This window comes from Chamaea fasciata, unplaced genomic scaffold (genome assembly GCF_029207755.1).
Source record: "Chamaea fasciata isolate MVZ Bird 193981 ecotype frontalis unplaced genomic scaffold, bChaFas1.0.hap1 SCAF_1, whole genome shotgun sequence".
In the NCBI taxonomy this organism is placed as follows: Eukaryota; Metazoa; Chordata; class Aves; order Passeriformes; family Sylviidae; genus Chamaea; species Chamaea fasciata.
This window is the reverse complement of record NW_027094086.1, coordinates 18,264,102-18,325,049: the sequence shown is the minus strand read 5'-3', so window position 1 is coordinate 18,325,049 and position 60,948 is coordinate 18,264,102. Positions and strand designations below refer to the sequence as shown.

At 38.2% G+C, this 60,948-nt stretch overlaps 1 protein-coding gene across 3 annotated transcripts; it reads right to left on the bottom strand.

The window, feature by feature from the left end:
* Positions 1 to 10,044: 10,044 nt before the first annotated feature.
* On the bottom strand, positions 10,045 to 33,647 carry EIF3E (eukaryotic translation initiation factor 3 subunit E). Of its 3 annotated transcripts, none has more exons than XM_066177350.1 (14): positions 33,526 to 33,647; positions 31,694 to 31,808; positions 29,694 to 29,750; positions 28,580 to 28,697; positions 25,430 to 25,472; positions 24,873 to 24,977; positions 22,710 to 22,835; positions 21,149 to 21,273; positions 20,328 to 20,454; positions 18,287 to 18,388; positions 17,505 to 17,614; positions 11,884 to 11,986; positions 11,301 to 11,435; positions 10,045 to 10,206 (listed from the first exon to the last, which is right to left on the bottom strand). In XM_066177350.1, exons 1-14 carry the CDS (start codon positions 33,613 to 33,615, stop codon positions 10,168 to 10,170), a joined length of 1,395 nt encoding a protein of 464 aa, XP_066033447.1. In that variant the 5' UTR covers positions 33,616 to 33,647; the 3' UTR covers positions 10,045 to 10,167. The 3 variants fall into 3 exon arrangements, with proteins under 3 accessions (XP_066033447.1, XP_066033439.1, XP_066033442.1); XM_066177342.1 differs by lacking the exon at positions 29,694 to 29,750 and adding an exon at positions 29,583 to 29,633 and having other exon boundaries at positions 33,526 to 33,638; XM_066177345.1 differs by lacking the exon at positions 29,694 to 29,750 and having other exon boundaries at positions 33,526 to 33,638.
* Between the last annotated feature and the right edge of the window lie 27,301 nt (positions 33,648 to 60,948).

Below are 60,948 nucleotides of genomic sequence, written 5' to 3'. Positions count from 1 at the left end.
TGTTTGTTTTCCTGATAGGACAGGTGTCAGAGAATGCCCACCAGGTAGGATGGACTCCAGGAAAAGGAACACAACTGCAGCTTCTGCAAAGTTCAGCCTGCATGTATGAAATTGGGCATTTAGCCACATGGGAATTCAGAAGTCTTAAGGGTTAGATTGCAACTGTAGAAGGCATAGCAGGTTTAAATTCTGGATGTAGGCACCTGAAAATGAAATGAATTTCTATTACTAATTAAACCTGTGGAGTGATGACAGATGAGATAATGGTTTTCAAAGACATTAATTGTAATCCCACTACCTGGCTGAAGAAAGGTGGTTGAATACTTTTACATATTTCTGCCCATGAAATTAATATAACCTTTTCTGCAAACTAACACATTTCGTCATTCTGGTTTCTTCACCAGTAACTATTGTTGAAACAAAAATTTATAAAACGCCATTCTCTCAGTTTTAGAAGATCTGAGTAAATACTGCAGGAAACCTGTCACAGACTTGATGCCAGAGATGAAAGTATAGATAGCTATGCTGTTTACCTGAAAGCAAGGCAATTTTGGGAAAACACAGTGTGCCTAGGGCAATACTGCTGTAGGAATACAGCACATCCTTTCTGATGTTTACAGGGCAATCCAGACATTGCTATAATTTAGGGGTTTTTAACACACAGATTAAGCCTGTCCTGCAAGTGAAACTCCAAGGGTACCAGCAGACAGGTGCTAGGAGAGTGCCAGTGATTTGGGATCCACCGTGTGCACACCTGCTGAGAACATCCAGCCTTTCCTGGGATTCTTCATCTGCACCAAGTCCTGCAACACAGCATCCTCATTGCTACTAATGTCTTCATGAGGTAGCCTGAGGCAATTTACTAAAACTTTTAGGGGCCGATCAGGAGAATGTAAAGAATAGGCTTAAGGCCCTAATTTTTCAGTGAACTTTGTACCTCTTCCATTCATAAATTTGACAGTGCATCTGGAAACACCATGTGGAAGATCTTGAAAGCAGGTCTGGATTTGGAAGCTTCTGACTAACACAACAGCAACATTTCTAGTTCCATATTCCAGGCCACTTGACAGCATCGAGACACACGAGCCACCTATAGTGCTTGGAACAATTATGCTCTGGAAATTTTTATCCTTATTTTAGATTAGTCTAGCTATAATAAATTGATTCTTAAGGTTCCTGGCAGGCTGTCCCAACATGAGAAGCCTTCTATCCCTTGTTGAAACAAAGGATCGTTCAGCCAGACTTCTCCTCTAGCTTGGGGAGGTTTGGACTACAGTGCGTTCTTGATCTCAGCCATCCCCACATTATGTTATTTATTTGTGGCATTTCATATAGGAGCTCCTCTGCAAATTAGAACTTGGAGGGTTTGTCCAATGGATAGCAAGAGGTGCAATGTGCCATTCCCCCAGTGGCAAGTCTTCTTCCCTGTCACTTACTAAATCACTGTTCCAAACACAAGAGAAAAAATATAAATATGTTGGAAATTTAAAACTGGATAATTTCTGTCATTTTTCTCTCATCACAAATAAACCAAAAGGAAAAGAAAGATGCTTGTGGTACTAGAAGCCTTTGGATTGTCATAAATACTAACCAAAACCTCCAATAAGCTGCCAACCAGACTACTTCCCTCAAGTTTATTATTCCGTTTCTGATTCTGCCATGTAACTCCTCAACTGTAATATTTCCATGCAAACAGCATGACGTGTCCAAAATATCTTATCTTACATTAGAGAGAAAACAAAGTTTTTCAGGGAGAAGACTGTATCTTTTCCCCATATGGCTACAACTATGCAAACCCAAAATGGTTTCTCTCTTGGCAGGCAGGCAGGATACTTAATGAGCCAATACACAGAAAACAGATAAAATAAAGAGACAAACAGCAGAGTATGTTTCATCCTCTTTCTTTTCCCATCATGTTTTGTCCAGGTTTTATGTCCCAGTTATTACCATTAACACCAAAAAATATTTAGAAATTACATTTCAACCAATGTCACTGGCCGATGTGTCCCATGCACTGATGCAAATTTAACACTTCTCCCTCATATTCGTGGATATCTGGAATTTTTATCTTGTCTGTATCTCTGTTCTAATTTCTTCCTAAATTTGCCTAGTACATTTTGCTTCTTCTTACCTGACAGCTTCTTTTCTCTCTTTTTTTCATAACATGCTCTGTGTTGTTTTATACTGTCCTTGTACTTCCCCCAGGCTCCTCCTCCCTTTGCCTTCTCCTGTTCCTTTAGACACCCATTTCAAACAGGTCTGGAGTAGAGGCTTCTCTCATGACTTCCCTTTTACATCCTTTACCTTTACTCCCTTATATGGGTCCATAAAAATTCCTCAGTTTGAGAACAATACAGATGGAAAAACTCACAGGGGGAAAAAACTGCATCTCAAATTCCCTGCTGCTCCAGAACCAGTGATACTGAGTGGATGGTTCCTGCATCATGAATATTTAACTAAGGAATGGATGCCACTTGTTACCTAGATGGAGCCTGCCAGGAGATGGATATCCCCTAATATCCTATTTACTTTTCTCACAAGTGTAGCACCAACAGACAGAGGGAAGGGGAGGGCTGTGTTGGCTCTCTCCATGGGACCAACTCAGAAGCTGTAGGGCAAGTGAAGATAAAGAGAACATGGTGGGGAGCTGGGATATGTGGCCTTAAACTAACACCACATATATCTCTTTGTGACTCCCTCTGCCTACACATTTAACTGTCCTGCTGAGTCTGTCTCTATTCAAGACCAAAGCACCTACATGATAGCTCAATAATAATGTTCCTTTTTTTTCCCTCCAGGAAAGCACTTAGTATTTTTTCAGCTTTCAGTTCTGTTGACTTCTAACAAGCTTTTTTTTTTTTTTTTTTTTTTTTTTTTTTTTTTTTTTTTCCCTTGAGCTGGTTTTGGTAGTGAGAAGGAGCGAAGAAAGAAATTCAATAAGCCTGCAGGCAATTTCTGTATTGGCAGTGTGTTTTGCTTTTCATTTTGGAATTGGCATGAAGGCCTTCCAAGTAACATAAGCTCTCCTTTTTGAGAGAATTGACAGATAAATTATATACACAAGATGGAGTCGGATAGTTTTAGGAGGGATGAGGATTGAGTGAAGAAAAAATGGAAAGCTCATTTCACATAAGGGATATTCCTTCACTGTACTATTGACACAAGGCCCCTTTGATCCAAAAGGCTCCTATAGTACTCCACTAAATGTAGCCAAAATTTGAAATGATGTGGCTGTCTAAATTAAGTTCCTCATTCTATAGTTGGCTGTATCAGTAATTACTCAAGAATCACAAGTGTTTGACCTCTCATAAATTCTGTTTACTTGGTGGGAACAATGCAAATTATTAGTACCTTTAAGATGTGTAATTGTAGCTTAAACTCTATATTTGTTGAAAACTCTCATTGAATTTGTCCAGGAAACTAATATCTAACCTTGTTGAAAGCCAAAATAGATGAGTGTTCTTGTTACTTTTAACCTAATTTGAACCTCCTGGAGACTCACAGAAATTATCTGACATTTCCCATTCTGGGTAACATTTGCTTTATATTCAAATAATACAAAATATTGGATTATATTTTTCCTACTAATAATTTCCAATAAGTGTTTTCAAATTTTTGGAAGCTGACTTCCCTGAGTGAGTTTCAGATCCTTCAGAGAGATTTATAAGGCAATATGAAGTGTGGAACAGGGAAGAAAAGAAGTTGAAATAAGCCTCTCCCTACATATGCAGTAAGGAAGGCACAGCACTAAACAAATACTACTAGTTAGGTCAAAAATAAACCTATGGAAAAGAAACAAACAGGTTGTTCTCTGTTCTATACACTGATCAAACTTTAAAATTTCCTGTATTGCAAACAAAATTTCTTTGTTTAAATTTATTACAATAAGGGGTTCTACATCGAGGAAATCATACAACACAAGGTTTGTCGAAGTGAGAAGGAGGAACTGCAGTTTGATGTAGGATAAACCATTACTATCTAAATGTCATCATCTTTTGCCTCTTCAAAAATACATCAATCTGGCATCATGGGAGGAAAAATGCACCTTAAAGCAGTAGACATAGGGGGAAAATGCCTAAATTATGCATTATGCAAACAATTATTATCAAATATCACAATGCATTTCTGTGGGCCCTACTGCAAAATATGAAAGTATAGAGAAATAATTAACAGCCCAAGATTCCAAAGAGGTACTTTGACTTCTAATTCCTAAGAGGGGTCATAAAGCATACATTTCTTTCCTGTGAAATTAAACAAGAAATCTCTGTTCAAGCCATATGTACAATCTTGATCTTTTTACAGGCAGCCCCACTGTTCAGTCACAAGGTGAATACTTCTACACTTTCAGTGAATGGCTCTTTGGCACAGCACAATATTTCCTTAGCTACCATCACTTCTGGTCTCTGCAGGAACTCAATTCAGTCTTCTCAACATGGGTATAAGCAGATAATTGTCTTAAACGATTGCTTCCACATGCTTTGTCCAGGGTCATTATTACAGGAATATTATCTGCATATTCCCAACTCTTACAAACTCACACAGTGCATTTTCGAGCCTCTGGCCACTTCAGCCAAGGCAGCTGGAGCTGAGCAGCATGGCCAGCACCTTTCCAAACTGCTACTGCAGTGTGTGCAAGCTCTCATAAGCATCTAATTTTGCTCATCTAAATGTGAGCAAATTCTCACATTTACAGTAGATGTTCACTGCAACAAGAAATTCAACCTACTGAAACACACTTAAACTTTTATGTTCTTTGCATTAAAATTTCGCTTCATGGCCAACTTAGCATATTCAGGGTTGGTTAGCTCCAGGAAGATGAGATCCAACACGACAATAATCTAATTCATACACCCTTGAAATGCCTCAAGCAGTGGAATGTGTATACTGCATTATGATTACACCTATTGCTAAAGCAGGTTTGTCCAGTGGCTATAGTGCACAAATGAACACAGACCCTCACACAGAAGATACTTTGGGACAGAGTAGATGGAGAAGTTTAGACTTTTCCAGTGGCACAGGGTAGATGGGTGAGGCCTGCCATGCCTGGTCTAGTCTGCTACCATGCAGCCTATTTTTTCACAAGAGGAGATATGGATTATTCATACCCTTAATTCAAAATATCCTCCCTATCACTGAGGATGCACCGAGCAAGAAACAAGTAGACTACTTCTGGAGATGTGTGTGTGAAGTTAAGGAAGATGTGGTTATGTGGCTGACCTGGTTTGAAACCACAGACATCCTCTGTGTGAACAATTAATAGAGTAATTTGGAGAGCTGTACATCAGTGGTGGTTTTGCTCTTGGCAAAGCATTGCCCATTCTCACACAAACTGAGAGTATTCATTAGGATGCTTGCAGATTCGCATTTTCACATCTTTAAATTACATTTTATTTAGTCAGTGTTGCATGATACAAGTAAAGAACAAAGTTATTTTACAGCTGGTCAGCTTGCTTCTCATACATGGCAATGAACTTGTCTCACAATTTGGCTTCTATTGCCACCTGCCATCCTTTCTAAGGACACTCCTATTCATGAATCCAGCTGCAGGGAGCTCACGTACATCTCCCACAGCTCCTGGGTAGCTTATTCTTGGTACTAATCACCTTACCATGCTGTTAGCCACTGGTCTTGGAAGCCTTGTTCTATGGAGGAAGGCATCTACTTGCTGCTGTCTTGTTTATTTAAAAGATAGTTCATACACCAAATCCCCTGCTGAGTTACAAAATTATCAAGGAAAGCCAAGTCCTCTTTTCAGCCCCTCTGTGCTCTCAATGTTTTCTGTTGATCTACGTTTTCTTCTTCCTCATTCTGACTCTCAACAATTCCAGCAGTCAGTGCTCTCTGTTGGCACAACAGAGTTTTAAGCTATAAAACTGAGTGAAGACTTGGAGAAGAAAATATGTCTGCCTTTCCAAGCTGCAGGTGGGATTCAGTTTAAGCTTTTATTTTAATGTACAGCTTACAGTCATCTGATTTTGCTCCCCTCCTGGATATTACAGGTTACATAAAGAATTGCAGGGAAGATTAGAAGTCCCTCACACAGTTCTTCCACTCTCACACGCTATGAAAGGAGCCCTTTACCAGACACAGCATTGCTGCCTTTCCACAACCCTCCTATTAAATAAAGGTCCTTGAATGGCTTTTTCAGGCTTAATTTCTGATAGCATCTCTACAATGAGAATTGAGAAGACATTTATTGAAACTAATAACATTTTATTAAAACAATTACAAACAGGGCAACACATCTTCTCTAAATAGGATAAATGAAATATTTTAACCCCCAGACAATCATAGCTTTACACATTACAGTCTCTTTAAGAGAAAACAACCATCTTTATTTTCTACCAAAGGGGGAAAACTTGATAAAACAACATTGTATCTGGTCAACAAATATACTGAAAAAATAAACAAACTTCATTTTAAAAGATCCTTGGAGCCTGAGAAGTACGAGATTTCCCCATCTTTCACCCTTCATCCCTTCTTCCTTCCAAAAACTAAAGGAAAGAGGGAAGTCTTAAAACAGTCTTTCTCTACCCTTTCCAAGTCTTCTTTTAGCAGTTACTACAAATATTTTTCTGTAAAAGCAAAGCCAAAACAAGAAGCATGAAGCAGACCTTATCTTCATGTAATTTGGAGAACAACTATTCTTGGATGTTTATAAAATATTGCTGCTAATGAGATTGCTAAAGCTTAGTCAATGGAAAGTTATGACAGAATTTGCAATTGTCGTGCTTGAACAAAGTTTCATCTACTGCCAACCTACAGCAAACTCACCCTGGCCAGTTTCACCCTGTGCCTGAGAACAAACTCTGCTCTCCCCTGCCTGTGTAATTCAATCACGACTCAGTTACTTGTGAAGGTGTCGCGGAAGGTGCAGGCAGGGAAAGCAGCACATTCTCCACAACCACGGTTACAGTCCCAGCCAAGCACATGTTCAGCCACACGGAAAAGCCCTCGGGTGACTGCTGGCAGAGCCAAGGGCTGCTGCAGCACCATCAGGAGAGCCCATGACAGGGCTTGTTCTTGGACATGCAGGCTCAGCCAAGATTTCCTCTCTGAATAACAGTGTTGGCACAGAAAGAAAAAAAAATGAGCAGACTGAATTCTTACTGGGCTGCTGAGAGCACAGTAGGTTTACTTCACCAAGAGGCACCTGGAACTGAAGTCCTTCAATAGCAACATTTTGGATGAGGCATTTCCCTTTCAGCCATTGAAACCAGGGGAGATCTATCAATTTACAGGAATGATTTTTAGAAACATTACCCTAAGTGTGTAACAGCAGGCAGGCTTCAGAACACATGGACCACTCTCCAATTATACAACCACCCTTCTGTTTCATTTTTTGTTTTGAAGAGTGAAAAGAATATTTTCTAAATTTCTCCTAAGCAGAGATGAGCGGTACTGACTGAAGTACTAAAAAAAAAATTATTTGCTTAAAATCCCTTTCATTTAAAACTGCAATTTCAGAAAATGGGAAGCATTACATACAAGTGCATCTACCTGAGATCTCACCAGTGAATATAGTTTTCTCTGAGTCTTATATTCATTATATGGTTTCAATTTTAGTAAACTGACTAGCAAATGTCTCTTCTGGAAATCAATATGAATTGTTTTGAAATCCTGTCCTGAAACCGACCTGCATACTAAAATTGTCAGTGATGACAGCATCAGGATTTAAATAACAGTGTAAAACCAAGAAACTCCTGGCTTGCCACCCTCCTTAAAAAATCAGAGTCAACCATAAAGCAATAGTTTTACATGCACAAGTGGAATAAACTTCATCCTTTGAGTTTCCTAAGAAGGACCAAATAAAAGAGTAGTGATTGTTTCTTTATTGAATGGGAAGGTTGTAAAAGTGTTGGGGTTTGTAAGCTGGACTGAAATCTTTAATGGGAGACCCTTTGACACATAGAGCGTCTTGGTGGTGCAAGAATTAAAGTGTAGAGATGACAAAGATATTTTGTTGCTCAAAACTTTTACAGAAGGTACTGTTATCATTTTGAATGAAGTTTTGCTTTAAGGCTTTCACATTCGCACATTCTCAAGCCTAAAATCTTCTCAGAACTGACATGACACAAAGCTGCCAAGTGTTTCAGTAGTGCTACAATCTGCATGTACCTTTTCTGCGCCTACAGAGCTGGTACATGGAAGGTACAAAACAGAGAACAGAAGTCTACGACAACACAGTATCTCACTCCTGGGATGAGATGATTTTAGATCTGTTCTTTTAAGTAAATTCTTCCAGTCAAAGGAAAAGCTGTGGGCCCTTTCCCCGCTGTTTACAAAAAAAAATTCCTATTTTATCTCATTTAAAAATTCTTTAATTATTACACAACTGCACTTCTTTGATTCTGTTAACAGGGAAAATGGCTATTACAAAATCTAGATTGTTCTAAAGTGACTGTTTTGGGGCTGTAACAATATAGACTGAATCTACAGATTGCCATTTAGTCAATCCCTTGACAGAAAACTTGGGGAATAAGGAAGTTGGCATAGAGCATGGTCAGTCTTAGGAAACCGCTCTCCAAAAGCAACTTGTTAACTTCAGCTGTGTTTCAGACGCTTAACCCCCATCCTAGGAACCAATCCTACACATAAAGTGAATTTTTGTGCTGTAGACCAGCTTTCTTGCACCATGGTTATAGACCAGCAGCAATCTACTTTTAACTCCTTATTACTACCCCTTCTTAAGTTCCAGCTGCTCAGCCAAGGAAGGGACCTTTGAAGGCCAGAGTCCAACTCCCTCCTCAAAGCAGGTTTAGGTCCATCAGGGTGCAGAGGTACTTTCTAAATCCAAAGGTGGGGACTGCATATCCTTTCTGGGTGACTGCTTCCAGTGCCTGATCATCTTCTAGGTTATAAAACTAAAAATGTTGTTATTCCCACTTAAATCTAACTGGATTTTCCCCATGTTTTAATTTGTGTCCATTGCCACTGATCCTATCTATGCAACTTGAAGATTCTTCTTGTGAATCTTCCCACTGAAGGGACTGAACACAACAGTAAAAACTGGTCTTAGCCTTAAGGATAAGACATCACTAAACTGTTTCTCCTTTCCCAGGCAACATATAATTCCAGACAGTAAGCAGGAGTGTTGGCAAGCTAAAACAACTTTACACACGTAGAGGAATCCCAGAACTTGAAGGGCTAACAGGGAAACAGGCACACAGTTGGAACAAGCTGAAGGTGAGTCATTGGTGTTTCCCTCAACCTTAAACACAAAACTGTATGCAGTGATATTGCTTCTTCCTTTCCGACATCCAGCTGATCAGTCAGTGATCAGTCACTATTGACAGAACTCAGAAAAAGAATCTGTGATTTTCTCAAAGATACTAAGGCATATTCTGCAGTGCAAAGGTGCTAAGGGAATCCAGGCAAATGTGAAACAGTAGTTGAAAACTTACAAATTTACAAACCCCCTCCAAATTCCAACAGCTGAACTAGCTTTGTTCCCTTATGTTTGCATCAATAATCTAAGAACTTCAAGTTTCAGAAAGAAAGCCTTAAACTATATGCAGCTCACTTGTCAGGCCTTTTGTAATCCTCCCTCACAATTAAAAATACTCCAGAAGGTTTACAACACAGGGCAAGATTAGAAATGTGATTTCAAACAGGAAAAATTCTGAAGCATGAGCACAAGAGGTCTACTCTACTTGTTCTACATGTGAGCTATGTTAGGTCTCATAAAAGATACTGGCTACATATGCCTTCGCTCTTCCAAGCTTCTCCAGCAACAAACAAAAACATGGAAGTGTAGAAGAAGATTTCGGCTTGACCACATTTAAACATCGTCTATTTGTTTGTACCATACACTTCTTATTTCTTTAAAATGCAACATTTGCAACAGGCAATAAAAATCTATAAATTCCTGCTTCCAAACTCAGATAGCCCTGAGTGCAAAAGCATCCTTTGGTACAAAAAAACCTAACACAACTGACATCCTACATTTTGCAAAATGTGATCAGAAGTACTGTAGAATACTGTGATGTTAAAAAGTCCTTATACAACATAAGAATCCACTGAAATCAAACACACACAGACCGATAAAAGTAGCCAATTTTATTCAAATAACATTAGCTCTAACACATAATTACTTTTCTCAAAAAGATTACATATTTATGTGCTTTTTAGTCAAATAAACAGATTTTTCCCCACTGTAGAAGTGTTTCAATAGAATCCAGAGTCTTGAGTAGCCCAGTTAGGTGCCTAAAAAATGAAAAAAGAAGATTAGAAGACATTACTATATTACCCAATATTTACTGAATTTTTTAACATTAATTTATACAGTTCTAGTACTGTATACAGACATGAAGTGGGAATATTGTTAATAATGAAGAATACCCTATAAGATTACAGCAAGTGTTGATATACCAGACACACATACTATAATTGAGTTGTACAGCTAGAGTCCTCCAAGCTAATAGTTTCAAAAAGGAGAAGTTCCAGAAGATCCCAATATAAATCTAAGGATAATTTTTCACCTATATTTTTACAAGAAAGTAATGGCACACAAGTTTCACACAACTTCCCATTAAGAGAATAAACTCAGAGTGCACCACTGCCTGTCCAATTTCCACCAGTATTTCAGCCAGGCACTGAGGAATTGCAATAAAACTTTTAATGTTTAAGCTCTTTTACTGTGTGGTTTGTTCTGATTTTTTTTGTTTTCTTTAAAGATGTTTGGCTGGGCCTCAGAGCCATCCGTTACAGTGCTGTTCTCCCTCACAGAGCTTCCCATATTGTAATGTGGAAGGAAGCAAAACCAGATGATCTTTCCAACTTGCTCATTTTCACTGATTCTACTTAAACCTTTCAATGACTTAATTACAATTTCTACAATTTCACTAAATGGGTTTAACAGTCAAGGTTTTGCAGAATTCTTCCTCCATTTTCCAATCTTAAGCACCAGTCACTCTCCTTTCAATACCACATATGCACCTACAATACTTTTGAGTATAACCCACTTGGAAAAAGTATTATAACTACTTTCATAAGTGTCACACTTCATAATCTGCCCTTTCCTGGTGGTGATGGAGACCATTTAAAGGAAGCAGAGCAGCAAATGACAGAAACAATTATGCAACAGAATAAAATAATGGTGAAGAGAAAGGCTAAAAGAAAGCAAGAACCACTGTCTAAATCTCACCAAGACAAAGTAAGTATTTTCCAATGTAATTCCTAGTATTCCAACTAGGAGTAGGTACATCTGGTGAATTAAGGCATAGGTTAAGAATTATACTTAAGATTGTCTCTCATTAAAAAAAAAAGCAAGGATTCAGAAAAACATAACTTATACCGACCTCAGATCTACCACTCTGGTTCAGTTTCTTCTCAATGTTCATAGCCAGCATTTGACTACGAAAAGACAGGCTTTTGGTCTTTTCAATCACTTGTTGATAAGGTGAGACTGCATTGTTGCCCATAACTACATGGCCCTAAAATCCAGCAAAGACAGAACAAATTTAACAACTGCTCAGCATGCTCATACTCTGCTTTCAAAACTTTCACATATCATCTTACAGAGAAGAGCAAAACATAATAAATGCAATCCACTACAGTTTATCCAGGAACAGAACGTTTTGATTTCTATTGTTTTTCTTTGTCCATGAAGTGGAAGAAATTTAATGAAAAACTCAACAAATTCACTTGGATCCATCTGGCTTTAAACTGAAAGACAGCAGGTTTAGATTAGATTACTATGAGGGTGGAACAGGTTGCCCAGAAAAACTGTGGGTGCTGCATCCCTGGAAGTACTCAAGGCCAGGCAGGACGAGGCTCTGAGCACTCTGGTATAGTGGGAGGTGTCCCTGCAGGGGGTTGTAACCAGACTGTCTTTAAGGTCCTTTAACAAAAACCATTCCATGATTCTATGTACAGTCTTACCAGCTTGGAATCCAATTTGGCATCTAATCGCGCATTTCGAATCAGATTGACAATCCATCTTTCCGCCTCTTCAGGAGTCATGTTCAGTTTATCTGCCAACATACTAAAAGACAACCAACCTATTAAATGGCAAAATAGAACCTCTCTGATGTTGGTAAACATAATGAGGGACTACGGAATACAAGTCAAACCAGCACAAAATATGGCACAGTCCAGGATTAATAAACACTGCATAGCTGGGAAGCTTACTTTCATTTGACTGAAATGACTTTAAAAATTGCATATATGCTCTCTTGCACATCTGCCACCTCCACTGCAAACAAGAAATTGATATCCCAAAGCATATACTTACTCATTCTGAACTACACCATATTCCTTTTAAATCTTGACCTGCACAATTTTCCTATGTTCCTATTAAACCTTGTCTACACAAACATTCTTGGAAAAATTGTCATTTAAGTAATTTCACTATTAACATAAAACCACCACCACTATTATTTAAAAAAAAAAAACAACTGAATTCCTTTTATTCTTATTTAAATGAAATCAGCAGTCAAAAAAATATAGACTAACTGGTTCAAAAAATGTTTAGCAAGAAAACATCACTCCAAAATTCAGGAACAAGACCCATGAGACAAGAGCTTGGCATAGAAGATATGACAGATACACTATGCTAAAACTTGCAAATTCAAGGAAGGAAAGTGGGGGAGAGCAGAGAAAGGAAAATTCTTAAACAAGCACTCTTGTCCAGGAGTAATTCCTCCTAATAGTGTTTCCTGTGGCTTTCCAGCTCACTCCTTTAGCTTCCTGCTGGCAGTTGGCTCTTGTAGGGCATTTGTAATGCTCACTCTTCCATCAGCTTTCAGACCAAGGTAACAAACATGAGGTAAGGGCTACTGGCATGACTAAAAAGCCAGCTGGTAATGCTGAGTTGCACAAGAGGTCAGTTTCTTGCCATTTTACAGAATCTTGCCTAAACATCTTTTTCTCCACCTGAAAAGGTGATTTTCTTGATGATTATTTGCATGAAGTAAATACTTTAAAAACTATCAATTATTAGCTTATCTACCTGGCTGGACTTGTACACACACTTCTTTATACAGTTGTATCTCCTATATGGTCATGAACTCTCACCTTTCTTTCAACTATAAAAGCAAATTCCATTTCTTTTCCCACAGATAAACATGAAGTAAATAGGAAAAAAACCCAAAGTAACTTAAAACACTGGATTTACAGTGACTTACTTAAGCAAAATAAGACAACAAATGGGTAACAAGTGTTTGAACTTGACAAAGTCAGGGGAAGTAAAATCCAACCCCAGTTGCTACAGTTCCAGTAGGCCTTTTAATCTGAGTTTGAATGAGCAATTGTAGAGGCAGAGGAGAGCAGAAGACATCAGGGATGGAAATTTTTGTGCAATTATCAGTCATCTGGACAAAACATGAGACACTTTAATACAAAAAAGGTATTATCACTTTATTACCCCATATCAGTGATAGTAAGCATTTGACTTGAAACTAAAGAAATTTTAAGTTGGAAGTACATAGGGGTGCACGTGATTCTCACATTTCTCTTTTAAAAACATTAGTAAGATTTAGATAAAGTAAATTCCCTTTCAGATGACCACAAGAAAGGCTACTCCCACTACACTGGGGATTAAGCAACCCAGTTTTGGGATTACAGTGTGGAACCCCCATTCATGGAGATATAGCCTTTAGTTGTGGATTCTTGCCTAAGCAGCACAAATGAAACACTGCTGTGGGACTTCTCCAGAGCTGGAATTCGGTTCACAGGATTAAACCAGATGACTCCCAATCTACAGCACGCACACTTTCCTTTTTCCTTAACGAAGTCCTCATGGAATTGCAGAGGAAGAGGGCACAGATTTCTAGAGAGTTCTTCCAAGCCAGATACTGTGAACTATTTTGCATTTGTTACTAGCGAATAATTTTGCTTTTTCCTATTATATCTACATTTTACTACTAGCTCAGAGCTGCTTCAGAAGTGGCTTCTTTTTTGAACTAAAGTGTTTTTTGAACAAACATACAGTACACATGCAGCAACACAAAAGACGTAATACTGCACAAGCATTATTTTCCTGCACATATACCTGGAAAACTTAAAAATCACAGGATGAAAATGACAATGTAAAAAGGATGTAAAAATCTGTTTTATCTCCACTTGTAGCTTTCAGACCTAAAGAGATTTTAAATTTTAGTATAAGACAACTGACATTATCAGGCAGCAACTATCTTCCAGTGAATAAAGAATAAATCTATTAAAAACCCTAGAACTTTATCACATCTTTGACACAAGAGATGACCTTCCTCCAGCACTTGTGACAACTGGATTAAGAGTCTCCTTGCAGCTTACACGGAAGCAGCCAGGACCACCCAAAGTGCATGGATGTAAACCATGGTATTTTCCTGGTAAAGTAATACACATGGCCAAAAAAGTATGCTCCATCCTTCCAGAGCAAATGCACAGAAGATCTATCCTGATTACAATTCTGTAACAAACACCACAACTCTCCTATCACAGTCAGAACACGTATTTAGAACTCTAAAGATATAAAATACAGCTTAGCCTAATACAAGTTTGACAGTTGAAGTAAATAGTGACATATTTAGATTTACAAATACATATTAACACCGTTATATTAAGGAAAGGATGCAACAAGTTGTATTATAAGTTACCACTGTTTATAAAGATTCCTGCTATAATTCAACAAAAATTTAGACAATTATAATGAAATACTATTAAAATTTAAATAATAGTCTACTATTTCAAGTTACAGTTAATTTCAAATGGCAGTTTCTCCAAAACAGTTGCAAAAACAATTTTTTAAAATTATTTCTGTCCCCCAGTTTTACAAGGAATTGACTTATTTGGGTCATGCTAGGGCTAGTATTAGGTCTTCATTTACTTAAAAGGTAAGCTTACGGAATTCCCCACATGTTCATATATGAACAAGCCCATCTTCTAGAAAGTTTTATTGTGTGCACAGCACAAACGAAAAATGAAGCATATTCACCTCGAATTAAATACAGGCATATCAAACTAACTAAAACAAAATTAGCTTCATCTATTACTCCTTATTAAATGTGATAATTAAAACAGCAAACCAATCACAGGGTGATTTGGAACGTGTAAACTTTAAGCTACAACTGATAAAGCAACTATGTCCTTTGGGAAAAAGTCAGTTACCTAGCAGATATAATTAGTTAAAAAATAAACAGGCATTTATTTTTATTTAATATAAGGAATAGCAAGTTTCCCACTGTTTCCAAATTCATTCTAAATAGCTAAGCAGTACTCATCAAGCACTGCATTACAGCCATCTAGTTTCTCACTCCAGAATTAGCAGTGGAACTCACTTGGGAACAAAGAAATGCAAGAACTATGTCTCCAGCAAAACATTCAATTCAACTGGCTAATTTCTTCAAAAGCAGCTCTGAAATACATTAAGAAATACTTATTTACCTAATTTAATCAGCTCAAATATAATGATTGTTACAGCTTACAAAGAAATTTAAGGCCGATATCCATCATTAAGAGCACGATGACCTACCGAGAACCACCTCATTACCGATGACTGACTCCATGTGCAATTAACTTAGGGGTATGTGATAGGAATATCCATGTCATTCTGACATAAACGTCTCCACTCCAAATCTATCACTTGCCTCAGAAAACACTACAATGCTTATAAAGGAAGGACATTGCTGCCTATATTTAGGAATCGGACAGCCAACAGTATGATATTTTTTATCGTGCCCAAAGTTAAAATATCACACACAACACAAAAAATATGAACTATTACTATAAGTAATAATTTTTTTTAATTAAAAAAAATAAATAAATGCAATCACCTACCACAGATTTTGATAATGCTTGCTATTTCTGCCATAATGAATCACTGGTATGTGGCCCACAGTTTATCAATATCTTTTGATGCAAGACTTGAAAAATTCTTAACATGCACATTGCAGAGTCTTTGCTCATTGACTGGAGTCATGGAAGTGGAAATTTCTTAGAAAGACATCTAGTCTCTAGTTAAAAGACTGTAAACATCTAGTTTAATTGAAAACTTGTGTTTGATTATGTGCAGTATTCACACCACTAAAAAGAATGTGTAAGAAAGAACAAGACACTATTGGGCTTCATATTCCCCAGAAACTAATCCTTAAGAGCACTGTATGTATGGGTAGTTTTGTTTTGTTTTTTTTTTGTTTTTTTTTTTTTTCCAAATACTTGCTCAAACCCCCTTTATGCCCAAGCATGCAGTACTCTGCTTAAAGCGATTTTAAACAAAGCACTAGCCCTCTTATAAAAACAAATATTAAGTATGGAAAAGTTCTGCTCACAACATGTAGTTTCATTTACTATTAGGACTTTATGCTTAAACCCAATACACCACAGCTGACAAAAATGCTCAAATTCACTTTTACATCAAAGCCATTGACTATTTTAAGCTGATACACAGGTTAAAAAAATATTTTCCAAAGGCACTGAAGAAAACTGTGTCACCCAGTGACTAAAGATTAGAAGTAGTAAGAATCAGTCCTTTTTCCAACGACACCTATCCCTAAAAAAGCAACCCCTCCAAGAAGTTTGCAATATTAAGACAATTTTCTCTGAAACCCTTTCCTTTGAAATCAGACAGTGCTAAATCCTTTCCTCAGAGGACTAGATGCACACATTTGCCCTGGATATAAGGTAGTAACAAGACCTCATTGAACCTGATCAACTCTATAGCCTTCACTTCTGCTGTCTCAAGGACCTCTGCACTGCTCTCTATCAGTGAGATTTTTATAGCATTTAGAGTTTTTCACTTCACTTTTTCCTTTTTAATTTAAGGATGTGGAAATATGGGAAATGCAGGCAAAGGCCAAGTGGAAAGAGATCTCAAGCACACATAGTATCTTCCCATTTAGTTTTTTTTTTAATATATGTACAAGAGGCATCAGAGCTGATTCATTTGAAAAGTTTGCATTTATAAAATAAATCTAAACAAACAACAGACGTATTTGCTAATAACAATTCTTACAGCTAAATCACTTTGTGCCACAGGGAATAAAATCCATTGTTTTCTATTTAATTAATGAAAAAAGCAATATGATTTAATAAATTTCAAAGAACATACCTGTAAGACAGACATGGCTATCTGTATCCACCAAATAAAAATAAATTTAGGCCACTCCTGTATTTGCAGTTTGTATTTACTTATTATTAGCACTCTAGTTCAACATGTGGAATTGAGGTCCAAATGAAGTCACCAGTACTTTGGTGACACTGGGTATGAAAGTTCCCATTAAAACCAGTAAAGATCCCATTTAAAACCATAGCAGTCTCAGCTTCAAAGTACTGCTTGCTGGTGGGGGGGCTAGGGGTGGTAGAGAGAGGTTGTTTTGAAGTTAAACACAATAATTAAACTCTGAAATATAATGGTAATTCAAGTACATCAAAATCAGTGTTATAAAACTAGAAAGAATACTATCCAAATGAGATTTCAGTTAGGATTTTACCTGACAACTGAATACCTCCTGAAGTCTGCACTGTTTGTCAACCTGCCCTCCATGAGTGATTTTCTGAGCTGAGGAATGAAGACATTCTCTTACCCAATGCTGATGCACTGGTGGATGCGACAGAAAGTCTCAAATATGAAGAGACGGGCGTTCTCAATGAAGTCCTCGAGGCACGCCACCAGGAAGAAATCATTCACAAGCACCTGCAAGGGTGAGCAGAAAGGGAACATGAGAGCAAACCTGAGTAGAAAGTTACTGGTAGACACTGCCAATAATGATGAGTAGCCCACAGTATACCTAGAAACATTATTGCCATGTTTGAAGGTGTGGAGAAAAAGCTACAGATTAGCAGTACTCTTCACTGTTTCATTGTTCAGCATCTTACTCAATTTAAATTGCATACAACCATGACTAACTGAGGTCTGACTCAAGAAGAGAGTAAAGTTGTAACTCAACTGAAGGTCAAACTCCACTGCTGTCCTAACTACTGAAGATCCTGTCAATATAAAATTTGACTCCCCACTCATCTTTCACAACAAAAGGCAAATCCAAGCTTATCTTCAAGCATTTCTCATACTTTAATGGAAAACCTGAAGCTCAGCCAAATGCATGATTACGTATTTGCTTCTTCTTCTAGAACTTCTTAAATATAACATTATTATAACATTAAAGCTATATCCTTAACAGTAAGTCACATTTAACTGTTACAAAATAAATTGTCAAAAAACCCAACACCACCCAACCGTGAATTAAAGTTGATCAGAAAACACTGGCAATGGAATCCAAGACCACTTCAAACAAATTAGCAGTCTATTGTAAATTTTAGAGGTCTTTACTTTAAGGAAAAGGAGTCTTTTAAATATTTTAAGTCTTACTGTTTCACATTCTCTCAGCTTCTTCTGCGCTCCATCAAAATCAAAGTTAACATACAGGCATTCCACAAACTCTGTGATAGGGTCCCTGTATGTGTAGGACTCCTGGCAAAAAAAAAAAAAAAATTAGGAACAGTATTAAAAATCAAGGCCATGTGGTTGCTCAAGTTTTCCACATAGTCTTAAAAAAAAAAAATAATAGTGGAAACAAGTCCACATATCGCCTTAAAAAAAAGCTGAACTTCCCAATTCCTCTTATAAAAGCTACAGAAATGTGCTTCCTCCCTATAGCCTGGTTAAACCAGAGGTGTAGTTTCACCTTCAGCATCTAATGCTGCAATCTTTGGGTTAGGAAAGTGTCAAGAGACCAGACCTGTCTCTGTATCAAACCTCCAAATTTTATAAAATATGACAGAATAGTCTTCCTAAATTCTGATTTCAAAGATGACTGCAACACCAAATCCTTCATGCCTTAAACTGAATGATTATTTGATTTTCATGGACAACACAGCTAACAAAAATTGCTGTTTTCTATACACAAACTACTTCTATTTATTTTGGCATTACAGAAGTTACTCAACTTTCTCAGTAACCAGGCAGAGACAATACTATGTCCTATATACAATTCTGTAAATTCAGATGTAATAAACATCCCCTTAAGTGTTTCTAAAGCGTATTTTAAGACAGCTTAAATCAATATGTATCAATACCTGCTTTAGCATACAGTAAGCTCAACAGACAAAGGGAATTCATAAGAGAGGTATTTTTCTTTATAGATCAAAGTTTTTTTTTTTCCTTCCCCAAAGAACTGTATTTACAATAGCATTACTTAGGTTTAAAATTTAGTTTTTTACGTGTTTTTCACATCAGAATTACACCTGTTAACCATTATATGCAAAATGGTCTTAGAATGAGCATCTCAATTTCAATAAACAACAAACTGCTTACCTATCAGTTCAATACTTGCAAAGATGGTGCAAGTATAAACAACCTCTTACTGCTAATAGAGCAGTACCACATAAATTTCAAATCTATAAAACCTCTACCACATCATTTAGCATCATGAATCATCCAGAGTAGAAGAGTACTAAGAAATCTGATAGGTGATTACAAAACCAAAGCCCAAGTCGGTATTTTCAAACGGAGTATCCTAATGGTGTGCAAGATTAAACAAAAGCAAGAAATTGTAATGTTACTTACTTTAAGTATTAGAAATTCCTATTATATTAGAAGCTCAATGTGGCAATCAGATTTTAGATAAAGATAAAAGATGAGTCATAACACCACTGACTTACTGCTTATACTTTTTGTGAACACTAATGCTTAAAAACAGATTAAGCTGTGACTAAAATTTGATCTTTGCATTGACTGTGCTTTGCAGAGATAGTTTCCCAAATACTTGAAGTAGTTATAAATTGATTACTAGCCTATAATAACCGTACTGTCACATTTACATATATACACCCAGATACAATGTTTATTACTCACACCATCAAGTGTTTGAAGTGTACTGCTTTGTATACAAGTGGCTTGATGATTTGAGATAAAAATCTGGGCCATAACCCCATTGATTGCCAAGCAACTCTTTTATTGCTCTTCTTTCTATCTCCATCCTCATGTGACTGACAACAGAACCATTTTCAAGAGAATGTAGGTGAACTCAAACCAACCCACGCAATCCAGTGGTTTTGAAATGTAAGAAAGAACCCTCATTCATACAACAATTAATCATACAGATAGTTGAAAAAGAAGAATCAGACCCAAAGCCATTTCACAGCTCACTGAATTCTTGGCATTTAGTAATACACAAAGTAAGAACTATACTGCATGTATGTGTACATACACTGCTCATGCACACAAAAGGAGAAAAAAATATTCCCTCCTCTCACTGACTGATACACATTTCACTTCAGTAAAAACTTTCACTGACAAAAACAAGTATCAAAATACCTCAAATCTTAACCCAGGTATATTACCAGAAGAAAGCTATCACGAAGTCTCCTTAAAAAAAAGGGGCAAGAATATCAGACCACGCAGTCCTTACCTGCTGAATAACCTTGACTAGATCTTTCAGCACTTGCCTACGTTTACGAACATCCTTATTTGTTATCACTGCAGTAGTCAAGTATCTGAGGATATGTGGGCACATTGTCTGAATTGCATTGAGATACCTAGAAAGAAAAACCACAGATAAGATTCAGAACTGAAAGTTATACTGAAGTTTGCGCATGACCCTAAAATGGGAGGAGGTGTTAACTCCTCAAAGGCAGAGAGGCCCTGCAGAGAGATCTGACAAAGAAATCAGAGGACTGGACAATCACCAGTATTAAGTATAAGAAGGGCAAATGTCAGATTCTACATCTGGGACAGGGCAACACTGGATCTAGTACAGACTGGGGAATGAGAGGCTGGAGAGCAGAAAAGGATCTGGAGGTCCTGATCAACAAGTTGAATATGAGTCAGTGTGTCCTGGCAGGCAGAAGGGCTAACTGTGTCTTGGTGGACATCAGACACCAGCTGGGCAAGAGAGGGGACTGTCCTGCTCTGCTCTGGAGCACTTTGGTACTGGGTGCAGTTTTGGGTGCCACAATGTAAGAAAGGTATCAAGCTATCAGAGAGCATCCAAAGGAGATCAACAAAGACTGCTAGATCTATAGGTTAAGTAAATCCTCTCACAAATAGATACAGTGTTTCAATTCTCATTTTTAGTCTGTGATTTCCCTCAAGAATCCTTTTTAATAGTTTTTGACAAAATCAGAATAGAACAATACCTTCACCCTGCAGCCGTAAGCTCAGCAAGCCTGCACATTCATCACTGGCCTCCAGTTTGATTTATAGACCCCCATTTAGTACAGCACAACTTACTGTGGCTGATAGAGAAAAAGGTCAATGATGTTGTCTCTCCCTTTGGGATGATTGAAGAACACGAACAAAGACCAGTGGATGAGCCATGTTCTTTGCTGAAGAGACTGCAGCGGAGAGCTGACAGACTAAAAGAAAAAAAAGAACATTGGTTCAAGTCAAACACAACACAAAGTTTGCTTGAATACTAACACATGGAAACCTGTAATTGCTCAAAATTTTGTTATTTTGCATCAGCTTTTTGTAACTGTCAACACTCTCAGGCTGAGTTTGACTTCCAGCTTTGTCATCTCAATGATAAATCTACTGAAAGTTATAAGCAAGATAAATTTTCCAAAATTCAACTCCAAACTGTTTCCTGAAATTTGCATTTTTTTTAATGGCAAGAGCAGAGATTTTAGCTCTCCAAGACCACCATACCAACCTAAGTTATTTCCCTTCTTAATTCTGAATTTTGTTTCTTGTATTCCTTCCTCAGTTGTGATCTGAGTAACTACTTGGCTTTCTCACCTTTTCTGTTTTACTTCCTTTCTAAATCCGTGCAAGATTTTTTTGTCATAGACCCTCAGACAATGAAGCTCTATAATCACTTTCAGCCAAAATAAGAGAAATGTAACTGCCTTAATTTAAACCTGCTGATAATGGACAAACAAGGGTTCAGCTCCAAGTATCTGTATTAGCTCCAAATCACAACAGCACTTTAAACAGACCGCAAAACAACCCACTGAGGATGAACTGATAGGTTAGTAACCCTCATTCCAAAGAGTAGGACATCAAATTGCTATGATTCTATCCTAAAAAAATCTTGGGAGCTTAATGAAACAATCAAATGATCGATTATAACCATAAAGAATCATAAAGACAACAAATTATAGAACAAAATTTGCTAAAACTATCTGTCACATAAACAAAGAAAGACTGGGGGACAGAAAAAAACCCTGGTTTTTCAAGACTGGTTCATGAGACTAAAACTTTCCCATCTCTGATATGGCCAGTGAAGCTCCACAAGCAAAGAGGAAGACTGAGAAGTCCCTAATCTCATCAGTTGCTCTGAATTAGCACTGCAACCCTACTCTGCCTTAAGTTCTTGGTACTCATCTGAACTCAGCAGAGTTTTCTCAAGATAGCTGAATTAGCTGAAAACTGTTTCCAAATACAAGCTGTCTTGTGTTTTCTGTCAAAAGCACTGTCTCCATGAGATACCATGGTTTATTTACACGCATTTTATTCATTCCAGAAAATGAATAGTACAAGTATCTGAAATTTAGGCAGCAATTTCACACAATCATACCTTGCCCTCAAACACATCCTTAAGATTTGTTTACTGGAAATATATTTAAAAATATAGATGAGAACCTAAGGTGTTAAGAGGCAAGCAGTTTGAAAAAGAATGTTTCATTATTTCTTCATGAGCATCCTTTGACTCTCCCACTGCCAATAAGAAAGTATCAAGTGAAAAGGTGGTAACCTACTCCTAAACAAGACTGCAAGTGATTTATAATAAAACTTTAGTACCAGCATCTCTAACCTCTCACCTTGCTAAGATGTCCAAGATTTTACTTACATTATTATCTATTGTCTCCTTTAGTCTTGTGAGATCCTCCATGGCTGCATCCCAGTTCTGCATCAGGATTTCAGATGCCAGTTTTCCCCAAAGAGAACTCAAAGCATTTCTGTCTGTTGCTGGAACCTATATTCAACAACAGCAATAAAGTCACACTCCTAGTATTTTGTTAAAAAAATATTATTTACTTTTAAAATTACAAAGGGTATTTTCTGGCAGTATTTTTCATTTACAAGATATCAATTTTGCATAGTCCCAACTCTCCAAATTAAGTGTGGATTTTGTTTTGGGTTTTTTTGGTGGTGGGTTTTTTTTGGTGTTTTGTTGTTTGGTTTTTTTTTCTTTGTTTGTTTTTTTTAGAAAAAACAGTTTAGGCACAGAAAAAAAAAAAAAAAAGTAGTAGAATTTCCTAGGCAGAAACTAGGAAATCCTGTGAAAGACAGACAAAGATCTATGCTGCTCCAGTTTAAGTGAAAAAAAGAAAAAAAAAAGCTGAGCACCAGATGACACATTGGTTCCAAATTTGTTTTCTTTTGTTCTACCATACAAACATGCTTCTAAACTAGTAAAACAAGGTTATTACAAGGCAGGTTCCAAAGGAACCCAGAATAGTAGGCAACCACCTTCAACAAGCTAGCATTCCAAACTCTTCCTGCTAATGCCTTGCCCAGAAGTGTACTTGTTACAGAAATGTTCAGTGGAACTGCAACTTTGCAACAGTGAAACTGTTTCCTGGAAGGGCAGTCCCAAGGTCAAGCTCTGTTAGATTAACACAGGAATAAGCTGCACTATTCTCAGACTGGTTACAATAGTTCTTTCACAGACTATGTTTCATCACACATGGCTTTAAAACAAATCTTCTCCAATCAGAATTAGTAACAAAAGTCTTATACTAAGCTATTATCAGCACAAAATCAGTACTTCATATTTTGAGGTTACTTGGCATACAAGAACGTAATGTTATGCCCAGAAAAAAGACAAAGAATTAACGACAGTGACCCACAAACCTATATATGTAACTTTCATTTCCCCTCTTGGCACATAAAAGGAATTTGTAACACTGAAAGTCAGCTTTACCATCAAAATTTAGACTAATAATTCTACTCATTCAAACTTTAAGCCTTGTTCTTCTGGTTAAAGATACATTTTCCAATTTTTCTGCTTTAAATACAGTGAATTACAGAATTTTTTGTGGTTTACTCTAGCAGTATTCCAGAGAGTTAAGATTACTTTTAGATGGGAATAGAAACTATCAAGGAAAAAGCATCAAGGTACAAACCACTACGTGTTTTCAGCAATCACTGCACAAATCTCTGAGATATTGACTCACTGTGTATCTTCCAGGCTACCCAGGTGCCAGTTCAGTAGATACTGAGTTGAGAAGGTTCACATGCTCTGTGCTGGTTCCAAATCACTTAATTAGAGGTAGCTACTCACAATAACTGCTTTTAGGTACTGCAACTGCTCCAGCTACATTATCTGGATTTTCAAGTAGTTACCTTAAATTTCCATTTGTTAGTAAAGCAGCACATTCACTGACCATCAACAATAAATTTACTGTGCTGAGATTCTTACAAGACATCAAATCTTTATTCTCAAAATTCACTTCCACCAGTAACAAGTGATATGAATTACAACAAGATGAAAAGAGTTGCTTCAGAGACGATGGATCTGGTTCTACATTTTTCATCTGACCTGTCTACATTTCATAGGGAGATGACTTATACTCCTAAATCCATCACAGAATTCAGGAGAGGACAGATGAGAGTTCAGATAAGAAGCTGGCAGTACACCATTACCACCAATTACATTCAATCCACCTGCAAGCTTTTCACTGCTGTTGACTACATCTGTGCACAAAATCAAATATTCTCAGAAACAAGTATTCATTTCATTGTATTCTATAACTGAATGTTACAAGACATACAAATTTAAAGAACAATTCTGAGTTCTACTTGAAAATAACAGAATTGCTAAACAACAGTGATGATTATTAACCATTACTATAACCTTTGGCATACAGTAATTGCCTAAAAAACTATAAAGTATTATATGCTAAGAATGAATATAGACATTCTACTGGTTTCAGTATTTCATTGAAAATAACACCAAACAAACAAACCAAAAAAATAAACCTCAAACCAACAACCAATCAAAACTTACCAGAACCCTAAAGAAGTAGAGATATTCTGCAGCTCCTGAGTAGTTACCACACTCATACTGGAATTTTGCATACCTGTAGAGTGTATCTAGGTACTCCTGCCTAAACTGAAAAGGAATACAATAAAAGCTTTTATTCATTAGGAAAAAAAGACACACTGTCACAAGCCAATTTTAATAGCAGAATAAGGTTAGAAATCCGTAGCTTTTCAAAAGACATTGTACGTAGGAAAAGACAATAGAAAACTCTCAATCCATGCCATGGAATGAAAGTCTATACCAATACTGGAAAAAGGTGAAATCTTGCATTACAAAGTAAAGCACACCTAAGTTACACAGGTGCAGCCACCATTAAATTTCAGCTTTTTATTTTTGTTGTTGTTTGCATAAAAATTAAAAGCTCAAGGGCTAAATATGTTAGTATTAGGAATTCTGCCTGTTAGCTACACTGACAGGGGACAGGACAAAATGCTAGGCCATTCTTGGTCAAAATGCTGTCAGCTGTGAGGTGCGTTGGGTGGACACACTTAGAACTGAACTCCAGCAGCTACAGCACTTACCCCATGCTTCTCAGCTAAATAGTCAAACAGCATCCGACCATCTCTATAATAAAAGGATAGAAAGCATTGTTTTGACAAAATAGATCGACAGCCACCATGCAATGCTACACATTGCAACACAGTTTTAAAGGTAAATCACAAAAAACCCAGCATGAATTTAAAGTAACATTCCTCCACTTGTTCAAAAGCAGCAGCAGAATCATCTATTACTGTCATGTAGTTTCAAAAATCTTAAAATTATTCTAAGTCATGAATGCCACCTACAACAATAACTATAGTTAAGAAAGAGTGGAAAGTTGTTTTAAATTTGATAGCATCCTTAGCTTTCAGTATGAAACTTAAATTCTGAATTAGAGCTCCTCCCACTCTCATGTTCCAATTTCAGAGCAATTACCCTCGACAAGCTTGATTTTAAGAGGAGACGGGAAAAAACTACCAAAGCCTAAAGTAAGTAAAAGTAGAAAGGAAGCTTATCCTACTGCTAGCACTGAGACAGAGTGGGTCACAAGAATATCTCTACAGCAAATGAGAGCAGAACACAGAACCATAAAAAATAATCACACTAGTAAGTTCCAAACACCTATGATCATGTGATCACATCTCTGAAGACTGTTTTTTTATTTAACAGCAAGCTGTAAATTCCCTGGAACAAGGATACTGTATACAAGGAGTATCTTCCCATTTACTCTGAAATCAATTGACTGCAAAGATCTGAGTCTGTTTAATTAGAACTTATGGTACAAGATTCTATGGGGAAATGGCAAATTCCCAAGAATGACAATCCTCTCAATCTTACCTCTGAAAGCAATTAAATAATCTCATGGATTTGTTCCAGTAAAACATACTTTAAGGATGAGGAATACTGACTACAACTCTGTAATTTTAAAGTCAAGGGCCTCAAACTTGCTTAGAGAAGTGAAATGTTTTGGCTTATTCTTGAAAGAACTTCCACCTGCAAAATCTCCTTTACACACTATTACCCAGAGTTGGATATTCCAAACAGAACCATCCTGGATCAAAAGTAACAATCTAAAGTCCCAATAACATGCAGCTATCTGAATTTGACACAGATTCAAAATCACCAGCAGAAATTCCCAAAAGAGTTAAAACTTCTTTCTACTATCTACAGCACGCTACTCAGGTCCAGACAGATAGGACCTATATTTCAGTCCAATTCTACTTGTTACTATCTAACCCCAATAATCTGGATTAGAACTACAGCTGAGCCAACAACCAAAACCAGAACTTCTGAGCTGTGAAGTTCCCAGATATTTTACAAACACAAATCACATACCAGTTCTAAAACAAAACTTGCTGCAGATGAGCAGTAGGGCTAATATTCTATAGCATTAGGCAAGTTATATTCCATGCATTTATTGATTCTTGCTCCCAAACAAGGTATTTCCTATTTGAAGTGCATTCTATTGACCAAAAGCAAAAGTCAAGTAACCGAGCACATTTCCCACAAAACACTAGTATTTTAATAACATTTTTCTAGGCCAATTATTGTTAAAAAACTGGCTGAAGGTGAAGCAAGAAATGAAGAAGACCTCTGTAAGTTCAGTTAGATTTGAACAATTGTGGAGGAAGACTTTTCTTTAAGACAGGCTCAATTGCCATAGTAGCTGGGACTTTCACTTTCAAAGGTATACCTCCCAAAGCAAGTGACTCCTGGCTTTGCATAATCACAAGTCATAAACTAATGCAATTTATTTTCTTTATGTAATTATCTGACATGAACATCCATCCTGAAATCAGATTAAAAGGCAGCTCACTTAGTTAACAATGTTTTTACAGAAGAAGCTTAGGTATGTTCTGGTGGTATCAGGACAGAAAATAAACTTCTCCTGACATGCTGCAAAGCTGACAGATTTCATGATTCCTACTGACATCTTGTTTTGTGTGTGCACTGAGACATAATACACTGTGCCTCACCATTCCTGCACAAGATCTAAATTAATCTATAACAAATTCTGAAAACGATGCCAAGAGTGGAAAAAAGAACAGAGGCAAGAAAAAAAATTATAATGCATATTTGAAACAGAGTAAATTCTAATCAAGCTCCTGTCCCTTGAGGGACCCATATTCTTCAGGGGATTTGTTCACAAAGGTATATTCAAAGAGAAGATTTCTGCAGACTATGAAAAGAAAGAAGAGTCTGTACATTAAACACTTCTCTAAGGAATTCCAGAAGTAATGGTCCAGCCTTCCGTATCAGTGGACGCATAAAGCTTGCCAACAATAAACCCAAGTACAGGCTTCACCTTCAAATTCAAGTTGTGCCATAGGTTGTCTCTCTGATACAGTATGGCCTATTTAAAATTTTAGGGCAGGTAAGGCTGAAGGGGGGGATTCAGTTTGTCAGATACAGTTACAATAGCAGTAACAATGATTCCTATGTAAAGGAAACAAGGAGTAATTTATGCCAAACAAATATCTGCTCAGGTTTCTGCTGAAGGTGCAGTTACTCCTTAGTGGCTACAGCTGAACTCTTTCCTACAGAGCTCAATTGAAGCTTAACTACGGTGAAACTCTGACAGACCTTAGATACAATGTGTAGACAAACTCATTCTAATTTAATTACTCCCACAAGAAAATTTAAAAGAAACTGGATGCATCTTAAAAAGACTATTATGAGCAGTACCTTACACCAGCAAGTTGGAACAGTTTGGGGGTGGAGCGAGTAAGAGGGAAAAGGACAGAACAACCTAAAGAAATCTGTGCTCTGAGGCTGAAGGGATGCTCATCCACCAGGCCTCCCAGACTAATATGACACTCCATAATCTTTTCTGGAAGGCAGAAAAGAAAATATGAACTGTTTCAGCCTGTATTTTCCCTCAAAAAACCCTAAACCAAATCAAAGCCAAACAAAAAAGCGCCTGTGACTGGACTGCACTGGATGATGACTGTCACTTGTACCAAGTTGATTCACAAACATTAAAAAAAAACACATGTCTTTTGCACAACAAGGAAGAGCACTGAGAACAGCAAACTGTGTCCAGCAGTTTCAATTACCTGACCACAAGCACTACTTAAATACTGTACGAAAATAAAAATGTCTTTCTTGCAGATACTACACAGAAAACATTCCTAGCAGCGACACTTGAGAGATACCAAGAAGCCATCCTGACAAATGATGGTAGAAATTACCTAGTGGACTGCATTTGCCTCGTAGTCTCTGGATCCTCAAACATCTTGACAATAGGTTCTGTTTCAGCTTGAAGCTGCTTCAGCTGTGCAACAACAGTTGTTCTCTTCTCACGCAAAGCTGAATACACAAACAAAAAGACTTCAATACAATGCTTTAAGATTTTCATGAACCAGCCTGTAATTACACGGTGCTGACACTTGAACACATCTTCCCAATTCCTACCTCACTTGTCCTCTCAGTCAAATCTCAAACCCAGCTGCATGTAATGATTCTGTAACTTAGTAAAAACTTGTAACATTTGGTTCTTTTCCTCCTGTATGGAGGCCACCAGAGAGCAGGTACAGCTGGAGCAGAGACTGTATTAGAGAAGGTATCTTCAGCCTTCCACTAAGGGAGAGGCAACCTTTAACTAAGTTCACTTATTCCAAATTACAAAAAGTTAACGGTCCAATGACACCAAGAAACCTGATTTTCTTCTGACTGATGATCAGGTTCTGAAAGAACATTTAGAGCACACTTAACTTTTAGTTAATTTACAGGAAAGATTTCAAGCAGCTCAACCTGCAAAATTACAATTTTGAACACTCTGTGCTTAATGGGAACATTAAGCCCTTTATGAAAAATTGTTAGGAAATTCAACGAGGAGTTTTAGGGTGATTATTTTACACAGACCCCACATTCCTCACCAAGTGCTAGCAATGCAATAAAATGAAGACTTAAACAAAATTCAGAAAAGTGTATATATTTAAAAAATAAAAAAAAGACAAATCACCCTGACATTGGCTATGTGACCCAAGAAACACATGGGATCAGAGAAGCCAAGTCTAAATCCCAGGAGATAAATGCAGGAAACCGTGAAAGTGAACCACACACTAGAACACTCAATGCCACGGTGAACAGTTGACATTTCTTTCATGATTTGACTACACAGGTATTTGAACAGGACATCCAAGGTGCCTAACACCATAATGGTGACCCAACCTAAATATAAGAACAACTTGCCTGACAGGAAATGTTCCAACAAGGAGAAATTATCTCCACCCTCAGCTGACTCTTGAGATTATAAAAGAGGAAGAGGAGACAGATGAAAGAAAAAACATTCAGGTGACTTACTAAGAATACGAAAATGTTTTCCTGCGACATCTCCTGGGTGTGTAATTGTAAGTTGATCTCATGGAAGACAAGACAAAAGCAACTATAAATTGTGCAGGGACATTTCTAATTATAACTGTGTAAGTGAACTTAGTTTTGAGTACTTTAAACAGTGAAGTCTTAAAAAAGGATAGTGTAAACTTCTAATGACACCAGTGATTCCACAAGTGAGAACCAGCTGTCCATACACACGACCTGGTAAGTGCTGATACAAGAAGGCGACACACACCAGAGAGATCTCAGAAGGTAAGGCCTTTGCATAGGAAGCTGTGCAAGCAAGCACCCTGGACTCTGCAGTGGACTCTGTATGAAAGACCATGCTTGTGTTAACTGAATAAAAGCCACAGACCAAACTGTGTTGTCCTGTATAAAAAAAAAAAAACCAAAAAACCAAAAAAACCCAAAAACAAACAAAAAACAACCAACCAAAACCTAATTATGTAAAATCTTAAGAGATTTAGTGGTTTTCTTACTCTTTTCAAACAAGTGTGGAAATTGCTGGTCCTTAATGATGGGAGACCAAATACATTAACTTTCTTGCAGCTGTGACCTTATGAAGTTATTCTCTAAGGCAATCTGCTTAAGTAATTGGCTATAATCAGAATTCTGAAGACATTTGGAGTAGTTACTTTGTTGAAGTCTTCTAGAATTGCCATTTATTATATTATTTACTTCTTTAGTATTTTATTCCTTAATTACTACTGATAACAGTAATATTCAACAGTTTTAAAAGTCTGAAGCAGGAAAAGAAACAGGAATACCTATTCAGCTTGGAGATTTTTTTCATAGCCTTGATACAGGTTGACTTTTTTTAATCAGCAGAACTGCTAAGTAACCTAAAGGTGAAGCTACCATTACAACTGGTTCTTAGATTACAGAAGTGAAACCCTCTGGTTGTCATTACATGTTACAAGTCCCATGTGTCACAGTACATATGCCCATAACAACAGCTAATGCTAGCACAGAGATGGTCAAAACATTGACTCCAGTGTCCATAAGCCGGTCAATCAGTTCTGCTCTCCCGAAGAGGGGAGAGGCCAACTCTGCAGCTTCAAGAGCCTGAAAAGAGCAAGACCCAGAGGAAGAATGCAACAGCACCCAAGTCTCTTCCTCCTAAGATGCAGGCAAAACAGACTGTAATCCCAAGAGCTAAGAAAAAGGTGAGGAATTCCCCAACATTAAAAAAAAAGATGGAGAAATAGGAAGCCAGTGGATATTGGAAGACTAGGTCAGGAAAAAAACAAACAAAACACTTAACCCATTAAAAAAAAAATGGAAAAAAACCCCCTTAAAATCAAAATGCCCATGAAAGATGGAAATTAGACAAAGCTAGGTAATCTAACTTTCTCCGCATTCCCAAATGCTCCTCTAGATGATAAAAATTTAAGTAGTCAACAGAAAAGTTATCAAAATCATGGATAAGATAGTAAGAGATCACATTCATTATAATCTTAAATTTATTTTCTTCTAGAGAAGCAATTCTTATATTGACAAAACTGGGGAAAACACACATTTTCAAAAAAACCTTTTTCTCTCCAAACTCTAAAGATCAGCCACAGACAAATCAATAGAATTATTTACAATGTAACTCTAGCCTTAACATACTGGATGCTTTAAAGAATAAGTCACCAAGTAACACCAAATCATTGTGCAAGTGTTTAATTTGACAAATGAGAAGCTACTGCAGCTCAATTAGGTTACACCTTTAAAGTGCTAGAAACCACCAATCAGCACTGAAGTTCTTCAGAGGTTGCTCGAAGGTTACATTCCTGACAGACCAACACCCCCAAACTTCCTAGGATTAGGGCATTCTGTTTGTCTCAGTCTTGCACATCCTTTGGGTAATGTTGAAGCAAAACAGTACTCCAGTTTTTGGATGCAACAAGAAATCACCACTACTTGTTTATTATTTTAGACAGAAAGGTTGCAAAACAAGCTTTACATCTAAATGAGCAGCTTACCATGAGGAATTTCATCGGAATAAAGATTTTTGTAGACATCCATAGCAAAATCCACCATGTTGGTATCACTAAGGAGATCCAGTTTTCCTTGGAGCAGCTCTTTTTCATTGTATATCTGAAATAGGAATTATTGATAGATTCATTTGAATAGTGTTGAAGAGTTTCAACTATGTATTACTTTCATGGCATAGTTTATGGACTTCTGTACAACTGAATTGTTTTAAATCTCAAATCTCACAGCTTTATCATTAAGAGTACTTATAAAGGCTCTCTGCATCTTCAGTCTTGACAAAATACCAAATATTTCCCGCTATCTATGAATGCAGGTACTTCAAAAGCTAAAAGGGAGTCAAGTAACATTAGTTTCTTAACAAGAACAGTAATTCCTACTGCAAAATTACATACGTATTTTAAAAAATAACAAAACCTTAATCATACTTTTCTTTCAAAGTACTGAATACTTTCCACAAAATAAAATGCTGAAATGAGTGAGGACTAGTTAAATAACTTAAAGGCAAATTTCAGAAGAGATGCAAAAGATTAAACTTTAAAATTATTTGACGTGCAGATTAATCTAAACTATACTAAGTCTACAGCATAAGAACAAATTTAGAGTAGCTATGTAATTGGGTGGTGTATTCTTAAAGTTTCCAAATTGTTTTTTAGAGTTCATACTCCATAATTCGACAGTGAGTTGTAAACTGCTGTTAGGTGTTGAAGATGTAGGCGAGGGCCAAAGCCAGTACATTCCTCAAAACACATTTGCAGAAGAGCTGTATTACAACTCCCCAGACCCCATCTGTGGACATCTCAGATATAGAATCTGTAGAAGCTTAATTCAGCTCAGAACATTGTGTTGTTCAAAATTAATACTCCAAAATTACCTGTTTAATTAACTTCAGCTGACATAAAAACGCTAACATAAAAATGTCCCCAAGATGACCAGCATTAAGCAGACTCCCCATGCGAGGTATGACAGCTGGTCAGGTCAAGCTGTCTCAACGAACATGGTTCATCAGCTCCTTTTTGAAGGCTAAAATAAGACCTACTTTAAATTCCAAGCTTATATGGCTTTACACGTCTTGCTTCCATTTTGAAATAGTTTAGACTGATGAGAGTTTAGTCTAAATCATCTGAAGCACTCGTCTGCGGTATCTACAGCATTACTAGGTTCTTTGTAGCAATGTAACTTAAAAACACACATAAAACAAAGCAGAGATAATTCCAGAAAGAACTTATATTTGATTCCAATACAAATTCGTGATGATATGGGTTTCAAAGTAAAGTTACTTAGAATCACTGTAGTAACGCCCCAGAGCGCCCGGAGCTCCGGCTGCGGGACGGCCCGAGCACCGAGAGCCGCAGGGCTACCGAGGGCGTCCCACGCTGTGCGACTGCTAACTGCGGCTGCAAGGGAGGGCTTTAACTCCTCCTTTCTCCGAACATACGTGCGGGATAGACACTACAACAAATCCTAGGAGGGAGGAAGTGCAAGAATCCTGTGCTGCCGCACAAGCGAGGGGCCGAGGAGCTGCGCGGCGCGATCCAGGAGCGGCTTCCTCGGGCCTCCCCTCGGCTCTCCTCCCGCCCCTCCCTGGGCAGCCCCACACGCTTCGCCCCCGGACACACGCGGCACAGGTGCCTCGAGCTCCTCCCCAGGGAGGCTCCGAATCCCCCGCGGGCCGCGTCCAGCCCGCGCAGCGCCCGGGCCCACGGGAGGAAGCCGCGGCCGCGGCGCACCCAGGCCCACGGAGGCACCGGCAGCTGGCAGCAAGGCCTGTCGCTTTCCGGCTCCCGCAGCCGGCTTTCTCACCCTTAGGAGAGACACGCACCTCCTTGACGGAAAGGAATTCCAGCAGCGGGAAGACCAGGTGCCGGTCCAAGAAGTGAGCGATCCTGGTGGTCAGGTCGTACTCCGCCATCTTGGCGCCGGGAGAGAGGAAAGGCGGAGGCGCGGCGTGGCTCTTCTGGGCGCTGCGCCTGCGCAGTCCCGCCCCCAGCGGCGGGACCGGCGCCTGCGCACTGCGGTCTGCGGGGAGTCAGCCGGGGCCGGTGCCGGGGTGGGGCGGTGGCGGTGGCGGTGGCGGTGGCGGTGGCGGTGGCGGTGGCGGTGGCGGTGGCGGTGGCGGTGGCGGTGGCGGTGGCGGTGGCGGTGGCGGTGGCGTGTAGCGGAGCCGGAGGTGGGGGCGATGGCTGAGCCTTTCCCCTGCCCTCCTTTCCCCTGCCCTCCGCTGGGCCCGAGGAGGCTGTAAGGCCGGTCCGAGTGCGCCGTGTGCGCCTGGGGCAGGGCCCTGCTCGCGCCTTGCGTGGGGTGAAGGCGCCGGTGGAGCGTGAGCAGAGGCTGGGCGGCAGATTGGGCGGTCCAGCTCCACAGAGCGGGATTTCTGGCGGGGTGAACAGCTCCTGAAAGCAGCCGGGAGCTGTGAGCCCAGCCCACGCATTTTCTGCCTTGTGTGTCAGCTTGACTTGATCTAGATCTAATCTGGTAATGAGAAATTGAAAAGGGGTCTAAGCTGACCTTGGCACTGAGTGAAAAGTTTGTTAAGTTTGTTTGTCCGTGTTGGCCAAGCTCTCGTGGTGCCAGATGAGACAGAAGAAGGTAGAGGAGCTGCTGGACAGTGGCTTACACAGGGAAATCTAAGCAAGTGCAGAAATATATTGCTGAGTTTAGCAACAGAAATGGAAGAACCACTAATATCAATGATAACTTGCATATTTCTTGTAGCCATGGTAAGGAAGAATTGGTACTGGCTGCCCAGGGTAGTGTTTGAGTCCCTATCCCTGGGGGTACTTAGAAAATGTGTGGATGGGGCATTTAGGGACATGGTTTAATGGTGGACTGGATCTTACAGGTCTTTTCCAACCTAAATGATTCTGTGATTCACCATGTTAACTCACCAGAAGGATAAAAGGTTTCTTTTCCTGTTACACTTTTTAAGTTTTCTTGTGATTTTTGTCAGGACACATAGTTGAATTCAGTAAGTCAAGCCTCATCTCATAAAGCATGACTAAAACCTTTGTCATGAGGAAACTTTTCCTTTCATGAGCAGCGGCATGATAATTTCTTTAGTGACTCACATAACTACAGACTATGTCTGTGGTAGCTACAATAACTGTTCATGTGGAATAGCAAGTTGGTATAGTTCTATAGTACTATACAACTATAATTAATTTTAGACTTGGATAGTTTGTTTTAAATGTAAATGGGAGGTGAGGAATAAGAAGGTCATAACATTTACTAAGCCATTATTCAGGCAGCTAGTGATGTTATCTCACCTTAATAGAAAGATATTAAGGATGTGACAGGCTGGTTTTTAGAGGTAAGACTTCATTGCATCTTAATGATTCCCTGTAAGGGGGGAAAAAAGTATGTAGCATGAATTAAGTAATTCTTCATGTGATGTAGGAGCTTTCTCATCTTTCCCAACAATGTGACACTGAATTGTTAACACTTTAAATCTGTGGTATGTGTAATTTTGTATTAGTAATACTCTTCTCAGAACATCATCTTTGAGAAAGAATCCTTTTTTATCTGCAAGACAACCTTGTATTTTTTATAGTAGTTGTAGATACTGTTTAAGTAGTTGTAGATACTTTGATAGCTACATATCACTGATGACATATGTAATCTCTAATGGTGAAAACTATCCTCCTGTATTATTTTCCCCATAATAACAGTGTGGGTTTCACCACAGCCTTTTCAAACTTGCCACTGGTTTCTCCTCATGACAGTCAGATTACAGAGCTGCCAGTGGAAGCCAGGCTGTGGAGTTGCCAATGGAAGACTCTGTGCTGAGGATTACTGTTTTAAGAAGAGGGTGTCTAACTGCTTTAGCTATATCATCTAGTGAGATAGATATTCACCCCCTTGGTGAAATTTTTTTCTAAGATACGTGTAAGCTTTCATGGCAAAACAGTCTTAGCCAGTCAACTGAATAACAGGAAATGTGAGTTTATTTTGAACTCTTGTACAGACACCTGACTGAGGAATTATACAAAGTGTAGTACCTCTAGGCCAAATTTCGACATAGAACAGACTTGAGGCTGAAGTCCTCTAACCTAGTGAAGTACTTTCCTTCTGGAAATTCAGTCCATTGTAGTTAAGATTCTTAGCACCAGTGTACTTAAGAGTGCTAGTTTGGTTAATAAAATGAAAGCCATTTGGCTAGAATTATCTACAAGTTTATCCTAAGTAAATCAACAGGAATGTATCTTGCTTGCACTAAGTCTTTTGATTTCATAATTCCTAAATAGTGAGGAAATTTTATCTGAAGGATTCTGTTTACATAATTGGTTGTCATTTATCTTATTGTTAACATGACAGTGAAATCCAACATTCTTTGAATTGTTAGAAGTAAATAATCACTAGGAAATCATAGTAAAGTATTTTTCTGTCTCACATTATAAAAGGGAAATTGAATTTATTAACTTCTTCCACATCCTTTGATATGATTCAAACCTTATGTAACTTGTTTGGGTGTTTGGGGCTTGCCTTTTTTTTTTTTTTTTTCATTTGTAATTCAGAAATTAAATTTCTATCTTTTTTCATTTTGACTTTGTATCTGAAAACAATTTTTAAATCCTGCATTGCATAAATATTTTTTACACTGCTTAAAACAGAAGTATTTCTAAAATCAATAGTGTATCATCTGGAGGAATTTCTGGATAGCATTCAGATTTACAAAAAGAGTATCTCATAATTCAGCTGAATCATCATAAAAAACATGATTGTGTTGATGTGCTATTTAAACTATTTGGCAAAAAAAAAAAAAAAAAAAAAAAAGAGGAAACACGAGAGTCTAAAATGCAGGTAGTGGAATGTAGTCCAGTGGAAAAGGACCTGGGAGTGCTGGTTGACGGCAGCTGAACATGAGCCAGTGTGTGCCCAGGTGGCCAAGAAGGCCAATGACACCTGGCCTGGATCAGGAATAGTGTGGCCAACAGGACCAGGGCAGGGATTGTCCCCCTGTACTGGTCACTGGTGAGGCCACACCGCACGTGCTGTGTCCAGTTCTGGGCCCCTCAGTTCAGGAAGGACATTGAGGTGCTGGAGTGAGGCCAGAGAAGGGCTATGAAGGTGGTGAAGGGTTTGAAATAAAAGTGCTGTGAGGAGGAACCGAGAGAGCTGGTGGGACCTTATGACTCTCTGCAATGCCCTGAAAGGAGGGCGCAGCCAGGTGGGGTTTGGGCTCTTCTCCCAGGCTACAAGAGACAGGACAAGAGGACACAGTCTTAAAATGTGCCAGGGGAGGTTTAGGTTGAACACTAGGAAGAATTTCTTCACAGAAAGAGTGGTTAGCCACTGGAATGGGCTGCCCAGGGAGGCAACGATCCCTGTCCCTGGAAGTATTTTAGGAAAGACTGGATGTGGCACTCAGTGCCATGGTCTAGTTGACATGGTGGTGTTTAGTCATAGGTTGGTCTCAGAGATCTTTTCAAAGCTGATTCATTCTGTGATCCTGTATCACATTATAACTTCATAATTATTTTATAATTATTATATTATTTAACATTTTTTTTGGTTTACAAACATTGAGGAACTTGTCTAATGTAATTATTATTAAATTAGTGGAGTTACTCTGCATTTTCCTAGTGGAACTAGGATAAGCAGGGTTTTTTCACCTGCAGCTGTGAACCTATTAGAAAGCCAAGGGCAGAAATGCTTAGCTGATGGTACTTTATCAATGGGCTCTAGAGAGTGTTAGGCTCTATCCTCAACTCTCAGTGTGATGTTTTCTGTCTTTTTTTAAACTATTTCTCTTATAAAAAACCCCAAACAATTTATGAAGCTATGGGGTTGCAAGTTTAACTGATTATTTGAATCCAGTGAAGTCAGTCAATCAGTTCTAATGTATTCTCTTTCAAGGTTCCAACCAAACTTAGGTTTTTGTAGAACAGGTAAATAAAATACTTTTTCTTTCTTTGTCACAGAGGTGATTGGGAAGAACAAGACAAAGTGAAAAGATTGTTATTTCAATATTCCCTTTTTCATGGCTTATACTTCCAAGATACCTGCTGGAATAAAAGTTTTAAGAGATGAATCTCTTACAACCTACAATTGCAGATGTCTCTGCTGACTAATATTTTCTTAAAGGTTACATCAAGTATAATATACTGATACAGTTAAAATAATAATTGTTTAGAAAACTCTATAATCAGGGCTTGCTCTTGGTCTATTACCTTGAACTTTTTAGAGAATATAGTAATACGAAAGGAATGGAGAGGATAACCTTTTACACAGGAATAGTCCCTTCCTTTCTACTCTGTGGTACAATTTTCATTATGTTCATCATGGTAACAAGAAAGGATAGAAGGAAGTATAATTTTATTTAAAAATAACACATGCATCTCAAGTGTTACCAGCTTGGTCAATTCTGTGCTTTCAAGAGAGACTTTAAATGCTTCTTGTAAGGCAGAACTATTCTGGGAATTACAGAATACTTCAGTGAGCTTAGCTGCATTGCTAAGGAATAAATGAATTTGGCTCTGTAAGTATGACATAGTGTACTTTAAATATACAAAACAAGGCAAAGGAAATTGTAAGTAAAGCTTTTTATCCCAGAGCATTGGAATCAACGAGGAAGGGCATAATTTAATCTCAGATCTTTATTATTGGTGATGATGGATGAGCATGAAAGAAACCAGCTTTGCCTTCCAATCCCAAGTTGTTCACAGGATAGAGATTTGAAGAAAAACCATTGGAGTTCAAGTAAACTTGAGCTGGAGATCAGAGAAAAAAAAAATGAGACTTTTCGAAATAAGCATGTTCTAAAGTTATTTTTTAGAGTAGCTTTATAGATTAAGAGGTACAGTAAGTTATGTATTAAGCACTTGGAAATTGGTCCCTCTTTTGATTTATTAAAAAAAAAAGAAGGAAAGAGAAATAAAAAGGAGGGGGGAAAGTGAAATTTTCCAGTGGGAAATACCTTTAAATATTGTATCTCCAGGATATTTGGGAAAAATAATCAGCAATTATGAAAAAGCTTCAATATAATGACTGTGTTACAACTTGCAGTGAATATTATTTTCACAGAATAATCTGAGTTTGAAAGGACCCTCAAGGATCATCAAGTCCAGCTCCTGGCCCTGCACAGGACCATCCCCAGGAGTCACACTGTGTGCCCAAGAGCATTGTCCAAATTCTGCTTGAGCTCTGTCAGGCTGGTGCTGTGACCACTTTCCTGAGGAGCCTGTTCCAGCACCCAGCTACTCTCTGGGGGAAGAACTTCTTTCTAATATCCAACCTAAACTTCCCTTGACACTTCAGTCCATTCCCTTGGGTCCTGATACCTTTACATCTGAAAAGGACTCTACATGCCAATGAACAGAACATACAGAACATACAATATACAACATACAGAATATACAATATACAGAATATACAATATACAGAAGTAGTGTTTACTGTATATTCCTTTTCTGTCCTGAACTGTTGGATCAGTTTGGGTTCAATTATGAAATATTAAGCAGTTATGGAATGATTGTACATGAAAATGTGAGTTGAAGATGATACATGTATCACTAGACATTTTGAAACAATCATTTGAAAGCCATCTGAAGTTGATATAAATCTGGTTATAGGCATGAGTTTCATGACCTCTGTTTCAGATACAGTTTCTGCCTTTGGATTTAAATATTTGCTTCCCTTTTCATTGTTCAGGAAATGGAGCTTGAAACTATCTTAGTCTAAGACATTTACCTCCATGTTTCAATATTTTAAAATCTTTTAAAAGCCTTTTTAACGCATAGAAAATTGAGGGGATTTTTTTTCATGAGGACTTTGGTAAAAGGATTGTAAGCTCTAGGCTTTATGTAGCAAGTGTACATTTCTTGAAATATAAGATATTCTCTGAGCTTTTTCTGAGTAAGGGAGGGTAAAATGATTTTTTGTCACATTCATGTATGTGCGGTAGGACCTGGAGAGGTTTTCCAGTTTCTGTGGAATTAATTTTAATTATGTTTTTATCTTCTATTATATTGTAAACCTTTCATTACTGCTTTATTTACTACTGCATTAGCTTTTATTTTATTGCTGTGTTATTGGTCATCTTCCTTTCAGTAATTATGACACTATGGATACTATATTGCTCTATTAAGGGCTGCAAATGTGTAACATTCACAACCCTAAATTTGACTCCTAAGTACAGGATTCTAAAGTACCTGAGCAAAAGTAGTACCCAAATTTAACCACTGTATGCCCTGCTTGCCCTCTAGGTTCATTAGGATCTGGTCAGCTCTGACCCAGAGATCCACAGATCTTAAAATAAGCATGACACAATCTTCTTAGAAGCACTGCTAACTGGAGAACAAATAGATAGATAATCCTACAGTAAATTAATGCTGTAAAGTAAGCTGTCTAAAGAGCTTAGGGGGAGAAACAGGGAGGAACAGGGAAAGAGAGATATATAATGCTTCATACATGCTCCATCTTTTTTAGGTTCAAAATCCATAGTTCTGTAATCAGGTGGTGGACCTGGCCAAAAATTTCACATCAGAAAACAGTTCAGAATCAGAAAAAGATGGAAGGGAGCTGTGTGTTTTCTACTTATTATTTTTCTGTGTACAATTTTTTTTCTTAAAGACCATACACCCTGCTTAGGTTGCCAAATACATAATTTCATCTGCATTGTGTAGTGTTCTCATGCAGCAGGGATGAATTTTAAGAGAAGAGAGAGTTGTTGTCCAGGCAAACGGGCAGGGCAGATGTGAGCATATGGTCTGCACATTCATTTCAGGTAACTTAGGAAAAGCTTACAATTAAAACCAGGGGCAATCTTTATGTTTCCTGGCAGCTGCATATTTACCTGCATTTACTGAAGGAATAATTTGTCATTTCTCAGGATTGTTGTCTGCTGTCAGCTTTCTCAGTTAAATGGAGTCTAATTGGCCTGGTAGCATGGAGGACAGTGTGTCAGAGATTGCAGCCCCATGCTCATTCTTCAATTCTCCTGTAGGGTAGGATGGGAGATGCCAAGCCACATCCTGCGTGCCTGTAGTAGTTTCACAGAAGTGAGTAGCTTGGAAAGGGGTGGTGGTGAATATTTGAAGGTAGTTCTAGGTGCTTTTGCTGCGGGAGCCTCTGGGCTATATAAAATGGGTTGCAGGGCAATCTGGAGATGTCAGATAGCATGCTGTATAAATACAGGCAGTATCTTTTACACAACCCTCATGGATGAGGGTTGTACCTTACTGTACCTGTCTTCATGAGGTCATGATAATGGTCACAATCACCATGGCAAATTCTACCAAAAAGCTGTATTCACAATAGTCTAATATATCCACAGCCTTGTGCATCAACATCAGACAGCATTTGTTCAGAAAGGATAGGACCCTGCTACAGGCTGCAGAATACTACCCTGTAATATTCATGGGCAAGGCAAAGGAACCAACAGCCCATAGTGGACCTGGTTACTTGGGCCTGTTCAAGAACCAACAAGATTAGTGGTTTCACTCTATTAGATTATCTCAATGGACTTGCTCACCTCCAGCATCATATTTAGCAGGTCTTGGCTTCCCTTCCCAGCAGGGAGGCTACATGTGGTCCTGGAATGCTGGAGCCAAAGCCATGTTGGATCTTTGTGTGCCACTGCTTGTAGCTGCTGGCCCCAGCCATTACAGACCAAGGTCCCTGAGCACCCCCTGGCAGTTGTTTCCACACATACCCCCTGGCCCCTGAGATCTTCCCTCCAGATGAGATTTACACTGCCTTCTTTCCAGGCCTAGTTTGTTTGTTTGTTTGTTTTTTTTTTTTTTTTTCCCTCTAAAGCCAAGTCTTTTTTTTTTTTCTTCTTTTTTTTTTTTTCTCCAAGAAAACCTTCTTTGAGGCCCCTAGTCTCCCATTTTCTCAAGTAGTCTGTGTAGAAACACAATGCATGATCAGCCTCCTAATTGGGGGTTCTGTCTCTGTATTAATTGGAGGAGTTGGGATGTGCTGCTGTTCAGTCACAATGTTACCAAAATTTATATCCAGACTGTACTGGTTGCCAGTGAAAACTGGCAGTCTTCCTGAGGTTCAGTTTCAGATATGCACACAGGTATGGACACATGTATCACCTGCTTGGTATTGCTTAATTTTATTTTTTTTTTTCCTGCAACAGTAATGCACCAAAAATGCCTGAAAATACAAAAAGAAACCCTGCCTGTTCTCGGGCTTTGTCCATGGGAAGTGGACTGCGTCACCATGCTAACCACAAGAAAAACATTCCAGTCTTACAGTGCTCCCTGTACTCATCTCAAATTAACTTCTCCAGGAGGGATAACATTTTAGGCGCATTTGTTGAGGAGGAAAATTGAAGCAGGGAGATGATAAAGACTTACTGAGAGCTAGCACAATAGCTTGGTGGCAGGACCAGGAAAAGAGGAAGAGATCTGACCTCACTCTGGTCTCTTGGAGCACTTAATTGTTGTAGGGGCCTCCAGTCCGTAATGAGTCTAAGACAGTGGAAAGCACAATTTCTCACGGGGGCGGGGGTTGTGGTGAAGATGTTCATTTCTCTCCTTTTGTTTGAGAGCTGTCTTTGAAGGCATTGTTCTTCCACAGCTGCAGTAGCCTACATTCATTGTGATAATTGTGGGACAATACATAGAATGGATGATTGATACATGAGATAAAGTTGTGTAAGAATATTACTAGACAATCATATGGAGATAATAAATTACACAAAGACAGCTCAAAGAAATAAGCTAAGGACAATTTTAGTGGGGTACAATGTGGGAAATGGCACAGCAGATCCAAATAGGGATAAAAATGAATAAGAGAAACAGCAACTATAATATTTGCTGGAACAAGTCATATAACAGGACATGACTTAAAGTGTTAAAGATAGGTGAGTAGCTCATGGGCAGAAAAGGAAACAAATTCTCTGTGCTCATGAAGAGCTCTGTACTGCCTATGCACCCTGTCATCTTTTTTTCATATCAGAAGGAGGTGTAAGTGCACTTCTTTCTTCTGATAGGAAATCCAGGTTTACTTACGGGGTCTGCATATTTAGGAGGTTGGCACTGAGAGTCACCACAAAGCTTGCAGACCAGTCTGGACACAAAGACTCAAGAAGGTGCCATAGTAAAGAGGTTGCTGCCTTACAAAATTTGAGGTGAACTCAGTGCTTTTGCAGCAGAACATATATCAGTGTTCCTATCTGAAGAGCGTAAGATACAGAAAGCAAAGAGCAGGCAAAGTTTGGTTTGGATTTTATTTTATCTTTTATTTTAGATTCTTGTTTGAGGCACCCTTTGTAAACTTGTTGCTAGCTCCATGTTAAGGTGTTTGACTGACGGACTTTCTTACATTTTCCAACTCTTCTATTCTCACTATTTATCAATCATACTGTATGGCCTTGACAGTTTGAACTCTCAGTGAACATAGTTTTAAGAACACCTTGAAAATTTTTATAATGAAAGAGTAGATTAAAAAGGGAGATGGAATTGTTACTACTAGAAGAGTATCTGAAGTAAAGATACTAACTTATTACTGACATCCCTCTACTGAGTCCCCCACTTAAGGTTTTTAGCAGATATGTAATGAACATGGCTGCTTCAGGAAAATGCAGTGGAAGGAGAAATAATTTAGGCACTTCTGTCAACTGATCACTCTGTGGTTGTGGGCTTCTCTTGCATCTGAGAACAATAGCTCCTCCCTAGTGCTGTGATTGCGTCTGTGTGCTTGCTCAGAATCCCTATTCTGAATGCAGCCTCAGCCAGGAAGGTGAAGGGGAAGTTGACTTTCCTTTCTCACTGTTGAACTTCTAATACAAATGTTGATCTCTACAATAGGTATTACTGCTTTCAGTCAACAGACTATGATGTCTTAGATCTCAGTAATTACTCCCTCCTTGCCTAACAAGCCTGGTATTTCTAAATGTCTGGTATATCCCATCGTCTGTGGTGTGATATAGTCTTAAGGAGTTTGATCCAAACTTGTTGAAGGCAGTGGGATTTTTCTGTTGATTTCAGTGGTTTTTAAAGGATCTGAAACAGATACAGGATTTGGACCTGCATAAGTGTAACAGCTAATACTGCCTGCATCAGCACAGCATTTTCACCACTATGTTTAATCACCTTAAGACATTTAAAGAGGTCAAATTTTTCTTCCCCTCCCAAAATACTGAAAACATTTCAGTTCCCTATGCTAATTTTTCACAATATTTTTATTTCTGAAATATCATGAGCTACATACAGGCACAGAATGTTGTGAAACTTACATGTTTTAAATTTTGAAGCAAGGTTCATTCATGACATCATGTGTTAAGTTTCATCCCCCAGGGAAGGTGTGTGTGGTTTTTGTTTTGCTTCTTTTGGTTGGTTAATTTTTTCAAACTGAGTTATTAGGCCCTGAAAAATGAAAGTGCTGATATAATCTGAAACATTATTTCCCGAAGGGTCCTGTTAGAGCAATATTCTAAAAGTCTAATAAGTCCCATTGTGAGAGCCATTTGTCATTTTATCCCTACAGGCAAATTTTTAAAGGTTAGTGAGGGCTATTTGTCAAAGTTAAATGCTGCTTTAAATTTTGTTTCCAAAAACCTGGCATTTGGTAAATATTCCTAGTTGTCCTCTTCAGATTATCTTGGTATAAAAAAGTTTGGAATAGGATAGATGGGGAAGAAAGTGTCTAAAGTGAATTGTTTACATACTTACTTAATTCTGAAGAACAAATTTGCTGTATAAAAAGTTTCAACTGAGCCTGCACAGTTTAGGAGTCTGTTTAAAAACTGCCTGTGCCAATAGCCAATACTTGCAAAACTGCAGGTATTTTAAATAGGATTGGTTTAAAAGGGGAAACTACTGCATTAGTGGCTAAAAGTATAGGAATCTTGCTGTTTGTTCTCTAGATGTGAAAGATATGTTGAAATTCCAAAATGTTGTCGGGATGGTTTCAAGTGTTTATCCTTGTTGATGGAAATTCAGCTTCCAGTCTAGTGAATTCCTGCTGCTTAACTCTGATAGGATTTAACAAAGTTTCAACATACAAAGTGTTTACAATAGTAGGAAAAAGGATACCAGAAGTTGCCTTTACAGTAGCAAAATGATTTGTGGTTATTGCTTTTTAACATGTTCTTTAAAGCATAATGGCATGAAAATGCTTACAAATGAAAATTGTATTCCACTTAACTATGGCATTGGCATTTTAGAGGGAGTTGGGTAAGAACCTTTCTCCTTTTTAATTAGAGCAGTCTAGTGGGAATTTTGTATTTTTCATCAAGTTACTAGTTATTTTTTATGACAGTGCAAAACTGGAGAGTTGAGATACCTGAATTCATAGTAAACATGTTGTAGGCTAATAGCATCTGATTTAAAGTAGCCTGTAGAGAAGTGATGGTCCTTGGTAACCAGACACACCAATTGATAAAACAAATACTGAAACTAAAAAGGGAGTACTTATTTTCCTGATTTTTTTAATCAGCAAACCTTTCCCTAAAGATGGATCAAATCCTCTTATTTAATTTATTCAGCATAAATGAATTAAATTGAAACCTGGTTAGCCCACAGTTGGGAGAATCTCTCTGCAATGACTTGGAACACTTGCTAGGGATTAACCCCAAATCCCAAATCTTCTTCACTGCCTGTTCTAGTAGCATCATTTGTTCGTGGTAAGATGCTTTAGAGTCCTTCTTTTGGAGGTTACTGAAATACTTACATGCCTTTAACCTTTCACCATATAAGCATTTTGAAATGCTTATAGGTTATGATTAGACTCAATTCATCAGCAAGAATTTTCTGTGAAGCAGTCTGTGATTCAATAATTATGAAGTTGAGTGTATTAATTGCACTGAAGTATTATTATTTAACTCTAAGCAGTAGAAGATTGCTGTGGTTGTAAAGTAATAATTCCATTAGCTTGCTGTCAAAGCTATGGCTGCTGCGTCTTTTCTGCTAAAGACAAAAGCCCTTGTGAAAGTGCTTGCTCATTATCCTGAAATAAAAGGATAATACTGTGCAGTTCAGCATGAAAAGTTTTATTCTTACATCAACAATATGTTAACGATAAGCATAACATTAGCCTGTTGACAGACTGATTTTTTCAGAACAATCATTATATGTCTATTGTTTTTAGAAATTTTACAAAGAAGTTACATTTTTAAGGCCAGATCATAGCCAAAAGGTGGCAGTATTCTATTCAATATTCATTTACAAAACAGTATAAAAATGCTTGTATTTATTGACATTTTGCTTCTAATATCAGATCAAACTGGATGATTGTATCCTAAAAACAGTGTCGGTTTATGAAAAGGACTTATTTAGAATGAAAGTAGAAATTAAATTTCTTGCTTATACCTTAAAGTTTGCAAAAAAGAATCTAGTACATGAATTTTAATTATTAGGTGTTTAGTGTTTCACATGATACCTACATTGTCACTAAAAGAGAACTTTGTGGCCTGGAGGGTTTTATGGAGTGCTTAAGAGCATTAGAACTTCTTCCGTATGTGTTGGCAGAGTTAACTCATTTTACCTTCAAAAAGAAAGAAATTAATCTCCACATGCTTTTAATATGAGCCAAAACTGCTGCAATAAAACCAATTTGTTTTATACACCCTAGGGATTGGTAATATTTTTCATAAGTAAGTATGGAATTTTTTGTGCTGAGACAACAATAACTTGAAGAATTGTTGAAATATTGCTTTTCCTGCCTGCCAAGTTGTTTAGCTGTACATCAGTAGTTTGTGTCAGAATAGATTGAGATTAAAGTTTGACTATTAGTGGGAGAGAATGCTTGCAAGTGCAATTATGTTCAAGAAAATATTTCCATGTATATTTTGATCCATAGTTGCATCAGATGTAAATATGAATTTACTGTAGTTACAGAATAAGTTTAAGTCAAAGTAAATAAATATTCTACTTTAATGTATGAAAGACTTTTAAAAATCACTTCTTGTCACAGTTTTTTAGAAATATTTAAGAACAAAGCTTCAATTCTCCAAATATTAGCCAGTCCAGTTTCCTGTTAATATTATTCAACCTTTTTTCTCAGTGTTGAAAAGTTTTGATAAATGTTACATGTGAAAGGAAGAAAATGTGATTGAGTGGGCAGGACATGGGAAATCCAATTGAAATGGTACTGCTTTTTAATATGCTTTGGTATTCACCTCCAGTAGAGTATAATTCACACCTATCAATCTTTTGTGATGTCAAGCAAAACGTTGTACAGTTCCCAAGGGAACTGAAATTAATAAGTCTTTTGATACATCACTGATTTCTCTGTTTTGCCACTTAATTTTCTCCAATAGCCCACTCACTGAATCTCTGAGGGCAGTTTCTTTTTCCAGAAAAAAGGGATGTGACACATTTTTGTCCAAGAATCGTTTTGGTGTTCTCACATAGACGGGAAGGTGGTGTGAAATTTAATTCTCTATATAACCAAATAAGGCAGAGCATTGTATCAGTAGCACAAACTCTGGAAACATCATGAAGGCAAGAATGAAGGTGTTGTACAAACCTAGTTGGATACCACAGATATAACTAAGACACTCAGAAGACCAAAATGGATGATGCTGTTTTTTTGCCAACAAGTCATCAGTTTTAAACAAAAAGTAATAAGGAGGAGCAAATGTGAAAATGCCAACTTTCCTAAGAATGTGTTTCCTGCTGGGCTCCAGTGTTTGTGATCCATTTGCTTCTAGAGTTTATTCCCAAAGAGTATTTTAGAAAAGCTTACTTGTATAGAACGGCCTAGAAATTTCCTGAAACTATTCTGGGAGCAAATCCAGATAGTGATTCTTGTATATGGATATTGAAAAGAACCATTGCTTATGGAAGTGTGTTCCCAAGATATTGAATACATATCCCTAGAGGAGTGGAAGGAAATCTTGTCAGTAATGGGTCACAGTTTAGGCAAATTTGGTCAGGAAGCACAGCACAACTACAGCAATAACATTTTTTTACATTACCCTTCAAATAATATGAGCACATCTCCATCTAAAAGCAACAGCATATGCTTCCAGTAAAGTGTAATCATCCTAGGAGTCCTTATGTAGGATAATATGCTTTATGCATGTTTCGTTACATAGGACAGCAAATGACACTGTTTTCTTTTTGTAATTACACTGGGGGTGGAGGGGGATGCATTAGTCTTAATGGTAAACTTCTTTGTGCTGGTGTGTAAATAGAGCTCTAGGTTTATGTTTATGTTTTTCTCTCCTAAGAGAAGGATGAGCTCCCTAAACAAAAAAAAACAAGTAGAGGAAGGATTTGGAAGGTTTTTGTGTTCATACGTGGGAAGAGGTTTTGCATCTGCTGAATGCTGGTGTGCTCTATACCATATATTTGCTGCTGTAGATGACCATGCACTTGTTTCTAGGGACTACTTGTTCTGTTCTCTAGAGAGGCTGTGGTTTCCTGTTGAATTTCTGCCTTCGCCAACACCCTTGTTTTGTCTTGATGCCAAATGCAGCAGTAGGTGGAATGGGAGAGACTGTGCACATGTGTCATGGGTTTTGTAAAGAGCATATTATTCTATTCCATCTGGGTGGAGCAGAATTGCTTATCTTTGCCCAAATGGGACAGTGTCACTTATCAGATGGTGGAGTGCTACTTATCTCTCTTCATTGTTTCACTGCTTCCATGGGAATGTCTTCTGCTAATGGACCATTAAGAGCTCATCAATGACATTACACGTTACACTGCACTATTGTAAGCTGCTCCACACAGGGAGGAGGAGCCAAACCATCTTAACCTAGATAAAAAGGAGCCACAGTCCCACTAGATATCCAGTTTTTCCACCGGATCCCTGGAGGAAGACCAGACCCATCTCACCATTACTGGACCCTTTTTCTTCAACGGGACCATCTCTACTCCAACAGAACCACATCTGCCGCTCCAGGAGGGCTTACTTTGGACTGCTTCCAACACCCTGATCAACAGGGTGTCGAGTTGTATTTCTGACTCTGTCAGGGTTTTTCTAGGATTTCTTGTTTGTTTATTTGTTTGCTTATTCTTCTATACTACAACATCTGTATTTTTATATCCCTAGTAAAGAACTGCTGTACCTATTCCCAAAATCTTTGCCTGACAGCCTTTTAATTGCAATTTTATAATAATTTGGAAAAGGGGGGGAAGGGCTTACATTTTAAGGGAGACTCCAACCCTCCCTGGCAGATACCTGTCTATCTAAATCAAGACAACATGGATGGCCATTCCTGAAGTGCATGTGTTGCATCACATATTGCTCATTGGGTAAGGGTTATCCCTAAGGCTTGCTGATATTTGAGTAAAAATATAACTGACTTGAAAATTTTTGTCCTCTGTGTTCCTCCAAGAAAAACTTGTGATGGGCAATAAATTAGCAGTTATTACAAAACTATGTTGGCATTTCTGTACCAGACCTTTTAGGAGCTAGATTCCCAGCAATGTTTCCAAGCTTCAGTTCTGATCAAACAGACTTGTTTTACTTCAATAGATAAAATTTAATTGGTGGGAAAAACTTGCCAAAATCTAGTTTATTACAGTTGTATGCCTCTACTCAGGATTGCTTTTGGGGAATGAAGGCAGGGCAGGACATAGGTTCTAGGAAATTCTGTGCCTCTTAGGAGTTTGATATTATTTAACTGGGGAAATAAAATGCAAATCAGTCTACAAGGGAAATATAATTAATATGAAACAGTGCCCAGCTCTCTTGGAAGTTATAGGGGGACTTCTCAGGGACTGAAATGGAGTTGCATACACTGCACCTCCTCTGAAGATACTATTAACAATGCCATTGCTAAAGAACATACAGACTGTGGCACTGATCCTGTGTTGTTTGTGTGCTCTGAAGTTCCTGTGAAATAGTAAAACCTCCAGTTTTTTCCTAACGTTTTACTCAGGTCACACATTTTGGAGAAATACATTTGGTGAATGTCATCATGCACTTAATCTATATTTTTCTCTAGAGGATTTGGGGCTTTGTTTTAAGGGCTGCTTTTAATTATACTGCATGCTTAATTACAGTATTTTAAATTTCCATTTTTCTACCTAAAATTAGAATGTTTTCAGGGCATTTTTCTATTTTTGGAGAAATTCCCAGTTTTCCAATTTCAGTTGCACTGCACAAGGGATAAACACCTGTTTAATTCATCGCATTTTTCCTTCAGGTATGTATATAGGAGACACTTGAAAGAGGGTTATTTCTTGCTGGAGCTTCAAACTGGCAGCCCATTGTGGAACCTTTCAAGGTGGGCTCCACTGGCTTTAGAGAATTTAAAATAGTGGAAATAGTAAGAAAGGATTGTTAAAACTTAGACCTACCTCTTTTGCCTCCTATGAGCATGATCTGGTAAAACCTTAGTGAAAATGCCCAGATGGGCAGCTTTTCTTGCATGCAACAGCGTTTATATCATATGTAGTAATTTCTGAGATCACGTGTGAGTCAGTTTTTAACCTGGCTCACTAAAGAAGCAAGGCTTCTGCTGTCATGCCACAGGGATCCCTGATCATCCTTTTGTAACTTGCAGGTCCAATCAGTTTAAAAGTGGGGTAAAGATACCAGAAGGAAAAATCTTCTGCAGTAATTCCAGGGGCTGAAGACAACCCCTGAACTTGTTTTTTCATCTGCCAGAGAATAAGAGACTTGATTTTCAGCAGAATTTCCTGGCAGCCAAGTAGAGCTGCACTTAAATCAGATCATCAGGCATGTAACTAGTGGTAAAAATGTAGAGCAAGACAAGAGTCTTTTGTCCAACAGGAACCAAAGACAAGTGGATAGGGAGGACTTGAAGATATGATTGCAAAATGTGAGTGTGTTAAGGGGCAGGAGCTTAACAGCGGCTGTTGATATTTCAACCCTGAGACACAAAGAGAAAATTAGCTTTTCCTTTTCAAAAAATATTTGATTGCAACTAATCAAGTGCAACAAACCTTAAACACTTAGTAATAATTGCTATCTAATATATCTACAGTTGCAAATGTGCCCCTCTACTCAGCCCTAGTGAGGCTGCATCTGGAGTATTGTGTCCAGTCCTGGGCTTCTCATTACAGGAGAGACATGGAGGTCCTGGAGCTGGTCCAGCTGATGGCTACAAAGATGATTAAGAATCTGGAGGCCTTACTAGGAGAGGCTTAAATACAGGAGCCTATTCAGCCTTGAGAAGAGGTGACTGAGAGGGGACATCATAAATGTCTACAAGTATCTGAAGGGAGGATATCTGAGGATAGATCCAGGCTCTTCTCAGTGGAGCCAAGCAATGGGACAAGAGGCAATGGGCAGAAACTGATGTACAGGGAGTTCCACCTGAACATGAGGAAGAACTACTTTACTGTGCAGGTGACCACATACTGAAACAGATTTCCCTCTCTCCAACAAAGACATTGTGGAGTCCCCCTGAAGAACCATATGGACATAATCCTGTGCCATGTGCTCTTAGATGACCCTGCTTGAGCAGGGAGTTTGTACTAGATGACCCACTGGGTTCACGTCCAACCTTAGCCATTCTATGAATATATAGCCACACAAGGTAAAGAAATCTGACATCCATGATTGGAAAATTACTGTCAGTTTTGTGGACTTATGTGCTGAGTCTCAATCATCCTAAATTTTTCTGATATTAATAAAAAATTCAAATAGTAGAACTTTAAAATGTTAAAAATCCTCAGGGAAAAATACATCATCTAAAAAGACAAGGCACATCCATATGGTTGATGAAGCTTAAAATACCATACTTGTTCTTTCTGGCAACCAGCCTATAATCAGTCTGCAACAAGACCTTTCTATGTATCAGACTTTAGGAACTGCTGAACTCATGAGAAATATGAAAGTAGAAGTGAACTTGTTCATACTTCTTTTCCCATAGTGGTGAAGTAATGATCTAATACATGACTGAGGGGAAAGGTATGGGCAGTGGTGCTTGAAATCATGACCCCAAGGGCCTTACTCTTTTGGGTTTAGGTCAAGGCTATAGCAAAGATGGTGTTTTCTGTTCCCTTAAAAGGATATCTATGTTGCTAACACAGGCCTTTGGAGGCACGATTAGTTACTAAGAGGGAAATGCTTGTCCTCCAATTGGCAAAATATGTGTAGAAATCACAGCTGTTACTACAAATAAAATGAAAATGCACTCAATAGCTGTAAACTCTGAGCTTGGACAAAAACTGTCTGTCTCTAGCTATTGCTGTTCTGGAAATTACAATTTCTTTTCATCTATGTGTTGCTTTGTCCTGTTTAAGGATAAAAGGGTATAGATTTTGAAACGTTGGACTGTTTATGTAGGTACAATATTTAATGACATCCCTTAATGAAAATGTTTGAGTTGATTGACATAAATGTTGACATAAATGAAAGCAATATCTGATTTTCATAGAAAAGCCAACAGCCAGACTGGCTGGCTGCTTGAGAAGAGAAACTCACGTGAAACCACCCAAAGCAGAGCACTTTGCAGATGATGAGGTTCCAGAGTTTACAATACACCTTAGTTGGCAGACTATAAAACACCAATAGGATGTCTTACAAGATGTCTTCATATTTGCATGTGTGTAACTAGCTAGCTATTTTGTCCCTCCATAAATCAGTATACTTATAAGTCTGGCAAACAAAACCATTTAGGCAGCTCCCAAAACTGCAGGGATGATTCAACAGGCTGACTTATAAACAAGTCTCAGTTCACTAAAACAAAATTCACTTTTCCAGGTTTTAGTGATCAAAGTAGCTTGAAATACAATTCAGTATATTTGTATTTTGGTTTCACTGCTCATAGCTCATATGTCATCCTATTTATATTAGTTATACTGAAATTAAAAGAGTTGTAGGATCTGGATCAAGATATTATCTGCCTCATTAATTGTAATAGAACTACTCACTGAACTAGTGTGAACAAGACAGATTAATGCACATTTAAATCCATGGACTCAAGTGTAATAGTTTTCATAGACAGAGAAAATTATACAAAGGAAAATTCTGCACATCTTTATATCTGTTGCAAACAAGTAATAGCTAACTTCAGGATATGTTAATTAAGGATTAAAATGATCCTGATATATTTCAAGTCATGTAAAAAAAGGGTTTGTCTCTTAAGTTAAGAGAAAGGAGTGCAAAAGGAAATTAATACAGGAAATATCTTTTTACCCTGATCATGCTAGAAGTGTAATTCCGTGACCATACTTTTTTCATCATTTGATTGATTGATCAACTTTTCCATTAATGTTCCTTAGACTTGATTTTTCCACTGAAAGCAAACATATTAAATAGAAATACAGTGTGACATATACGGATCGATCATAACAATCCAAACTGTTGATTTAGAAATTGACATTTCTCCTTGTAAAAAAACAAAAATATTTTTCATGGGAAGCACTTGACAGTATTGCAAAAAGCATTTCAGAGCTCAGAGGTAATGCAGTAGGCTTAGATTGTAGGAGCACTGGGGAGATGAGAATCTTGTCTTCTTGAGAATTCCAGCTGTTTAGCACGAGGCTTAGAGCAGGTATCTTACAGAACTGTGCTGAAGCATGATAGTAGAAAGAAGCATCTTTCAGATTTATTTTCCCTCTAGTTTTAAAAGCCCTTTGTCTTTACTAGTCACACATGTTCAGAGGTGGCATATTTCTTCTTTTCAGGCCAGTATATATCCTGGAATAGGCTAATCTTTTCTAAAGCCAAATTCAAACCTGCCCTGTCCTCAGTGATTGTAGGAATGTGATGTTGACTTCAGGGCAAATTGCCAAATATCTCTTTTGTGCTCCAAGGACAATGTAGATACAACTTAGCTGTGGAAGTATGGAAGAGCAGTGAGATGAGGTTTCAGCCATTCCTCCTGCAGTTTAAGCATTCTGATCACCTTGGTCATTAATAAGGTTGTTGGCATGATCATCATGGTGGGTTTTAGCAACGAAAGAACACCAAATGACTGAATTTCAATGAAACCTCAGGACCTAATCTTGGGAAGTAGTGGCCATCTCTGAAACCCCCTTTAATGTGTCACACACAGCATTCTGAGTTTGACACCATAAAAAAATCTCTCAAAAGAGAGAGATTTTTAGACATGCCTTTTCTGATAATACCATTGAGCAAAGAGGAGAAAAATTTCACTGCAGATCTATTTGCGTTAAAGCAACTTTAGCTGTAACTTTGGGAATTTTTTCAGTAGGACAAAAAGTCAAGTGACTGATTAGCTGCCCACATTGACTAATCTGTCAGATCTTCCTGCATGCCAATCAGAGTTTTGTCTTTAAACTGAAGGAAGTAGTTCTTAGGAGCTTAGTTTTAGAATTATTCATGTCACAGAATGGTAACCAAATAATTAGTAGGCTGAGTAATTTAATGCACTGATGTGCAGGCAATACATGTAAAAATTGTTTTAATCATAAATGGGTTACTAAAGACATGGAATATGTGGCTGAAATGGCAGCTTTTAATACTATTTGCAAGTAAAACAACCTCATTTTCCCCATTGTTTTCATCTAGATTCCATTTTACATTGTATTGTTCAAAGGAGGCACCAATAATCATTCCAGTTTTTCTGCTATCATCCATGTGTGGTGTCCCCTGTGGCTTGATACTGTAGATCTTGATTATTGAATGTTCCTCACATCAGTACATCCATGCAGGACCATAACTGGAAAGAAGAAAATCCGTGATGCTGCTGTGAGGTGGTCTTAAAGGAAGAGTTGCAAAACGAAGCAGTTCTCTGGGGTCTTAGACTGCAAGTCCCATAATGCAGTCTGCCAAATGTACATAGCAAAATTGCAAACTTTGGTGAAATTTCATCATCTGCACTAAGAAAGAAATCTTTTTAGTGGTTCTGTAGGCAGTATGGATGGGAAGATTCATTACAATGCACTGTAACTAAGTCCACTTATTCCCTAGATTTTTCTTTAAGTGGGTAGTTAAACATTGTTGCCAGAAGTCTGGCACAGTTCTTGAGCAGGATTTCTTCTGCCAGCCATTGATCAGTTGATAGCTCTTTTGAGGGGCTGCCAGGAGAGGAGGAGATCACTTACTGTCTGTACAAAAGCACATTGGCCCTGGTGCCTGCCCCATGCAGGCAGACACAGGAGAAGTGTGCCTGTACAGGGGGCTCGGGTGGAGCCTTTCTGTCGCCTCCTCAATGACAGTTTCTGCATTTGCAGATAGCTTTCTGTCAAGCTTTAAAATCAAACCAACTTTTGGAATTCAGAACTTGCTCAACCCAGGAAGATATGGCTCCCATAACTCATGAGGCCTCTTCTAAACTGCTGGTGAAACCTTGACCATGTTCCCATCAATGAGAAGGTTTGAAGGCTGAAGGTTATGACTGACCAGGATTAGACTTTTGCCTTGTGAATCTGTGCTTGGCTTATAATTAAATTTCCAATTCTTTTTAAAGATGCTGAAAATGTGTGGTGCCCATTGACTTTCTGTAGGACCTCAATAGGATGTTCACATTTCAAAAGACAAACTGTTTTATCTGCTAACTTCTGGTAAGTATTTACGAGCAATTTTAGACTTCTAAATTTGATCTTTTAGTGACTCCATTAATTTAAGGAAAGCAATGGTACCTGTAGCTACCACTAAGGTAAGCACACAGAATCCCCACATCCTTGCACTGCAATCTACCAATTTGCTGAAAGTACAAATGTTCTCACTTGCTTACCAGTAAGCTGGCAGCTGGGATTTCCTTTATTTTGCTGTATTATTCGCTACCTTCTCTTTTTGCTCTTGCTGCTAATAAAAAGCTCAATATAAAAATAAAATGGTGAAAATCAGAACTGATGTGTAAATATGACATTTGAGAGCTTTTTTTTTGCCTTTCTTTTTAAAGAGAGGGAGTATTTGCTGAATATAAGCAGTATGTATGGCTCTGTGGGTGTGCATACCAGTGCATGTTTCTGAGTCTTTTTGCAATAAACTACATGATCATACTTTAGCTTTTTTGATCCCAGAATCTTAACACCACCTTCCAGCCAGTGACCTTGTAATGAATGTTGCATTTACATTACCAAATCTCATCACCATGTGTCTGTGCGTGCTGTGGGGCTCAGATCAGTTGAAGACTGCTGTAGTTAGGTCTGTGAAATAAAATACAACTCCTTTTCTTAGGTGAGGTATTTCTGCAAAGATTATGTTGAACAATATGGATGCCAAGAAGAAACAGATTTGAACTGGGTTTTTCATAAGGAAAATAGTTTGCTAAATACTGACAGAGAGACTAAGTAAACTGCCTGAGGTTTTTTTTTTGTAAATGTACTTGCAACAAACACAGGAAGATAGCTGTATGAGTTAAAAGATTGTTACTAAGTACCAGGGTGCAATTTTTTCAATAAAGCTATCCATGTGCTTTGAGGAGATAGTTAAGATTGTTTTTCCTCAGAATGATTAATGACAAAGGGCATCGAACAAGACACCCAGGCTGAATTTGAGGATGAGTCATTCAGACACAAATACCAAGTAAATCCAATTATTTTCATTGCACTTCTCTATAATGATGGTTTAGTATATAGCCCAACTGTGACAGATTTTTGGACTAGCATACATAGGGTCATTTTTAATGCCTTATGGGTTTTCTTTCTGGCTTAGTGATTTTTTTTTTCATATCTTAAGAAGACTTCGTGAAGAAGATTTAAATTTAAGAACAGTTTCATACCCTTATAAATTTCTGTGTTACATATGTGTGTATATTCGCTCACCTGAAGAGAGGTATGACAACCATTTTTGTATATAGTTTATCAATTCTACTGAAAAACGTGATTATTCACTGTAAAAAAAAAAGCTTTTACTACATGGTATTTTATTATTTATTCACCAAAAATTTGACAAATGAAGTTTGAAAGGTTTCAGAGGATGACATTTCTACCATCATCTTTGTAAGACTCTTGATAATCAAAGAGGAACATCAGTATGAACTTTTTCCTTGATTCACAGCCTACTTTTAATGTGCCCCTTTTATTTTAAACTCTATAAGGAAAGAAAATACTTGATTCCAGTGCTCTTTTGTTCCTCTCTCCATTCATGTGCTTGTCTAACAGTCCTCTAATAATTTCTGAACTGGCAGCCAATTTTAACCAAATTTGACTGAGAATTAGAGGTCCCAAAACTATTAAGGTCTTCCACACTTCATGAAAATTGATACTAAAGGAGAGAGACTCAAGTCAGTGCCCCACTGAGCAAAGCTCACTCACAGCTTGCCACTCCTTAACTGATTGCAAGTTCATGCTGGTAAAGTTAAACAAATGTACATCTACTGGCTATATCAAGCCTTAATTTTGTAGTGAACAGCAGTATTGGGTTTTAAAGATTTTGTAACAAAAGGGTTTTTTGTGCTTTTTGCATTTGGCCCTCCCTTGACTTTTCATCTTGGCAACTGAATTTTTGCTTCTTCAGCAGGAAGCTGCAAACAGCTTTTTAAAAGTGCACTTGAACCAATGTCTACTGAATTTCAGACGCTTTCAAAGTAGCAGCCTGTATGTCAAGCTCACAGTTCACGCGTTACTAGCAGCTCATATTTTGTGAGTTGCTATGAGGAATCCTGAGAAATTATGGCTTGGTTCACTTCCATTTTAGATTGATCATTAAAACTTTTTTTGGATGACTGATATGATTTGTTTCAGAGAGATTAATGAAATCCCTTCTGGTAATGTATTAGAGTAATTAAGGTTTGTTACTAGGATAAAATGTGTTGCTTTAGATATTTTCAACATAGTTTAATTTTCTTTCTTGCCAAAAACCACTCTTACTTTCACAGCATCTGCTGCTTCTAATCCATAAAAGTGCATGGCAGTGTAGCTTGGAGTACATCCTTACTCAGGCTGAAGTTCCACTCATTTAGGATTAAAATTTTATTCTTAATTATAATGGTTTTAATCTAGATTAGTCCTCAGTGGGAGTACAGACATAAATATTTTATTTAATCTCTTTCCTAGACCATTTATTCTGTCAAAGTTGAAATATCTAAGAGATCACACAAAAGGGACCAGTTGAACATGATGGGTGCAAGCTTCCTATGTGCCATGAGAATGCAGTATTTGTAACCCTGTATTCACAGGCTTCCAGGCTGGGGCCCTGGTACCACAGGTGAAAATTTATAACCACCTGGCATGGGAATCACTGTCCTGCCATCTTGCTTGGCCTGCTAGACTTTGACATATCACCTCTCCATAGGAGACCTTTGTAGGAGTTGCTCTTTATAGTCTTCCAGGTCAAGAGGCTATAGAAATAATCTTTTGACAATTATCTCTCTTGCTTCTCTGGGAAGCTGTGCTACCGTTTCTGGAAGTGACTCTGGTGTATGTTCTTTGCACTGGTGCAGTTGGTGATGTAACCACCAAACACTTTTCACTTCTTTCCACGCACATCCTAGATCCAAGAAGGGCATCGTCTATTAAGCTCAGTTAACTTCTCAGGTATCCAGCAGTTTCCTGTAAAGAACCTAAAACTCACCCAGTACATTCATGCTGTTGAATGTGTCTGCTGAAGACTGTGATGCCTGGCCCACAGACCATCTGGTGCAGGATGGTAACATCCATGTTTTACAGGGCTGCTGTCCTCTGAAACAGACTGGTCACATTGATAGTGTATGGTTTTCTGAGCTTCACAGGGTGGCCTTACAAGTTGCTATCTTTTATGTGTTTTTCTGATCAAAGTATAGTATGTGGGTTGTGTTTCAGTCTTCTAGAGTGGAGATTTCATTATATGAATCTTAAGGTATACACTGCAGGCTGTGGGGTATGACAGAAAGGAATGTGGGTTTATTTGCAATAGTGTTGGAGGACTACACTGAGCAGGACCCACGGAGTGGAGGCTGGTCCATGCTCTCTTTTGGGAAGAGTTGATAGTGAGCTATCCACAGAGCTGCCCTCATCCTTTGATGTGAACAGAGCTAGCTAATTTCCTTCAAAGGAAAACTGGAGAGTAAGGTAGCCAGGTGACCTCTACCTGGGAGATTGTCAAGGAGCTAAGCACAATGTGGATATGTCCACTGAGGTCCTGGTGGGATGTAGTTCTTCTGCTGAAAGATATGATATCATACTGGGGTATTGCAGGATACAAACCAGAATACCCAGCTCCTACAGCAGTCTTCTGGCGTAGTTAGTGCTTCCAGTGTAAATCACCAGGTTTCACCAGCTCTGGAAATTATGACCTTTGCTGTTTTCATGGCCTTGATCATGAGCCTAACTCACAAGGAAAATAAGGCTTAGGGCAACACAAGAAACCTAAAGAACATTTTCCTTAGCTTGATATAACTTTTTAATAGCATTACTTTGCTTTATAATCATCACTTTGGGTCATTTCACACTTCTTCCAATTTTTCAGTTTTTAATATTGTACTGAACTGCCTTCACTATTGATTTAAAACAAAACTCAATTCATGTTTCTCACCATTGTTGAATGAAACTATTGTTTTCGGTGGTAAAAATAGGATTCATTTGATATTTGGATGCTTCTGGATACTAAAATGTTTTTGGTCATCTCCAAGCACAGGACTCATGGCTAAGCATAATACCAGGGTCTGAGTCATAAAGGACTATAAATAATGTCTGAATTCATATGCACTTCCTTGGAAGCATTTCCAAAATTTTATCTTGGAATTTTCTCAGCTGTAGGTGCATTAATCTGTCCTCGCCATAGGAGTAGTGAGAACTGGGTGCTTTTTCTAGGGCTTATTCTTCTACTTTGAGAAGAATACAGAAGGCATATTTTATGAGCTTAAGTTATCTTTCCTCTCCTTCACAGAGTGTGCCAATGTTGATATTTCAGTGCAAATAAGGATTGCACTTGAAAACAACACTACCAATTGTCCCTACTGACTGTTCTTTGCTTCTCATTGAGGGATGGTTTTGGCACCATCCACATATGGATGTGCTAGATGCCTTCGGGTGAAACTAAATTGGAGTACAGGCTCCCAAAGCTCATCTAATGGACTCAAGCCACAAAAAGGCATTTAATCTATGGGGCCAATCTAGAGTTAATCTCGAAGTCTCTAAAACAACCTCCAAGATAAAAGCAAGAAAAAAAATCCTTTAAATATGAGTACTGTGGATTTCAAATATTCCACACTGAGTATTCTGCCCTACCAATGCTGTCCTCTTGATCTTCTGTGGATGTGGAAACCATGGCACACTATGCAGATGTTATGTGCTTTTGAAGAAGAGAATGTGTTGAAGTTATGAGAAGAGCTTCTTGATTCTTACAGAATGTATGGGCACTGTATGGGCCCTATACTATCTTGTATGAGCACTATACTATCATGCGTTTGGTGTCTGGTTAACCACTACAGCACTGAACCTTGTCTAGACACATAGCTGCATGTTGCCCTTCATAACTAATTAAAGTCCTCTTAATTAAAAGTCTCTTTGTGTTTGGGGAGGATGGGAAAAATAGAGCAGTTTTCAAATGTATATTCATTTGTTTTTACATTGATTTTTGCCTTTGTTTCAGAGGAGTTATTCTAGAGTTGCACTGTTTTAACAGTGGAAAAATTAAGGGCCATGACTTGCTGTCCCTATTTTATTTATGTGCCCAAAAACACCTTGGAGGTTATTCAAATAAATGCACTCCATTCCATTTACTTGACTGTCTGATAGCTTAATCATGCAAATAAATGTGAGGATGATATTTATTTGACTCTATGTCATGGCATTTCTTTGACTGTACGGTAAAGCATACTTTCTTTTTCCCCAAAGAAAAATATTAAATTAAATGCATAAAAACCCACCCCATGTTGTAATGCAACAGTTCAGATTTTAAACACATATAAGTCAGGGCATTCAGAGTTACAACTCCCTAGAGCTTGTAGCTAAGCCATGTTGTACATGTGGTGTAGATTAAAACAGTGATTTCCTCTCCTTTCTGTACTCCTTTCTCTGCTGGGTCTTTTCCTCTTTTAGCTCTAATGGTGTCTGTGCTGGAGCTCCTCCATAGGGTGGGTGATCCAGCAAAGGCCCTGGATGACAGGCATGGGAGCAAATCCCATGCATGCAAGACTAGTACTGCTTGCAGCAGTAGAGGAGCACACCAAAGAAAAGAGGGAGCCCAAGGACCACTTCTGGGGAGGCCAGTACCTCCCTTCATGGGAATGGTCCTGCCTCCACTTCATACTCATCTCACACACGCTATTCTGTGCTGTCCATATTGCAGCATTTTCTAAATATTTTTCTCTTCTCCCAGGCAACTAGCAACAAGACACAAGGAAACAGCCTCAAGCAGTGCCAGGGAAGATCCAGGTTGGACATCAGGAAGAATTTTTTTCACAGAAAAAAAGCTTCAAGCATCCAATGCTGTCAAGCATTGGAATGGGTTGCACAAGGTCATAATGTAGTCACCATCCCTGGAGGTATTCAAGAAACAACTGGTCATGGCACTGAGTACTATGGTCTGG

What these genes read in the sequence shown, in the direction of transcription:
- EIF3E (XM_066177350.1), bottom strand. Translation starts at nt 33,615, where the DNA reads ATGGCGGAGTACGACCTGACCACCAGGATCGCTCACTTCTTGGACCGG. An exon ending in AGGCAAATGCAGTCCACTAG is followed by an intron (nt 25,473 to 28,579) that starts GTAATTTCTACC and finishes CTTTTATTATAG; the next exon opens with AGATGGTCGGATGCTGTTTG. An exon ending in CCAAATTGGATTCCAAGCTG is followed by an intron (nt 11,436 to 11,883) that starts GTAAGACTGTAC and finishes GCTGGATTTTAG; the next exon opens with GGCCATGTAGTTATGGGCAA.